This window comes from Oncorhynchus kisutch, linkage group LG1 (assembly GCF_002021735.2).
Source record: "Oncorhynchus kisutch isolate 150728-3 linkage group LG1, Okis_V2, whole genome shotgun sequence".
NCBI lineage: Eukaryota > Metazoa > Chordata > Actinopteri > Salmoniformes > Salmonidae > Oncorhynchus > Oncorhynchus kisutch.
The window spans coordinates 20778724-20849563 of record NC_034174.2 but is presented as its reverse complement, the minus strand read 5'-3'; the positions used below and the strand labels follow the sequence as shown (position 1 = coordinate 20849563).

Genomic DNA, 70840 nt, shown 5'->3' with positions numbered 1-70840 from the left:
ACAACTGTTGATAACCTTTTGCTCCTGAATGTCATTTTAAAGATTGCTGGGATTTAAAATCTTGCATTATTCACATACTTAGTGCAATTGTAAATAATGGACTGTATGTAAAAGGAACAACAAAGAAAGAACAAAGAAAATTCATATTAAGTTAAAAAGAGTGACTTTACATCAACTTTCCTCTAGAATTAGCCAATAACCAAAAAAACTCTGTATTCTTACAACTCTATCATAGGTTTGTACAACTGTAACCCCTGGCCTTTATTTTATGTACTTTAACTCTTGAAAGTAAATTCTTAGGATTGTTTTTCTTTTTTTACTTTTAATGTTATTTTATGTTTATTTACGTGTAGTAATATCCTATGTTTTCACATGAGAAGTGATTGCTTTTGGTAAAAATGCTTTATGGATTCCTGGGGCTGGTGCTAGAAAAATTCAGAAGTGTGCACGGCGGTTGGGAAAGGAGGTGATTGCTGGTGACTATTGGAGCTGAGGAGCTGGAAATGGCTGCAAGTAGTGCGGACGAAATGGTGGATATTGAGAAAAAGTTGGTGAAGCAACAGCTGTGCTGGACTGCGAACAATATGGGTGTCAATTCTGATTATATGGAGTGGGGAGATGATGGTCAAGGACCGGAATGGTAGGTAGTGGAAAGACATAGGAAGAAGAGAGATCATGATACAGAAAGCAATGGGACGTCTAGTAAAGAAATCATAAAGAGGGCCATGGTAGGAAGCAATAGTAATGATGTGTTGGAGTGGAAAGTGGTGATAGTGTTTGATGAAACCACAGGGCTTACTTACACCCTATCTGAATAACTAATGCCCTAGAGGTAGGTGAAGTAAAAATTAGCTTGGTTCATTGGAAATGGTTAATTGTTCATATTTTGTGGTAGCCAGGCTCAGCAAGAGAAGATTCTGAAAATGGAAAACGCTTAATGGGAAGAAGATTAAAAGCCATGTCCCTGGTGCTTATGCTAGGTTGAGGGGAGTCATCACTGGGGTCCCAATATCTATGCCTATAGATGATATTAAAGAAAATGTGAAGGGAGGAAGAGTGATGGAGGCCAAAAGGTTGATCAGCAGGAAAGAAGGTCAAAGTTAAAGCCTCAATGCTGCTGAGGTTTGAGAAGGTTATGCCTGGGGAATTACAGATAGGAATCCTTAGTCTCAATGTTTGAGAATTTGTCCCATATGCACTGCAGTGTTTAAAATGCCCAAGAAAGGGACGTGTAGCTGTTCAATTTAAAGGAAGGAAAAGTCGTGCCAAGTGTGCAGGAGCACATGATTACTGTGAATGAGGGAGCAATGTGAAGTTTAAGTGTTGTAATTGTGGGAGGGAACATCCACCAAACTGCATTTGGTGGATGCCAGGTGCAGAGAGAGGCAAGAGAGGCTCAGATATATAAAATTAGTCATGATGTATCATATACAGAGGCTGTAAAACAGATTGGTGGAACTACAGTGTGGAATGATGGTGCTGCTTCAGTAGTAAGTGGACCTAATGTCAGGGCTGGTGTTTCTGCTGGCCCTGGCATGGTTTCGAGGCCTCTTCGGGAATATTGCGCTCATGAATGTGCGGTGTCAAAGGACGCTTTGATAATTAATAAAGTTGACTTCATAGCTTTTATTGGTAAGGTTACCAATACGACTCGGGGGATTTATTTATTTGGTTATTTTCATGGTCGTACAGAATTGGGCAGATCATTAGTAATCGTACATTCCAGCACAGTAGGTGGCGGCATGCAATTAAACGATTGCTTGCGGATCGCCATGATAGCATAGAATAAAACTTTAAAGAAGAAGAATGTTTGGTCCAACATCCGAGTTCAGACGATTATTTGATTTCCGGCGTCGTCAACCCAGATTGCGACCCTGAGCAGTTATTTAGCTAGGTACTATCGTTGAAGTTTGATCAAGGATTGCAAATACATCACAAATGGTACCGTTAGTTAGCTAAATTAATGCAAATACATGCGTTTTTGGTTTATGTGAATTTCATGGTTAGTTGCCTAACATAGCAATTGTCTAGATTAGTGTCTTCGCCTTGCTAAACCGGCTAATGCTAACCAACACTTTTAGCAAGCTAACGGTAGCTAGCCAGTCGCAATGGAAATGCAACAGCTTGCCGACTCTTTTTCAGACTTTTAGCTTGTTACCGTTTGTTAGTTAAGCATTCGCTATCTGTTTTATGTCTCAGGTTATAGCTAGCGAAGTTGCCATCTGGAATAGCGAGATATAGTTAGCGAAGGTGCCATCTGGAATGCGGAATCATTTTTTTTTTACCAACAATAGATTGTATCGTTTGGGCAGACTAGTATGTCCGACTCGACGTAGAATAGACAGTAGTGTAATAACTTTAGATATTAATGTTTGCCATCCGATTAGTTGTTTTCGACATAATGATGATTAGCCGATCAGATCGAACCTCCAGCGGCATAACGTTACCCAAGTACTGTAACTAGCTTGTACTCTGGAGATCGAGCCGACAGTTCATTGAAATCATGGTACATTTATTATCAACCAACCTTTATTTGGCTAAAATTGCAATGGCGTGTCCAGTTCCATGGGTAACTCCAAAAGCTAGAGAATATTAAATCCACTATTTTGTATCGGGTTAGAAATTACTTGTTGCGTCTGTGTTTGGGTTGTATGCGAAATATCCGACAGCTAAAATGCTGAGGGAACTCCGTGCAAAAAGTGGATTTAATATTTTAATATATATTCTCTGGTTATCTGAGTTCCATCTGCAAATGGAAACATATGTCTAAGACAGTGCCTAACAAATCGAGAATGAAAAAAGTATCGACAAGTAAAGGATGGTTGAAAATAAAACTGCCATGCTTTCAATGGATCCTCGGATCGACCTCCAATACAAGCAATATTCGTTATGGCGCTGGAGGTTGTCTGATTGGCTAGATGATTATCTTCCAGGACAGTGAAGTGTCAGACTTTGAGCCTGCACCAGGGCTTGAGAGCAGTATGGAGGGCGAGAATGCACCAGTGTACTGCATTTGTCGAAAACCTGACATCAATTGCTTCATGATGTGAGTTTAATCAGATGATCATAACAGCAACACCTTCAACACAAGTAATCATAACATGACCGTGAAATGTTACATAACCTTAATTTCATGGGGCTCATATCTGTGTTTTTCTTGTAGTGGTTGTGACAACTGTAATGAGTGGTTTCATGGTAATTGCATCAATCTCACAGAGAAGATGGCCAAAGCTATCAGGCAGTGGTACTGCCTGCGATGCCGAGGTGAGGTTTTTGTTTCCCATTCACTATCATCCACATGGTATCAGTCACATGTGCTTACTAACCTTACATGATGTCTGTTGCTTTTGATTAGACAAAAACCCATCATTGGAGATAAAATACCGTCCAAAGAAGAGCCGTGAAAAGGAGGCAGAGGGCCAGAGAGAGCCAGAGAGAAAATTTGAAAGACAAAACAGCACTCCAGATTATAAATCTGAAAGGCGCCGTGGATCAAAGGTTCATTATTTTACATCTAAATGTTATGTCCACATTTTCCTTCAATGTACATCTAAAATTGTGTGTCTTTGGAACTATTCTGTTGGCAAACATATCTTTGTCTCTTGTTTGTCTCAGGTTAAGCGCTCTGCTCGTATGTGTGGAGAGTGCGAGCCCTGCTTGAGGACTGAGGACTGCGCCACATGTGACTTCTGCAAGGACATGAAGAAATTTGGGGGTCCCAACAAAATAAGACAGAAGTGTCGATTTAGGCAGTGTGACGTCCGAGCCAGGGTGAGTTCCTAATGAGACTAAGCCATCACTTTTTTTTGCTTACATCTTTTGAACTGGTGTAGTCAAAAAACAGGTGTGGTCTTGCAAACTGTGACACAATGCTGCTTATTCTCTGCAGAAAATGTTGCGTGTGAAGGATGAAGAGTTTAATTTGCGTGAAAGGCGGGATAATTCCTACCACCGGAGAAGACGATACTCAGACGACTACGATAGTGAGGCAGAACTCTATGAAAAGTACAAGGCAGCGGGATATGACGACAACATGGTATTGCAGTAGATGAGAAATATGGATGAAGATTCTATCAAGAACTATTTGAAACACATTCAAAATACAAAGATCCTTATTATTGTCCTACTGTTGATCTTACACTCCCATATCCACTTGTTCTTCAGCTTGAATAGCACTTTTTCAAGTATTTTGAATGTTTATCTTATTGTTTCTGTTCAACCCAGCCATGGCTCAGTGATGAGGATGACGGGCCTCCATTCAGCCCTGTCCTGCGAAAGAAAGCTGTGAAGGTCAAGCATGTGAAGAGACGGGAAAATAAATTTGACAAGAAAGTAAGCAAACTTTACTTTTACATCTTGCAGGGACACAATGATTACTGTTAATTTTTATCCATGCAGTTGCAGTCCACATCTACCAAATATTTGAAGCTTTTAACTTTTTTTTTATTGCATCATGGGAATATTACTGTTGTGACAAAATACATCAAAGAACAGTGATTTTACATGTGTGCATTGTGATTTGTTTTTGTTGATGCACATCAGAAAGAGTCACGGCGGCACAAACAGAAACAGAAGCACAAGGACAAAGTCAGGCACAGTGATAGGGGCGATGCCAGGGATGGAGGAGGGCAGCGACAGTGCCTCGGGCCCAGCTGTGTGGAAGCTGCACGAGCCAACTCAAAATACTGCTCAGAAGAATGTGGCATGAAGCTGGCTACCAAGTAAGCAAACACACACACACATGCAACTTTAAGAAAATCAATCAAATGTAAAATAAATTCTGTCTCTAGCCGGCTCTATGAGATACTCCCTCAACGTATCCAGCAGTGGCAGCAGAGCCCCTGCATCGCTGAGGAGCAGGGCAAGAAGCAACTGGAGCGGATCCGAAGGGATCAGCAGAATGCACGCATGCGTCTCACTGACATGGAGAAACGCTTCCACGAGCTGGAGGGAATCATTGCTAAGGCCAAGCAGCAGGTAGTCCAGCAGGATGAGGAGGTGAGTCACTTCAGTATTTTTTTATTGGCCACTGCGGTATTTATCCAGTGGGGTCAGAGTTCCTCGGCTAGAGAAATGTTTTGCCTTTCAAGCCAGCCTGTGCTCAAATCTTTCAGCGGCCTCCTGGGTGAAACATTGCTTTTGACGTGTCTTTCTTTTGGTTCTCGTTTCAGACAAATGAAGGGGACAATGAAGAAACAGACCTGATGATTTTCTGTGTGTCCTGCAGTCACCCTATCAACCCAAAGGTGGCACTGCGACATATGGAGAGATGCTATGCTAAGGTGAGCCTGTCAATGTTGAGCCAACATTCTTTTTATCCAGCCTATCAGTTAACCCCAAAAATGCTTTCGCGTATCCTTCAACACCTTCCCTCTAACTCAGTTAGTGTAGCGCCACAGGGTTTCAGACTGCAGCCATTTTCTTGCACGCTGTAAACTGGAGATTTCCTATTTAGCTTCTCTGATCTTGGTTGTGAGTTTGGGGTATACATCCAGAGTGCAGTAGCTGATAAGTGTCTGCAACATCCAATATGGGAGAGGATGAAATGTACAGAATTAAACTTAATATAGAGTACTAGCAATACGAATATAAGTTGCAGATATTTACTCCTTCCTAAAGGACACAGTATAAACTGATAATTATTGTTTTCTCTCTTTTGCATTGACAGTATGAGAGCCAGACATCTTTTGGTTCAATGTACCCAACAAAGATCGAAGGGTAAGAGTCTAGCACTTTGAATGGGTTTGCTGGAAGTGATCAATTGTTGCTTGCTTCTCTGTTTCCATATTGTTTCACCACGGTAGTCTGTATACTTTTTGTTCTCAGAGCAACAAGACTCTTCTGCGATGTGTACAACCCCCAGAGCAAAACCTACTGCAAGAGGCTTCAGGTTTTGTGCCCAGAACATTCCAGGGACCCAAAGGTCAGTGATGATTGGCGAGTCAAATGCCCAAAAACTTTGCCATAAAGCACACTAATTGTCCTGCTGTTTGACTAATGATGTATAATCTTGGCTTCGCTTGCCCTTCTCTTGTGTTGTGGTTAGGTCCCAGGGGATGAGGTGTGCGGCTGTCCTCTGGTTCGTAATGTGTTTGAGGCAACAGGCGAATACTGCAGGGTTTCTAAACGCAAATGTAATAAGCACTACAACTGGGAGAAGCTCAGGAGAGCTGAGGTGGACCTGGAGCGTGTCAGAGTGGTTAGTAGTGGAATGCACCACATCCATCTATTGTTTTGGGCCACTTCACCAGGGTTGAGGTGAACTCCATTGGCATTCCTGTAGATTCGAATCAGAAAGAAACCAGAATTCCAGTTCATCATGATTTTAGCTAACATGAAAATCAATTGACTAAGACCCTGGTTATAACAAACATTATTGACCTTCATAAATGGTAGTTCATATGATCTATGAAAGGGAATTTTAAAGGACCGAGTACACAGTTGATTTCAAAGACTTTTGCTATTTTAATCATTACTCCTTGCTTTTCTCCCAAAATGTCTTTGTAAACAGTGGTACAAGCTGGATGAGCTCTTTGAGCAGGAGCGCAACGTCAGGACTGCTATGACCAACAGGGCAGGTCTACTTGCTCTCATGCTGCACCAAACCATTCAGCACGACCCCCTGACAACGGATCTCCGTTGCAACAAGGACAGATAGCCGGCTGCATCTTCATGTTATTTCTGAGTGGCATTTTCGTACATCTTTGTTAGAGATTTATAGTATCTTTTTGTAGCGACTTTGGATTTTAAGACCTTTGCTGATGTTGAAAAACTGAATATTTGAATGGTAAATTAATATTTTCCTTGTGTCCAGCACTATTGAGGTCTTGTCACTTCTGGTATCTTGCTAATTATAGTCCAAAAATAAAGACTGTGATCAAGCTCTCCTGCAAATGGAAAATCCTTGGTCAAGCCATCTGTGCTGTAGAATCTGCGTGTGCATGCACTCACATTATGGTATAGCTGACCCCATTTAGTTGACTGGACAATTGTTTGTTTGGTAGATTGAATTAGTTGAGCAGTAGCAAAAAATAATATTTCATGGGGCACGAATCAGACCGGTGTCTTGTACACGTCTGAGTGGACTGCTCCATTGTGGAGGACATGGGGAGGGCACAGTCCATGAAATGTGCTACTGAAATTCTATTCGGTTATATTACATAAGAACAATGGTGCAACGCTAATAGCAATTATAATATTAAACACATGCGCTTTTTCTAGTGTTGGATAGTGGCGCTGTTCACGATTCAGAAAAATGTCTGTGTGCTCTTGAATTGGCACCTTTTCCTAGACCATGTTGCTATGTGCATAATAGCAGAGTCAACCAGCATACTGGTGTTGAGAAAAATACAGTGGAGGCAGCAGCAGAATGAGATGAGAACAGCCCTTGGCTTATTGTCTCAGAAAATTGAGGGGAACGGGAACCCCAACTTAATTAGGTCTGCTCAGTCTATCTGTTGAATATGCCTGGCTTCATATATCTACAAAAATAAAACAGATCCTGCTTCTGTTGCCTGTTTGAGTGTTTAATAGCTTACTGCTTCAGTGAGCACCAAGCCTCACAATTACATGTCAAGTAAACAATTTTACAAATTCAGCTGTTTTTAATCTTTGCTTTGCTGTAATAAAGGCTTTACACTTTTCAGCCTCTGGTATTATTTGTGTTAACACTTCCAAATTGTCAAATAATATAACTCTGTTCTGTAAGGTTTTTTTTAAATAAAATTTTACTGCTTGCATGAGTTGCTTGATGTGGAATAGAGTTCCATGTAGTCAGGGGTCTATGCAGTACTTTAAGCCTCTCATAGTCTGTTCTGGACTTGGACTGTGAAGAGACCTCTGGTGGCATGTCTTGTGGGGTATGCATGGGTGTCTGAGCTGTGTGCCAGTAGTTCAAACAGACAGCACAGTGTATTTCACAAATACAAGTAGTGATGAAGTCAATCTCTCCTCCACTTTGAGCCAGCAGAGATTGACATGCATATTATTGTTAGCTCTCTGTGTACATCCAAAGGCCAGCCTTGCTGCCCTGTTCTGAGCCAATTGCAATTTTCCTAAGTCCCTCATTGTGGCACCTGACTACATGACTGAACAGTAGTCCAGGTGTGGCAAAACTAGGACCCATAAAACCTGCTTTGTTGATAGTGGTGTTTAGGCAGAGCATCGCTTTATTATGGACAGACCTCTCCCCACCGTAGCTACTGTTGTAACAATATGTTTTGACTGACAGTTTAGAATCTAGGGTTACTCCAAGCAGTTTAGTCACCTCAACTTGCTCAATTTCCACATTCATTACAAGATTTAGTTGAGGTTTCAGGTTAACTGAATGATTTGTACCAAATACAATGATTTGAGTTTTTGAAATATTTAGGACTAACTAATTCCTTGCCACCCACTCTGAAACTAACTGCAGCTCTTTAAGAGTTGTAGTCATTTCAGTCGCTGTAGTAGCTGAGGTGTATAATGTTGAATCATCCACATACATTGATTGACACACTGGCTTTACTCAAACCCTCTTGTGTTCTGTTAGACAGGTAACTCTTTTTCCACAATAGCAGAGGGTTTAAAGCCATAACACATATGTTTTTCCAGCAGCAGACTATGATCAATAATGTCAAAAGCTGCACTGAAGTCTAACAGAAGAGCCCCCACATTCTATGATCATAAGTAATGTCATTATCATTAGTAGGCTTAGTATAGCAGCATTATATAACTACCATTAAGCTGTAGGCCTAACATGTTGGCCACACCTCGTGTTGCAAAATAAATGTACACTCACATTATTTAATCATTGCACCCATACTGCTCGTGCGCGTCAACGAGCGTATGCATAGCCAGGTGTTAAAATAGAACTTTGTTCGATTGATGACACTTGACGAGGTGCAAGTCCTGCCTCTCCCATCTATCTCCTCATTGGTTTTTAGGAGCATATACCCACATGGGTGATTGAAAGATGAACTGAGGTCCACACTCCAGTTCAGTTGGTAGTGGTAATGCACCTTCAACTTGGTTGCCAACTGCCATATAAAGTCTGAAGAAGAGGAGGCCTTGAAGGAGGAGATATTACTAGAAACGAACTCGGTTTACCTTTTTAACTGTGGATTAATTGTTGGAGTTGAGGACCTTGTGCATTTCAGGTAAAATAACTCAATGTTTATATCCCAGGACAAATTATCTAGCAACAGCAAGCTAGCTAAGTTGCCATAAATGTTTGCTTTTCAACCTGTCCCCAAGTTAATATAGTTGGTTCAGAGTTTGTTTTGATATTTCAACCTGCATGTCCTGACCGCGTCTGGTGTGGGAGGACAAAATCAACATGCGCGCAATGGTACGTACACACGTGAGCGGTCTGGTTAGCATGTCGGAGTGCATCCTGTTTAGTCTTAATACCGTAACTTACTTAGGCCTATATTTCAATACTTATATGGGCTACTGTATCAATCATTCATTCTTTCATATCATCACACAGCATATGAGTAATTCATGATTTGAAATGCAAACAAGCATTTTAGTTTTAAAATAAAATAAAGCAAGTGTTGAATAATTATCTTAAACAATAAATAAACCATTCCATTTCGGATATTGCATTCACAGATGAATGCTACTATTTTTTAGTCTTTGCTGTAATAAAGGCTTAACAAAAAACAACAACATTACAACAGACTCTCCTATACGCTTATTTATTGAGTGTTGTTTACATTGTTCCAAACAGTCAGAAAAAATATATTGTAATCTATACAGCACCTGTTTGGCACACATAATATGCACGCAGAGCTTGCTCCTTACCTTCTTGATCTCCAGTATTTTCCATTAGTAAAATGTATTCCTCCTGAGCAACCAGTAAACATTCCCTCATTTCGAGTTTATTTGTCATGTCCTCTACATCCATTTTTGCTGTCACGTGTTACGGTGTCCAGAGTTTGTTATAACCAATTTATTGAAGTGATTATAATATGTTAAAGGTCAGGCCCTATTGTGCACTATTTGGAAGGGATAAGTTTTACTGGGGGAGGTCGGGTAATGTAATTATATGCTGCAGCAGGGAAGAGAGAGCGAGAACAGGTGCTAGTCACATAGTCGTTGTATTTTTATTTTTTTTAACTAGTGCAGCAAGTTTGATCCCGGCACAATCAAATCAATTGAAAGTCGGACTCCATCTCGTCATTTGTGTGTCTTAATTATTTTATCAAACAGCGTGCTTAAAGCATCAGACAAGCTCAGTGAATATAGTTGAATTAAATAAACCACATAGTATGTGTCAATATATGGAAAAAATACTGCGTATGTTTTAAAATTTCGACCAATCAATTGATCAAACAGATGACTCTTGGTCGACTAAGATTTTTTTAGTCGGGGACATCAGTACATTATGGTATCACGCAGAATATGCTTGACAGGGAGAGATGCTCAGATCTCTAAACCTCTTCTAAACAGATTGTCACCAGTGAATTGTGTGAATACGCAGTAAATTCACTCAAAAAGTTAAGCAAATTGTATTGACTTTTTTTGTTTCGGTTTGGTAGCAACACGCATCATACACAGAAGCACATGTCTCCCATACAATAGTTAGGTTAGACCCTAATCAGTGATTGATATTCCACATAACTATGATTGCATTTGGATCTCATGAAAGGTCAGAAATAGTCTCGCAGCAAAGACACATCTAAGCACTTTATAAATGCACAGATCTGATTAAAATAAAGCCATGATTGGAGTTTTTTAAATTATCATAACCCATTGTCAATTATGATAATTTAAAAGATTTGAATGGTCGTGATTTTAATTGAATAGCTACTTCAAATAGATTGCCAATACAAGTAATTACTGGGTTAGTTCCATTTCATATTTCTTGAGATATATACAGTGCCTTAGGAAAGTATTCAGACCCCTTGACTTTTTCCACCTTTTGTTAGGTTAAGGCCTTATTCTAAAATTGATTCCATTGTTTTTTTCCCTCATCAATCTACACACAATATCCCATAATGACAAAGGAAAAACATGATTTTAAAGACTGAAATATCACATTTACATAACTATTCAGACCCTTCACTCAGTAATTTGTTGAAGCAACTTTGGCAGCAATTACAACCTGAAGTCTTCTTGGGTATTTGGGGAGTTTCTACCACTCTTCTCTGCAGATCCTCTCAAGCTCTGTCAGGTTAGATGGGGAGCTATTTTCAGGTCTCCCCAGAGATGTTAAATCGGGTTCAAGTCTGGACTCTGGCTAGGCCACTCAAGGACATTCAGAGACGTGTCCCGAAGCCACTCCTGCGTTGTCTTGGCTGTGTGCTTAGGGTCGTTGTCCTGTTGGAAGGTGAACCTTCGGCCCAGTCTGAGCTCCTGAACGCTCTGGAGTTTTCATGAAGGATCTGTCTGTACTTTGCCCCGTTCATCTCTGCCTCGATCCTGACTAGTCTCCCAGTCCCGGCCGCTGAACAACATCCCCACAGCATGATGCTGCCCCCAACATGCTTCACCGTAGGGATGGTGCCAGGTTTCCTTCAGGCGTGACACTTGGTATTCAGGCCAAAGAGTTCAATCTTGGTTTCATCACACCAGAGAATCTTGTTTCTCATGGTCTGAGAGTCCCTTTAGGTGCCTTTTCACAAACTCCAAGCAGGCTGTCATGTGCCTTTTACTGAGGAGTGGCTTCCGTCTGGCCACTCTACCATAAAGGCCTGATTGGTGGAGTGCTGTAGAGATAGTTGTCCTTCTAGAGCTCTATTAGAGTGACCATCAAGTTCTTGGTCACCTCCCTGACCAAGGCCCTTCTCTCCCGATTGTTCAGTTTAGCCGGGCGGCAAAGTCTAGTAATAGTCTTGGTGGTTCCAAAACTTTTTCCATTTAAGAATGATGGAGACCACTGTGTTCATAGGGACCTTCAATGCTGCAAAACTGTTTTGGTACCCTTCCCCAGATATGTGCCTCGAAACAATCCTGTCTCGGAGCTCTACGGACAATTCCTTCGACCTCATGGCTTGGTTTTTGCTCTGACATACACAGTGAACTGTGGGACCTTATATAGACAGGTGTGTGCCTTTCCAAATCATGTCCAATCAATTGGATTTACCACAGGTAGACTCCAATCAAGTTGTAGAAACATCTCAAGGATGACCAATGGAAACAGGATGCACCTGAGCTCAATTTCAAGTCTCATAGCAAAGGTCTGAATGCTTATGTAAATAAGGTATCTGCTTTTATTTTTAATACACTTGTAAAAACGGTTTAAAAACTGTTTTGGTTTTGAATTATGGTGTATTGTGTGTAGATTGTTGAATAATTATTTTTTATTTAATCCACTTTAGAATAAGGCTGTAACTTAAGAAAATGTGGAAAAAGTCAAGGGGGTCTGAATACTTTCCGAAGGCACCTTATCACATATGGGACACTATGAAAATTAAACATACTGTTTCAAATATGTAACATTTTGAAAATACACATATATCTCATACGAAGTAAATAAGAAATAAGGCCTGAGGGGGTGTGGTATATGGCCAATATACCATGGCTCAGGACTGTTCTTAGGCATGACGTGAAGTGAAGTGCCTGGATACAGCCCTTAGCCATGCTATTGGCCAAATACAACAAACCCCCAAGGTGCTTTATTGCTATTATAAACTGGTTGCCAACATAAATAGAAGAATAAACAAGTATTTTGCATCCTTATTGTCTGATATACCACAGCTTTTAGCCAATCAGCATCCAGGTTCCAAACTGCCTAGTGTATAATGGTATTCATCCAATGTTGGAGACTCAATTAAAGAATAATTTCAAATATGTAGTCAGCAAACTCAATGGATTAATAGAGAACAACTACTCATCTATCTATGTTATGGACTGGAAGCATGTTGAGACAAAATCTGAGAATAAATCCATGCTAAAATAGTGTGCAAAACTCTCATCAAGGCAAAGGGTGGCTATTTTGAAGAATCTCAAATAAAAAATATATGTTGATTTGTTTAACACTTTTTTGCTTACTACATGACTCCATATGTGTTATTTCATAGTTTTGACTTCTTCACTATAATTCTACAATGAGAAAATAGTAAACATAAAGAAAACCCTGGGAATGAGTAGGTGTGTACAAACTGTTGACTGGTACTGTAGGTGGAGTTTGAGATGTATGTGTTCTAGTGAAAGGAGAGGAAGGTCATGTTTTTCAGGATGTTCTTCCTCAGAGGGTGCAGCATCAGAATCAGCAGGCTAAATCCCTCACACACTAACCCCTTCAGAGAGGACAGAAGGTACGGCAGTCTGCCTTCCCCCACCCACCCCACACCTCCTTACCTCACACATACACATGCACACACACAAATCTCATAAGATTCTCAGTGCAGACTAAGCCTTTCTATGTGGAAATGATGACAATGTGTGTCCATGTGTGCTCATCCATTCCTGTGTGTGTGTGTTACCTGTTGGGAGTGGTCTAGCTGCTGCAGCTGCTCCATGTCTAGGGATTTCCTTCTCTAATGAACATGTGTAGGATGTGGGGGATTGTAAGGGACTGTAATTCTGCATCCAGCGTCTATGGAGAATGATGAATCTACACACAGACTCAAATACAAGTACATTTTGATTATCGCAAATTACACACGCCCCCTGTCCCTCTCTAGAACAACAAAGGTGAAATATGTCATTATACTCTAATACAGGGGTACTCAAATCTTACCCTATGAGGTCTGGAGCCTGCTGGTTCTATTCTACTTCATAATTAATTGCACTGGTGTCCCAGGTCTAAAATCAGCCCCTGATTAGAGGGGATCAATGGAAAAAGGCAGTGGAATTGGCTTGGAGGTCCAAAGTGTAGTTTGAAGGCTCTAGTATATACAGAGCCATACCATGCTAGGCAGGGAATGGCAGAAGTGTTGTGCCTGCCTGCCTATATGTGTAGTGTCACTGTCAACACTGTCAGCTTCAATATCACTCAGTTGTGCAGGTGTAGTGGTGGCCATAAGCAGGCATGCTTAGCATGCCCACCTATTTCTCTAGAGATATACTCACTAATTACCATTGAGAATAATTGAATGACTGAACAAATGAACGATCAATCTTAATTCCTTTCATCTCTGGCTTTATTGGGTGGAGGGAATGACCACTTATAGCCAGCTACCTTCACCATATAGACAAAAAATACACCATATAGACAATGGTTGATCATTAATTTATACTCACCTGATGGCAGAGAGTGGTTGATGGTCAAAACTTGGCATGTCAAGCCGTTTTCCTTGTACAGTATAACTTGACAGACACACACATACACACCTGTTTGGTATGATAGCTAACGTTACTAAAGTAGGTAGCGTTAGCATTTAACGTTAGCTCGATGCTTGGTGGCTTTTAATATCAGCTCCCTATCTTGTCTGTCACTATCAGTAAAGCCACCAAGTATTGAAGGCAGCTAGCTAGTTAGCTAACTAACTACCCTTACTTGTTGGTGGTCCTATTTAGAACTAATCTGGAGAAAGCTAGCTAGCTGAAGCGATGATCAGATAACGTCAGATAGTCACACATATTTTACATAGAAAACAGCTAGCACTGCTACTAGCAGAATACGTATCATAAAATATTTGTATAACTAAAACATAATTGTTCTATTTATGGTATCATGTTGTAGCCCCTCGTCTCTACGACCACATTATATGTTCACTAATTAAATATTGTGGACAGGACAACATTATTTAAAAAAATTACGTTATGTAGCAAGTCTGGTATTTCAATTCAGGCTTGGCAATGCCAGACCAATTCAGTGGTAGTTACGACAAGTTAGTTTAGTAGCTAGCTAACGACTGAAAGCAGCCAACCCTTGGGACGTATCCCCAATTCTGACGTCCATCCTAACCATTTTAAACGTCAACTACGTCCCAAGGATACCGAATAACACAGACCGTCATGCGTGCATAATGTGTTTCCGGGTATGTTGCAGGTGATTACCGGGTTTTAAACAGTCGAGAGTAAGTTTTCGATATTTTATACTGTTTTGAACATATTTTCTGCCGTTTTGTTTTGGAACTGCGTCATTTCATCACAATGATGTCTTTGATACCAAGCGGTGCAAATGGTGGGAGGATGTTAGTTCTGTTCACTGTAGTCTCGTAACCAACGTCACCATAACCAAATAGCTAGCTAACGTGACAACTGCTAATGGCTATCTGTTCTTCCGCTAGCATTGATTCTAATAGCTAACTAACCCAAATAGCTATTTTTGCTATATTTGTCTGCGGTATCTTGGTAGTTGTTTAGGATTTGATATGTGACCTGTATTTGCATTCGTTTTGTCTTCTCTGGCTTTGCATAACGTTATGGTGGTCGTGAAGGGTTGTTAGCTTGTTTGCTAACTAACGTACGTTACGTTAGTAACTGCGATGCAACCAAGACTTTTGACACTTCATTGTGCAGCTCAACGTCAAAGCTCTCTTGGTTTCATCGAAAATAACTAACTAGACACTATGTTAGCAACCTAGCTAGCTAGCAACCAGAATTAGTGAAGTATTTTTTTTTTTAATTTAACCTTTATTTAACTACGGTAGCATAACTAACTAGGATGTATAATAATGCTACTATCACTTATTATATCGTTCCCTACCAAATAATATCTGAACGCCGTCACTTAAAATAATCCCAACAGACAGAGAGGAGCATTAACGTTACCTAACTACTATAGAAGTTAATTGATTGACGTTGGCTGATTGTAGCTAACGTTAGCTAGTAAGTTACCACATGTGAATGACCATATTATAGCCAGCCAGCTGACTGTCAAGCCAGCTAGCTACCTAGATGATTTAACTTGACAAAATATAACGTTAGCTATAATATGATTAACTCACTGTCTCTGACAATTAGCAGACTGCCAGTCAAGCGTCGTCATCGTTCATGTCAGTGGCTCGACTCGGTTGAAACGTCTTGTCCAGCTCAGCATGGTGTATTGGTGATGGCATTACTATCTGGGTGCATTGATTCAGGATATACCCACGTGAAACACTGTTAAAAGTCTGTGTAAAGCTAATGATGATGATGTAATCTATTTAAACTTAATCTCATTACCAGGTCCTATACATCAATGGGAAGACATAACGGTTTTGGAAAGCCCTGCTGAAGTTAAGTTTTTGCTTGAATTACTCTCGAACCCCACTGGATGTGAGCACTCATCTGTATTGTTATGCAAAGTATTAGAAGTGTGAACCTAAGAGTGTACTTTAGAAGTCATTGTTCAAGAAAACATTTTGGAGAACCTTAAGTCCCTATGGCTTCATGAGCCCCAGAAATTAGTTAAGTACTGCTGAATAACCGAATTTCAGGGAGTGGGCCAAGGACTCAAGACATGGAGGTCGACGGAGAGGTACTCAAACCTACAAATGATGCACTTCTAGAAAGGGAGGAGAGGATTGAGGTCGGGGACAATGGGATGGAGAGGACCTCTGAGGTCCTCTCACCACTGGAGGCCCTGGCTCCCTCGGACAGTCTTGACATTCAGGATCATGCCACCTCAGGTCCTGTGATGACAGACCATGGCCATACAGAGAAGATCCCAGGGGGAGTTGCTTTAGAGCCCCCTATAGACTGGTTTGAACCCCTGGAGGATGACAATTATGAAGATGACACACAGGGCTTGGACATGGGCCTTGCTATGGGGGAGCGACACATGAATAGCAGAGGGGATGCTGAAGAGGAGAGTGTTGCAGGGAGCGAAAGGAGCGGAAGCGTGGCAGGCAGTGAGAGGAACACCAAGAACAACAACAACCTGTATGTTGAGTGATATGTTACACTTGATTTGACGCATTGACTGCTGTTCTAGTAATGTTATTATAGGGTAATAGTGACACACTCAGAACATTTTACAAAACACATTTACTTGAAGAACAGTGCAGATGCCAAGTTTGGTAACAGACAGCACAAACCGTCATTCTGTTACCAAACTTAATCTGTACTGTTCTTCAAGTAAAGGTGACTTTAAAATGTTCCGTGGAAATTGTTAAAAGTAGTCCTTGTGCATGTGTAGTTGTAGGGTTTGTTTAGCTTTGCAATCATTGTTTTTTTTTCACATATACTACCGTTCAAAAGTTTGGTCACTTAGAAATGTCCTTGTTTTTGAAAGAAAATAAAAAATGTTGTCCCTTTAAAATAACATCAAATTGATCATAAATACAGTGTAGACATTGTTAATGTTGTAAATGACTTGTAGCTGGAAACGGCAGAGAATTTTTTTTTTTATATATATATATATATATATATATATATATATATATATATATATATAAAAATGGAATATCTACATAAGCGTACAGAGACCCATTATCAGCAACTTTCACTCCTGTGTTCCAATGGCACGTTGTTAGCTAATCTATGTTTATAATTTTAAAAGGCTAATTGATCATTAGAAAACCTTCTTTAATCAGAACAGCAGTTTTCAGCTGTGCTAACATTATTGCAAAATGGTTTTCTTTTGATCAATTAGCCTTTTAAAATGATCAACTTGGATTAGCTAACACATCATGCCATTGGAACACAGGAGTGATGGTTGCAGATAATGGGCCTCTGTACGCCTATGTAGATATTCTATTTAAAAAATCAGCCGTTTCCAGCTACAATAGTCATTTACCACATTAACAATGTCTACACTGTATTTCTGATCAATTTGATGTTATTTTAAAGTAACAAAAAAAATTTGCTTTTAATTTCAAAAACAAGGATATTTCGAAATGACCCCAAACTTATGAACAGTTGTGTACATTTTAAAGTGAAAAATCCGAATCTCAGTCACTCTGTTACCGTTGCCCTATAACATGTCAGGATTTCACAGGCCCAGACTAAATCAATACAGAAGTTGGATAATTTACTCTCCAACATAGAAGTAGCCTAAATTTTAAAGGATTTTTCTGTGTGTGTGAAATAGACCCCAAATGTTATTACTTGTAGCAAATATGTAGCCAGTCAAACTATACAAAAAGTAGCCAGTTGATGTGCTTTCCAGTTATATTTTATTCTCCTATGATGACAATACTATGACATTTAGTTTTTATTTTATACCAGGTTTTCTGTTTATAGGCGGAAGAAAAGAGTGAAAACTGAAGAGGGCTGGGAGGACTGGCCGGCACTTGGAGAGGGGTGGAAGCGCAAGGCGGTTGTTCGTCGCTCGGGTTCTAGTGTTGGCCAGAGTGACGTTTATTACATGAGGTAAAAACATTCTGGCAAAATGCTATACATTTTTAGAACAATGACCGGTTTATATTTTTAACCACTGATATTGTCTTATGACGTAAGGTTCATTGATATTTACTAAGGCTCACTTACTGTACCTATTGTGTGAATATACCACACAAAAATGTGGTAGAAACAATTAACCTAATAATACAGGCTCACTGCACATGTATTTTGTTATGTCAGTATTATATGCTTTTAGGTTACTTTAAACTATTGATGCCACTAATGGGTCACACTATCTTTCTTCCCTTCTCTGTTCCCCGAAGCCCGAGTAATGAGCGTGTGAGAAGTAGGGTTGAGCTTTCCAAAGTCCTGGCAGATACTCTGGACATGACAATGTTTGATTACAAAGCAGGGGTGTTCAGGGGTGCTGGACAACCCAAGACACTGCGCCTGAGAAAGGTTATAAAAGAAAAAGGCTCCCAGCATTTACACTTGAAATGATAACTTATCTTTACCTTCAATTTCAATTTATTTTCTAACAACTTCCATCTCGTCTCTTCCAACCCATGGTCTGTTAGAACATACAGAAGGATCATTCTACCTCAGTGGACTGTGGCTTTTCCTCAGAGTCCAGCTCCATGGGCACGCCAAGCAGAGACCTCCAACATATCACTCCCCCAAGACCAAACACCTCTCTCACACAGATAAGTTCAGCCTCTGTTGCTCATGATGTGGAAGGTATGAAGCACAGTGCAACTAAACTGCCCTGGAGCCCTGTGTCAGCGCTTTCAGTCTCCATCAATGGGAAGGCTGGTTCAGAGCCCTCCTTTTGGTGAGTCAAATGCTCCTATATTATCTCCTAATTCTATTGCTGAGAATTGAACATTTTCAATCTATCTACATGTGATCTAAAATGTAATGTACGTAATCCCTGAAAGTAATTATTTATCATGAGAGGACGATAAACAGTAACTAGTTATGCTGCATACTCACCTTTCTGGTAATTAAAAAATTGCTGAGGTGTAATCACTTTTGAAGGTTGAAGTACAAATAAGATTAAAATATGAAATATTTTATGACTTTCCTATTCAACAAAACTATGATTAAGGCTTGAAATGATTTTTATGCTTTCTAAATATGGTATAATCAAATTATAAAACCACTAACTATAATATTTCACCTTCCTTATAACTGTAAATACATATTTGTATGTTTAGTGTTAGAGAAAATGTCCATATTTTCTGAAGGGCTCTCTTGATCAAAACTTCAGCCCCCACCGCTTTGAATGTCACAAAGAGCTCTAGCTTGGCTTCCCGAACTCGTTAGGAACTCACCTTTCACCTCATATTATTAATGTCCATCTATGACAGTGGTCACAAACCTATCCTTAGTCAAGATCACTTTCGCATTCGAAAAGCGAGCTGAGATCTACCACTCAGGCCTACCAATGTTGTTATATTCCTCAATATTTAAATAGACACAATGATATTAATAATTAAAACGCAGGGCTATCGATACACTTGACTACTTATACATTGCATTGCGAGTGGAAGTAGGGAGATGCACATTTTGTAATAGATTTTTATAACTGACATTGCGGAATAAAAACTTAAACATGAACTCACTCTGTGCTGTATTCTTTGACAGTCTCTCAGTGGTCATGGTTTTAAAAAGTTATTAAATCTTACGTAGGCTAGTATCAAACTTGGTGCCAGGGTTGTGGAAGCTCTGTAGGCATGGTGATTTGAGCTATCCAATTGGCCAGTGCAGTAGGCACACTCAATTTAGCCAGAGATCTCCCGGTCCACTGATTAGGCAGAGTTTGTCTTTTCAGACATTTTAATGGTTCAAAATAGGAACACTTTGCTTACCTGGTGCGCAGGGCTTCTGAATCGAGTGCACCTTCTGCCAACAGCGCAACACAATAAAGAAATAAGTGCGCAAGCTTTTATCGTTGACTTTTCTGCAGAGATGTTTGGTGATCAACTAGGAATGCCTTGAAGATCAACCAGTGACAAAGTTTTCTGTTTAAAATCGATGAATCATTTTAGATTAATGGCTATAAATCGATCTATGAATGTTCTATATCGATGAACCACTCTCCTTCTGCGTTATGATGTAAGGATTGCAGGCATGTGCCTTGTCAGTGGCTGTGATGTAGGGTTCAGCCCGGAGCTGATAGACAGTCGGAAGAGCGAATTAAATGGTAGGAGGGACATCCCAGCTGCAAGTGGTTTCAGATTTCACATCCTACTTCACACAGGCTAAAACCATATACAATTGTTTCTGTGGGAACCAGGGCTATCGCTCAATGCAAGCCATTTCGATCTACGCGGTCCACATAATTATAAAAAATGTATGTCTGTTGGAACCAGTACCAGAACCAAGCAGGTCCCTTATACAGGGGACTTTACAGGGGACTTTACATCTAAGAGGTTTTTTAAAAAGTTTAACATGTTCCTAATACGTAATCATGGTTTAAGCTATATGTCAGCTTGAAAAAAAAATATATACAGCTTTTGTACGTAAAATAAGCAAAGAATACATGGGAGTGATTGTGATATTACGCCCTTTGAACCTTAGGTAACTTGCTTCAATACTCTTTATTTCAGCGTCTGTACCATTTGTGATAATTCATACACAGGCTTTGAGTATGAAAGACAGATGAAGAATCCCTGTTGCCCCAAATGCAGGGGTATGTCATCTTATTTAATGTCAATCCAATGAAAGGAAATCCGTTACACAAAATCCTTTTTAAGAGGAACAGAATTGACATATTTTAAGACATTGTAAATGTGCCTTTTTTAAATATTTTTTTTTACTGTTTATGAAGGTTCCATTTGAGATTGTGTTAACAGTATCTCTCATTTCTTTAGGCAAGAATCCAGTTTATCAAAGATTCAGGAAGGTAAACAAGTGTTCCTCAACTAATTACTCCCTTAAGTTCTCTGTTTTTAACACACTTTTCATGCTCCTTATAGTTTGTGTTTTGTACTTTTCCCTTTACTTAATTCATTTTTACATAGTTAAACGATGATTAATCAACATGGGTCTGAATGGAGGGGAATACTCTACATTTTCTTATCTTTTATAGTGGATTCCTTGTGGTAACTGTAAGGCTTGCCTTACCACAGAGGATTGTGGGAGCTGTGCTAACTGCAAAAAAGCGCTGAACCCTGACTCCAGAAAACCTGTCAGCTGTCGGAAACGCAAATGTTTATGTCCGATCCGCAAGGTACAGACTCAGATCACATTTGTATTTTATTTGTCACATGTGCCGAAAACAACCGGTGTAGACTTTACCCTGAAATGCTTGCTTACGAGTCTTTCCCAACGAAGCAGAGTTTTTTATTTTTTATTTTTTTATTTTTTTAAATAAGAAAAATAGTAACACGTGGAGTAAAATGCACAAGAACTAAGCCATTATACAGGGAGTATCAGTACGAGATCAATGTGTGGAGGTATTGTAGGTAGCTATGTATACGGAACAAAAATATAAATTCAACATATAACAATTACAAAGATTTTACTGATTAACAGTTCATATAAGGAAATCAGTCAGTTGAAATAAAGTAATTAGGCCCTAGTCTATGGATTTCACATGACTGGAAATAGATACCTTTTAAAAAAATGGTAGGCGCGTGGATCAGAAATCCAGTCAGTATCTGGTGTAACTTCCATTTGCCTCATGCCACGCTACACCTCCTTTGCATAGAGTTGATCAGGCTGTTCATTGTGGCCCGTGGAATGTTGTCCCACTCCTCTTCAGAAGCTGTGCGAAGTTGCTGGACAAGAGCGGGAACTGGAACACGCTGTCGTACACGTCGATCCAGAGTATCCCAAATATGCCCAAAGAGTGACATGTCTGGTGAGTATGCAGGCCATGGAAGAACTGGGACATTTTCAGCATCCAGGAATTGTGTACATATCCTTGCGACAAGGGGCCATGCATAATCATGCTGAAACATGAGGGTATAGCGGCAGATGAATGACACAACTATGGGCCTTAGGATCTCGTCACATTATTTCTGTGCATTCAAATTGCCATCGATAAAATGAAATTGTGTTCGTTGTCCGTAGCTTATGCTTGCCCATGCCATAACCCCACTGCCACCATGGGACACTCTGTTCACAACGTTGACATCCGCAAACCGCTCGTCCACATGACGCCATACATGTGGTCTGCGGTTGTGAGGCCGGTTAGACGTACTGCCAAATTCTCTAAAACGTTGGAGGCGGCTTATGGTAGAGAAATTAACATTAAATTCTCTGGCAACAGCTCTGGTGGACATTCCTGCAGTCTGCATGCAAATTGCATGCTCCTTCAACTTCAGACATCTGTGACATTGTGCTGTGACAAAACTGCACATTTTAGTGGCCTTTTATTGTCCCCAGCACAGGTTGCACTTGTGTAATAGTATGCTGTTTAATCAGCTTCTTGAAATGCCTCACCTGTCAGGTAGATGGATTATCTTGGCGAAGGAGAAATGCTCATTAACAGGGATGTAACCGCATTTGTTCACTGAATTTAAGAGAAGCTTTTTGTGCGGAACATTTCTGGGACCCACGTTTTAATTGTTGGACATCAAAGACTATAAAAATACCAGTAAATCAGCACTAAGTGATTTTAATTTTGGAAATCTGTTCCAAAGTATTCCCACCATAATAGAGATACACAGTACCAGTCAAAAGTTTTAACACACCTACTCATTCAAGGGTTTTTCTTTATTTTTACTATTTTATACATTGTCAAATTATAGTGAAGACATCAAAATGATGAAATAACGCATATGGAATCATAGTAACCAAAATAGTGTTTAACAAATCTTAATATATTTTAGATTATTCAAAGAAGCCACCCTTTGCCTTGATGAAAGCTTTGCACACTCTTGGCATTCCCTCAACCAGCTTCACCTGGAATGTTTTTCCAACAGTCTTGAAGGAGTAGGCACATATGCTGAGCACTTGTTGGCTGCTTTTCCTTCACTTTGTGGTCCAACTCATCCCAAACCATCTCAATTGGGTTTTGGTCAGGTGATTGTGGAGGCCGGCTCATCTGATGCAGCACACCATTACTGTCCTTGGTCAAATAGCCCTTATATAACCTGGAGGTGTGTGTTGGGTATTGTCCTGTTGAAAAACAAATGATAGTCCCACTATTTGACCAAGGAGAGTTGGAGTGCTGTATCAGATGACCTGGCCTACAGAGTACCAGTTATATAAAAATCCTGTGATTGTGAATCGTCAGTGCAAGATTGTATTAATGCAAATAGTCCAGGTATCCATTTTTAATGAGCTATTTAGTGGTCTTATTGCTAGTGGTAGAATCTGTCTCGGAGCTTGTTGGTCCGAGAGACGACTCTCCGGTACCGTTTGTGGACGGTAGCAGAGTCAACAGTCTATGGCTTGGGTGGCTGGAGTCTTTGGCAATTTTTTGTTCCTTCTTCTGACACCGCCTGATATAGAGGTCCTCGGTGCCAGGGAACTCGGCCCCTGTGATGTGCAGAGGGTGGGCCGGACATCCCAGTTGTTCTTCTCAGGGGTGCAGTTGTAACTTTTTGAGGATCCAAGGGCCAGTGCCAAATCTTTTCAGCCTCCTGAGTGGGAAGAGGTGCTGTTGTGACCTATACATGACCGGGTGTGGATGGGGGGGTGCTCTCCCCTCTTTCTCCTGTAGTCCATGATCAGCTCTTTGGTCTTACTGATGTTGAGATGCTTGGTGTCCTGCCACCACAGGAGTCTTTGACCTCCTCCCTCTAGGCTGACTCATTGCTGTCTGTGATCAGGTCTAGCACTCTCGTGTCGTCAGCAAACTTGATGGTGTTGGAGTCGTGTGTGGCCACACAGTTGTGGATTAAAAGGGAGTACAGGAGGGGACTAAGCACACACCTCTGAGATGCCCCCTTGTCTAAGGTCAGTGTGGTGGAGTTTTAGTTGCCTACCCTCACCACCTGGGTACGGCCCGTCAGGAAGTCCAGGATCCAGATGCATCTCTCTGATAGGAGACTCTCTCGAACGAATCTCCTCCATCTTATTCTCGAGTGACTGGACATTTCACAATAGAATGGAGGGGAGTGCCGGTCGATTTTTCTCTTCATCTCAGTCTCGCCAAGATACCGGCCTGTCTGTCATGTCTACGCCTGCTGTGTTTTAGTAGCCCATTTAAACAAAGGAATAGTGTCCTGTATGAACAAGGGAACAGCTGAGTTTAAGTTAAAGACATAAGAAAAGACGGACATTGAATGAAGAAATAAGTGATCCTATTTTGATTTGTTTTTATTTGTTTTGTATTTCAGCACAAACCCGAAGGTCCCCAAAAGTTGGATCCCCATCCCATGACGAATTTCAAGGTAATTGACTAGAATCCTATTACCAAGTGTATTCTACTGTGTCTTTCAAAGTAAATAACAAATCTGAATGCATGTAAATTAAAAATGATGAAGGCTATTGAGTATCTATTCCGCTTACTCAATTTAAGGGCAGCATTTCTCACATGTCCACATGTGAACATTGGCAGTTTATTTGTAATGTTCTCTTCACGTCTCCATGAAAAGCACCCATAACTGAATATAAATATATTTTTTCGGCAGATTGACAGCGGAGAATTGCAGGTAACAATACCCAGCCATCTCTAATAATACTCCTCCAATCCTGACCTCATTGTTAATTGAATATGCAATGGAAACAATGAATGTAATTGAATAAAGACCCAAGGAGACAGCAGAACAGAGCTTACTCATTATTCCCACAGAACTCCACTCCTCAATACAGTGACCCCGAAGATTTCTCTGTGAATGTCGATATAGATGATGACGATGAAGAGTTTGATGGTGATGATGCTGACTATGAGGTAAGCTCTGCTTCAAGAAATAAGTCCTACCCCACTTCTATCTAGGAGTTCCCTCTGCTGGCCAATTACCCCCCCAAATATATATATTTTTCTTAATATCAGTATTTTCTTTCTCATTCTGTCTTTCAGGCTTGGATAAGGAAACGTAAGCGACGCTCCTGTGGGAAGTGTGAAGCTTGTAATAGTAGGATGGACTGTGGGACTTGTGATTTCTGCATAGACAAACCCAAGTTTGGAGGCAGCAATAAGAAGAGACAGAAGTGCCGCCTGCGGCAGTGCCAGAAACAGGCCATGGTAAGGGTTGATTACTCACATATGATGACTTGTCAATCATATCAGCATTTGAGGGTGACACAATTTTTGGCAAACCCTTTTGAATTAGTCCTTGTAATTAAGCAATGGCCATACACATTGTTATGCCATGAATGGACTCCTAACAATGTTTTCAATGGTGCTCTTATGTGTATGTATGTGTTTGACAGAGACACTTGTTGCCCTTTCAGTTGGGTCAGACTGATTTTGGGTCCGAAGAGGGTTGGGTGCAGCTTGGCAGGCCTAGACCTCACTTTACATACAGTCGCAAGACCACCCCAAAGAAAAGTAAAACACCGCAGCGGGAAGTGGACCTGGATTTCACTGATGATATAGACGAGCCTCTGCAGGAAGATGATGATCACTCCATGGAAACGGTGAGTTCTGCTATGTGGAGATAGCCTTTCCCTATTTTTTTGTGTTAAAAAATGTTTTATTGTTGTCCCATGTCATCGTCACATTATTGTAATTGTCTTGAGTACAGGATTCCATGCAAATACTGATATACACTACATGACCAAAAGTATGTGAACACATGCTCGTCGAACATTTCATTCCAAAATCATGGGCATTAATATGGAGTTGGTCCCCTCCCTTTGCTGCTCTTCTGGGAAGACTTTCCACGAGAACATGTTGGAACATTGCTGCGGGGACTTAATTCCTCTGCCATGGAAACCCATTTCGTTAAGCTCCCGATTTGAACAGTTCTTGTGCTGTCGTTGCTTCCAGAGGGAGTTTGGAACTCTGTAGAGTGTTGCAGCCGAGGACAGACTATTTTTATGCCATACGTGCTTCACGGTCCCATTCTGTGAGCTTGTGTGGCCTACCACTTTGCAGATGAGCCGTTGTTGCTCCTAGACGTTTCCAAAGTTTTTAAAATCATGTGCAACCCACTTTCTTCTCACTGTCTTATGTCTGTTATTGTCGTAGGCACATTGGCGCCCTATGCTTCCCAGCAGTAGCATACCCCAGGATGAGAACTTCAGAAACCAGCTACCGACAGTCCAGGTTAGTATCAAATTGGAGTTAAGCTTTTGTTTAGGTTTACTTTTGTGGCATTCACCTTTAGGCGATTTTTTTTTTTTTTTTTATTTTTTTTTTTTTTACTTAGTATTCCAATACACAATCATTTCAACAGATTTCTCATATTTTACAGGTGCATAAAGAGACTATGGAAATTGTCAAAAAGAATGCGCTTATGGAGCGTGTCCCACATATCCTCAACCATTTAAGTTCTCCAGCAGTGAGTCACCCTTCTCTTTACCTTATTGAAATTCTCTTAAGCATGCAATGTTTTACACTGCAGTATAATAAAATCACAATCCAGGAGAGGTAAGCTCTAGTAATTGTTTGACCTATGGCTAGTGTGCTCTTCAGTGTTTAACTTTTAACATTTTATACTGGAGTATGGTGTATTTCTCTTTCTTATTGCCCAGTATTGCACACTGTTCAAACCGGCGGATCCCCCAGTGCAATATGGTGAAACCCCAGGTGAGAATACGTCCTTGGCAACCCCGGATGGACAGAGTGGAATGAATGGAGGAAGGCTAAGTGTGGAGAAGCATGTAGAAACGCCATCTGGAGAGCCTGAAGTAGAGGAGGTCACACCTATGGTAAGTGACCACTTCCTGCTTTGGTGCATAGGTACACTTTACAGCATTGTAACCAATATTTAAGGCTAATAATTACCTTTTCGTGTGACTACAGGAAGTTCTGTGTTAGTTATTATGCTTGGATTTAAAATGTTAAGATATTCTATTAGAAATACATGTGCATGTAAATCTCCAACTGGAGTAAGAGTGGAGTGGATTTGATTCCAACTGCATTCTGTTACTCCTATTATGTTCTCTGTAGATCACTCAGATCTTCAGTTTGGCTGACAGTGCAGGAACAAGTGGGATCGACCAGGACCATGAGCTGCTAAAGCTACTGGAGTCCCTGCGCAGCTCTGCACTCCCCACACTCTGGTTTGCCATAATGGTGGAGGGCCCGATTCTACAGCTACTGCAGTGCTCCAAGCTCTCCCACATGGTGGACACAACTGTCCAGATTGACCTAGGCTTCTGCTATCAGATCTGTGTACAGGGCCAACAGCTGCTCCTCACCCACCCGCTGTATGAAGCTCACCCATCTGGCCTGACCTCTGTGCCCCAGGTAGTGAACCTGCTGCTAGATCTGGAGAAGTACAACGTGTGCCAGGGGGTCCCGACCAAGGAGCAGCCATTCAGCCAGGCTCCAATCATCATTGAGCGGGCATCGACCTGTGACTTTCTGGTACTTAAAGAAACAGAGCACTGTCCGAAGTGTAAGGCCTTATCGTGTAGCTATTAAGAACATTTGATGCCGCAGGGTCACTTAGCAGGAGAAAACTAACAAATGGCCACTACACACAGCATCACACCTCTGCCCTCACAAAACATCTCAAGTCTTTGCTGGGGATGGACAACCAGGACTGGTTTACACACTTACCACTGGACTTTGCAATTAAATGTAAGAAAATTTGAAACGGGATGTTTTATTGCCCTTTTCGTAGGTATATCTTACAAATAAATGTACAAATCATTATGGTTTTAAAGCCTGCTTTTTTGCAATAGCTTTTCAGGTTGATTGAGGCACTACTAGTACAGAATACAGATATTATAGCTTTCAGCCGCTCTCTGACACCCAATGTGAGCCGTGTGTCCCGTTTTATTTTTCTCTTGTTTAGTTCTCAATGTGGAAGGTCACAGTGCATCCACATTTCCTCATGTAGATAGATGAACCACTTTTTTAAAAAGTGGTTTATCTTGGTAAAGTAAGCAACCTTCAGACAAGTTATTGATCATAAGCACATGAACATTGTTCGATTAGATCATTGATTTATAAATTAATCAATATGTGAAACCAATGTCCCACATGAAGACCTAAATGGATGGGATTATTACATTCTGTCAACCGTTGGCTGATCCAATGTTGTTGTTTTGAGAGCAAGGGTTCCAGAACCTCTTCTAGAGGGTGAGACAGTGATAATCCTTATAAGCGTCATCTTCCCATTGCCACTGTTAATCATCATCTGAAGAGAACCACAGCCAAACGGCTTGCTTGATTTGAATTACACCGTCGGTAGCATGTTATATCTTTCACTGCTCATGGAGATTCTGTTAAGTATCTACAGTGATGTTGCTCTATTCAGACACATCTGAAAAATGCAGATGTGCTCAACTTGAAGCATTAGTACTTAGTTCTCTGCAAAACTGTTTTCTAAAACATTTATTTTACATTAAATGTATCTGCATTTGTAAAAAGTGAACACTGAAATTATTCTGTCATGACCTGTGAATTCTATTCCTATGGCTCTGGTCCTTTCTTTTTACAGTCTATGCTCTGGTCAGTGTGTTGTTCTTTCTACTTTAGACCGTTATTCCATATAGTTTCTTTATAAGGTTTGGTATCATGGAGAAATATGCCTTTGTAAAATGAGCAAATTCTGCTGATTTTTAATAAAGCCTATTTTTCCAAATGTAAGTGGTGGTTTACGATGTAAGTATGGGAAGTATTTTAGCCAAACAAATGGCTCTGATTCATTAAATTAATTTATATTGTGTAAAAGGCAAGCACATTTTTTTCAACAACAAAAAAATATTCAGGATAGGAATATATAAAAAATGAGGGTACAACAGGAGGCAGTGAATGACCATACTGAAAGAAAACCTACCTCGGTCTTCTAGCTATTTGGTTATTTTATAAGGCTGAAGCGCGTTACTAATTTACATATTAGGTGTGACCATGGCAAACAGTAATGCAGGACGACACGAGCGCCTTGGACATGTATTCTTGCAAAACGAAGGTATTTATTTAGTTCTAGACCATGAGTTAAATTGTAATTATGTGTGACATGAAGCATGCTATTAAAAACATTATATATCTTATCCAAGTAGGGACAACCTTTCCCGTGAAGACAGTTTCACGTTTGTTTGAGATGCGCAGCGCAAGGCATCGACGCAAGGGAGGATGGGGGTTGTATACGCGCGAGAAAAGGGCAGTTGATGAATTTCAATTGGTATATGGAGCCACATTGGATACGCAGAGGAACAATATCTGGAAATTATAGCGAATGGGCCATTGCTAGGCTACATTGTAACATTTTAGTCAAAGAACATAATCGCGAGGCTTTGATCGGGCTGTCTCCCGTGGCTTTATAACATTGAACAGCACCATGGAGACCTTCGCACACAGTCATATTCTCAGGGAGGGGATTCTATGGGCTCTATGAACTCTTCGTTATAACATTATAGGGACGTGTACATCACGGAAACTATATTGTAGCCACAATCCATGAGTATATGGCACGTCTTCGTTAATTTGCGATTTCAAATCTTCATCAATGGTTTCTTTTTCAGGCAAGTAACCTTCTGCAATATAATTTTGTAGAATTACTTTACATCCAAAAGGTGCATTCAAAGTCTGTCCTGGCGCAATTAAGAAATAGCGTAGGCTATTGCTGTTTTAGCATATTTAACCGGGTTTAATTGAATGGTGGTGATGGCCATGTCTCTCGCTGTTAGAATTACAATTTTTAATCAGTAATATATATATTTTTATAATTATACTATTTGACAACCTCACTACTGACAGGGTAATGTATTTGTTGCCTTCCCACTGCGTTCTAATCCTGTCTCACATGAAAAACCAAAACATCTGCCTATTTGGGGTTGTGATTACTACTGGTTGTAGCATACCATACATTTTGACATTTCATCATGACACATTGATGAATTCCCATATCGTGTTGGACACTAAATTGCCAGGAGATTTCAAGATTTTATTCTGAATACTGCAAAATTGTATGTTTGTAGGATTTTCTGACATATTTGTATAATCTCCTCGAGCTGTTGCTGCATACATGCATAGGAGGATGATATGGAACATATACATACAGTATATATGTTCCATACAGTATGTATACATACAGTATATATGTTCCATACAGTATGTATACATACAGTATATATGTTCCATACAGTATGTATACATACAGTATATATGTTCCATACAGTATGTATACATACAGTATATATGTTCCATACAGTATGTATACATACAGTACACAGGGCCCATCAATAGTTAATGCAGTTACAACGTAGAATTTTTACTGCTTGTTTTCCAAAGCAATTATTTTGTAATCTGTCCCTTTTAGTGTCTAAGACTGTCCTACAGATTTAACTTTTAAGATGGTTACTTTGTTTATCATTTCAGCTTTAACAGTGGAGTTATTAGAGATGAGCTCTGTAAGGTGTGCATGTTCCCACACACATTTAACCAGTGCTGGTATTAACACTATTATGAACACATTCTTGAACAAGGATATCTAGACCTGCCAGGATCTGAGGGACTTGTTCAAATCTGTCCTGGACAGTGCCTCAGGGTAATTCACTGCTGTTGCTTTGGTCTGTTTGAGAAACACTGCTGTTCTCAGAAAGGGATTTTCTACATTGTTGCCAATGAGGTGTTACATTTTTGGTACTGATCACTTTAGAAGTGATCTTTTTTGCATGGTCTTTGAGTTCATTATGCATGACAATTAGAGGATGTTACAGAATGTAAAGTAAACCATTGTCAGGAAATCAGTGGATGGCAGACAGTAAACCTTTTGAGTGCTTGTCTATAGGGGTATGGTTTGTGCACACTATTTTCTTGAAGCCCAAAACTAGAGCCAGTCATTAATTTGATCAACTAGCTTGATGTTCCATGAAAGTACTTATAAGCTGCTGGGCATAAGGATCTACTCAAGGATCTCCTTGGGTCACAGCCAAACTGACCCAGTCTCAGTTGGATAGGTGAAAGTGCACAGTGGTATACCTTGTATCATACACATTGTGATGTGTCAATATTTTTTTTTAACCAATATCAAGCGCTAGCGATTACGAGGACATTTCACTTCAAGGACCTCTTTGTATAATTATTTTTTAACTGTGCGTTGTTGAAGGGCTCGTAAGCAAGCATTTCACGGTAAAGTCTATACCCGATGTATTTGGTGCATGTGACATAACATTTGATTTGGAATACATAGAGATCCCTTCATGTATTATGGATCATGGGAAAACAGTATATGAATTATCTCCCTGGACATGGGAACATGTTCCATACTCTTCTACTTTGAACCTACCAGCTATCTAGTAGGGGAGGAATCACTGGATTGCTTTCTCCTATACAGTTGTTTCAGATCGAGATAGGGGAGCAAGCCATCAAGGGCAGAGGGAAGGGTTTCAAAATGGGAACACTGGGCTTGCCATAGGATTAGCCCCCATGTGCTAAACTGTCCTGGGCTGTGCTGATAAGCATGTTATGATCAGTAGTTCAGGGAGGGACAAAGAGTGAGAAGAGATCATATTGGAATGTCACCTGACACTACAACCCTCCATAAACCCTCCACAGGGTCCAGTTGGTGGCTGGCTGGCTGTTCAGGTTTAGCTTGTTGAATGAGGCAGACAGACCGTAATACATCCTGAGGACTGTATTTCCTAACAAAATGGCTTCCCTCCTTCTGCCGACTAAAAACACGACTTTTAGTGCACCAATTAGCTCTTTTTGACTTCATGTCTTTTATGATCTTCATTCTTCAGATTAGGAAATCATTATTTTGTAGTGATACAGGGAGAACAGCTAGAGTCAGAACAAGCATATGCCTACTTTCTCTTGGAGCCCCTTGACTCACTTATCTCGGGCAAAACCAACATTGGACATTTTGAGGGGTAAGCAAATTAAAATTACTATAGAATTAACTAAATGGAAAACTTATTTTTGGCCAAAATGCATATGCTAAGATATGTATTTAAAACTCATTTTCAATTGAAGTTCCTTCCCAGTTGTGGACATTTCCTCAGTTGTCTTGTTAACTTTCTATCCCCCACCCCTTATGTTATGGTAATGGTTTAGTCTCCCTAACTGTCCTCCGGGAATAGTGCATACATTACTACACTATTATTATCAGAATTTAGTCAGGTGAAGAAAGTAACATGAATAAACACAGAGAAAATGTGGCACAGCTACAGAAGAGAACCGGTATTTGAAAGATATCTGTGTGATACAGCAATGCTTACTTATGAGAGAGATCTCTTCTAAAAAAAGGATGCTGGTCAAAGAATGTTACTTAAAAAAAATGGTTACTTATTATTAGTGTATATGTAGCATATCTGTTGAAGTGAGTTTGTGTCATTTGACAGTTCATGACAGAAGCAGCCAGCAGCTGTGTAAATAATGGTTGTAGCCACTACCAGGAGTGAGTGTGTCACTGGATCCTACCCTGTCTGTCTGCACTGGAGCTGAGGTCACATTTCAGCTGCTGTTCTGTGGGTGTCTGCTTCTAGCATCAACATCATAATAGTATCAAGGCATCGGGTTGCTATGAATAACAAAGGATTTCCCTTTGGCAATGACATACAGAAGTAGCCTATATCACATTATTTAAAGTAGTATGCACTAAAATATATAAATGAATAGGTATTTGGACAGACAATTTGTTAACTGAGCTGTGAATGGGTTTTTGCCTGACCTGCAGTGGTGGGGCTATACAGTGTCGTGTCTTTGGCTCTGCCGGATTAAGTGATATGACATGCTATTCTGTAAAATCCTTTCTCCGTAATTAATATTACCTGATTGAGCTAATCATGTAAATGTAATTAACTAGAGAGTCGGGGCACCACAAAATAATATTTATAGAGCTGTTATCTTCCGAATAAACTTTTAAAGACCTAGTAATATTTTACATCAATAGCAGTCAATATTAATTGTCACCTTAATTCAGTCTCATCTGAAAGTTGTAAATTCTTAGTTATCTTCACGAACCCTGGCTAACAAGTTGAATCAGCAATAAAAAATTGGGTTTAATTATTTATTTACTAAATACCTAACTAATCACACAGAATTACCTATACACAGAATTAATAATACCTTGATTACAAATTACATCATAAAGGATAACGTCCCTAGCGGGCGGAACAGATATGACAGCTGGTTACACAAAAGAAAAGGGCTGGGTTTGAGTGAAAGAGCGGAAAGACTGAGGACCAAAGGAATAAGCTGTGCTATCGTAAATACAGTATTTTATGCAATCTAAATTACCGCCCATTTGGAAAAGGAAAATGCAATAAATATTTACTCTGAGCTGCGCTTCGGTAGGTTGGTGGTAGATCAAAGGCCGTGTTGCCAAACTGAGTCCTTTGTCCTTTGAAGAATGTCTCTGGTGGTCAATTGAATACGTTGTAGTAACATCGTTGTGTAGTAGACGGAATACTCTGTCTGTTCCTTCCTAACCTGCATTTGCAGCTGCTGTTGCTAACTCAACGGCTAGGAGGTATCACTTCTGTCATGAATAAGATTTCAAAGTTCATACCATTCGCAACCAAAGCTCACGCTGATGTTGGCTTCGTTCTGTAGTTATTATCTGAACAATTCTGACATCGGACTGTCGTCCTCACATCCTCGGAACAGGAGGTTACATTTTCGTCAAGGGCTTATATAGTGGAGGGAGAAAAGGGGTGTGTTCATAGTTTACAACCTATGTCTCTTCATGTGGGCGGGCCACTGAGTCGGGCCTAATTCACTCATGAAAACCCAATTCTCACATTTTAGAAGCTAAAATCAAATTTCATCCCATCATGAATAATTTCATATTCAAACATTTAAATTGAATAAGAATTCCATGTGAATCCGATAACTCTGATGTGTAGACTTTACTCTGTAGAGTTTATGTCATCTTATCATTGATGAGAATGTCTCAGATGACAACCGAACTGACATCATATTCATTAAGTACCACCACATATGTTCAATTGGTCGGATTACCAGAATATAGAATATTTCCTCCCACCTTCTGATGTTCCCAGAATCTCTATGTTAACCAAGGGGTTTTCAAATGTAACATCAGTAGGGTAGAGAGAGGAAAAAGGGGGGAGAGGTATTTTTGACTGTCATAAACCTACCCCCAGGCCAACGTCATGACAACAGCTTGTGAATATTATCATATAATAAGATAAGTTTGTAAGGATACGTGGTGTTGTGAGAGTGAACATGGTAGAGAGAGAGAGGCCTGCCCTACCCTGCAGCCTTGATCTTGTGTCCATCCCCCTGGAATGAAATATTAAACTCCTGGCTGGTTTGCATGCTGCACAGGGGCTGCCTGCCTGTGCTCACAGTACAGTTCATGTTTTAATCTGCATGTTTCCCTCCACAGCTCATCTTCCTTTGTTTTGTCCTATATTTTGCTATCTTCCTGTAGCCTATAGCCAGGGTTTTTCCCTACATTTACTCCCAAGTGGGCCAGCAATTTGAGGTTCTTTATTTCACGTAACTTTATTTTTTTTACCTCCCCAATTTCGTGGTATCCAATTGGTAGGTATAGTTTTGTCTCATTGCTGCAACTCCCGTACGGACTCAGGAGAGGCGAAGGTTGAGAGCCGCGCGTCCTCCAAAACACAACCCAACCAAGCCGCACTGCTTCTTGGTACAATGCCCATTTAACCTGGAAGTCAGCCACACCAATGTGTCGGAGGAAATACTGTACACTTGGCGAACGTGTCAGCGTGCACTGTGCCCGGTCCGCCACAGGAGTTGCTAGTGCGCGATGGGACAGCGACATCCCTGCCAGCCAAAACCTCCCCAAACCCGGATGACGCTGGGCCAATTGTGCGCCGCCCCATGGGTGTCCCAGTCGCGGCCGGCTGCCACAGAGCCTGGACTCGAACCCAGATTCTTTAGTGGCACAGCTAGCACTGCGATGCAGTGCCTTAGACCACTGCGCCACTCGGGAGGCCGTGCAATTTGAGTTTCAACCAATGAGCTTCAGCCCATCGCCATTTGAGTGACAGCTAGTAAGATGCACACGCAGGAGAGCACAAGAGAGCGCAACAAAATGTGTAGAGACGTGTAACATTTGTGATGTGGTAAACAATTTTCGGGGACCACTTTTGGCTCATGGATGCTACTTTCAGAACTACTTTCTAAAAAGTATACAAAAGTACCAGAGAGTACCATGTCATTGAGAAAACAGAAAGGTGTCATTGTATTTTTTCGCAAACATCCTTTCTGAATTTAAAAGTATTTGTATTATTATGAATCCCCATTAGCTGCTGCCAAGGCAAACTAGTCATCCATCTAGTTTTTCAAAATCTGTATCTGTAATCTGATTACAATATTTTAGCTTGTAACATCAAATCAAATTGTATTTGTCACATGCACCGAATACAACCTTACAGTGAAATGCTTACTTACAAGTCCTTAACCAACAATGCAGTTTTAAGAAAATACCTAAAAAACAGAACAAAAAAACAAGTAAGAGAGAAGAATAACAAATTATTAAAGAGCAGCAATAAATAACAATAGCGGGGCTATATACAGGGGGTACCGGGACAGAGTCAATGTCAATGTGCGGGGGCACCGGTGTCGAGGTAATATGTACTTGTAGGTAGAGTTATTAAAGTGACAATGCATAGATAATAACAGAGAGTAGCAGCAGCGTGGGGGGGCTGTCGTCATCAACCTGGCCAAGGCTTTAGACTCTGTCAATCACTGTATTCTTATCGGCAGACTCAACAGCCTTTGTTTCTCAAATGACTGCCTCGCTTGGTTCACCAACTACTTCTCAGATAGGGTTCAGTTGTGTCAAATCGGAGGGCCTGTTTTCCAGACCTCTGGCAGTCTCTATGGGGGTACCACAGGCTCAATTCTTGGGCCAACTCTTTTCTCTGTATATATCAACGATGTCGCTCTTTCTGTGATTCCCTGATCCACCTCTACGCAGACGACACCATTCCGTATACTTCTGGCCCTTCTTTGGACACTGTGTTAACAAATCTCCAAACAAGCTTCAATGCCATATCACACTCCTTCCGTGGCCTCCAAATGCTCTTAAATGCTAGTAAAACTAAATGCATGCATTTCAACCGATCTGCATGCTTTTCAACTCTGGACGGTTCTGACTTAGAATATGTGGACAACTACAAATACCTAAGTGTGTGGCTAGACTGTAAACTCTCCTTCCAGACTCACATTAAACATCTCCAATCCAAAATTAAATCTTCAATCGGCTTCCTATTTCACAACAAAGCCTCCTTCACTCATGCTGCCAAACATACCCTCGTAAAACTGACTATCCACTGATCCTCGACTTCGGCGATGTCATTTACAAAATAGCCTCCAACACTACTCAGCAAATTGGATGCAGTCTATCACAGTGCCATCCGTTTTGTCAGCAAAGCCCCATATACACTGGGGCAAAAAAGTATTTAGTCAGCCACCAATTGTGCAAGTTCTCCCACTTAAAAAGATGAGAGAGGCCTGTAATTTTCATCATAGGTACACTTCAACTATGACAGACAAAATGAGGAAAAAAATCCAGAAAATCACATTGTAGGATTTTTTATGAATTTATTTGCAAATTATGGTGGAAAATAAGTATTTGGTCACCTACAAACAAGGAAGATTTCTGGCTCTCACAGACCTGTAACTTCTTCTTTAAGAGGCTCCTCTGTCCTCCACTCGTTACCTGTATTAATGGCACCTGTTTGAACTTGTTATCAGTATTAAAGACACCTATCCACAACGTCAAACAGTCACACTCCAAACTCCACTATGGCCAAGACCAAAGAGCTGTCAAAGGACACCAGAAACAAAATTGTAGCCCTGCACCAGGCTGGAAAGACTGAATCTGCAATAGGTAAGCAGCTTGGTTTGAAGAAATCAACTGTGGGAGCAATTATTAGGAATTGGAAGACATACAAGACCACTGATAATCTTCCTCGATCTGGGGCTCCACGCAAGATCTCACCCCGTGGGGTCAAAATGATCACAAGAACGGTGAGCAAAAATCCCAGAACCACACGAGGGGACCTAGTGAATTACCTGCAGAGAGCTGGGACCAAAGTAACAAAGCCTACCATCAGTAACACACTACGCTGCCAGGGACTCAAATCCTGCAGTGCCAGACGTCTCCCCCTGCTTAAGCCAGTACATGTCCAGGCCCATCTAAAATTTGCTAGAGAGCATTTGGATGATCCAGAAGAAGATTGGGAGAATGTCATACGGTCAGATGAAACCAAAATATAACTTTTTGGTAAAAACTCAACTCGTCGTGTTTGGAGGACAAAGAATGCTGAGTTGCATCCAAAGAACACCATACCTACTGTGAAGCATGGGGGTGGAAACATCATGCTTTGGGGCTGTTTTTCTGCAAAGTGACAAGGACGACTGATCCGTGTAAAGGAAAGAATGAATGGGGCCATGTATCGTGAGATTTTGAGTGAAAACCTCCATCCATCAGTAAGGGCATTGAAGATGAAACATGGCTGGGTCTTTCAGCATGACAATGATCCCAAACACACCGCCCGGGCAATGAAGGAGTGGCTTCTTAAGAAGCATTTCAAGGTCCTGGTATGGCCTAGCCAGTCTCCAGATCTCAACTCCATAGAAAATCTTTGGAGGGAGTTGAAAGTTCGTGTTGCCCAGCAACAGCCCCAAAACATCACTGCTCTAGAGGAGATCTGCATGGAGGAATGGGCCAAAATACCAGCAACAGTGTGTGAAAACCTTGTGAAGACTTGTTTGACCTCTGTCATTGCCAACACAGGGTATATAACAAAGTATTGAGATAAACTTTTGTTATTGACCAAATACTTATTTTCCACCATAATTTGCAAATAAATTCATAAAAAATCCTACCATGTGATTTTCTGGATTTTTCTTTCTCATTTTGTCTGTCATGATGAAAATTACAGGCCTCTCTCATCTTTTTAAGTGGGAGAACTTGCACAACTGGTGGCTAACTAAATACTTTTTGCCCCACTGTACCACCCACCACTGCGACCTGTATGCTCTCGTCGGCTGGCCCTTGCTTCATACTCGTCGCCAAACCCACTGGCTCCAGGTCATCTATAAGTCTTTGCTAGGTAAAGCTCCGCCTTATCTCAACTCACTGGTCACCATTACAACACCCACCCGTAGCACGCGCTCCAGCAGGTATATCTCAATGGTCATCCCCAAAGCCAACACCTACTTTGGCCGTTTTTCCTTCCAGTTCTCTGCTGCCAATGACTAGAACGAAATGCAAAAATTGCTGAAATTGGAGACTTATATCTCCCTCACTAAATTTAAACATCAGCTATCTGAGCAGCTTACCGATCACTGCAGCTGTACACAGCCCATCTGTAAATAGCCTATCCAATCTACCTACCTCATCCCCATATTGTTTTTATTTATTTTTTGCTCTTTTGCACACCAGTATTTCTACTTGCACATCATCATCTGCACATCTATCACTCCAGTGTTAATTTGCTAAATTGTAATTACTTCGCTACTATGGCCTTTGTTGCCTTACCACCTCACACCATTTGAAAACACTGTATATAGACTTTTTCTATTTTGTTATTGACTGTACATTTGTTTCTTCTATGTGTAACTCTGTGTTGTTGTTTTTGTTGCACTACTTTGCTTTATCTTGGCCAACTTGTTCTCAACTGGCCTAGCTTGTTAAATAAAGGTGAAATAAAACAAATTAAAAAAGCCAAGTATTTTCTCCTGAGGGAGAATAGGTTTTGTCGTGCCCTCTTCACGGCTGTCTTGGTGTGCTTGGAACATGTTAGTTTGTTGGGATATGAATGCCAAGGAACTTGGCGTCCACATCAACCTGCTCCACTACAGCCCTGTCGATGCAAATGGGGGCGTGCTCAGTCCTCCTTTTCCTGTAGTCCACAATAATTTCCTTTGTCTTGATCACATTGAGGGAGAGGTTGTTGTCCTTGCACCACACGGTCAGGTCTCTGACCTCCTCCCTATAGGCTGTCTCATCGTTGTCGGTGATCAGTCCTACCACTTTTGTGTCATCAGCAAATTGAATGATAGTGTTGGAGTCGTGCTTGGCTGTGCAGTCATGAGTGAACAGGGAGTACAGGAGGGGGCTGAGCACGCACCCCTGAGGGGCCCCCTTTTTGAGGATCAGCGTGGCTGATGTGTTGTTACCTACCCTTACCACCTGGGGTGGCCTGTCAGGAAGTCCAGGATCCAGTCCAGGGAGGTGTTTAGTCCCAGGGTCCTTAGCTTAGTGATGATCTTTGAGGGCACTATGGTGTTGAACGCTGAACTGCAGTCAACGAATAGCATTCACACATAGATGCTCCTTTTGTCCAGGTGTGAAAGGGCAGTGTGGAGTGCAATAGAGAGTGAATCATCTGTGGATCTGTTGGTGCCATATGCAAATTAGAATCGGTCTAGGGTTTCTGGGATAATGGTGTTAATGTGAGCAATGACCAGCCTTTCAAAGCATTTCGTGGCTACAGACGTGAGTGCTATGGGTTGGTACTCATTTAGGCAGGTTACCTTAGTCGCTGTGCCCAAGAACACTATGGTGGTCTGCTTGAACCATGTTGGTATTACAGACTCAGACAGGGAGAGGTTGAAAAAATCAGTGAAGACACTTGCAAGTTGGTCAGCGCATGCTCGGAGTACACGTCCTGGTAATTCGTCTGGCCCTGCAGCTTTGTGAATGTTGACCTGTTTGAAGGTCTTACTCACATTGGCTGCGGAGAGCCTGCGGAACAGCTGATACTCTCATGCATGTTTCAGTGTTACTTGCCTCGAAGCGAGCATATAAGTTATTTAGCTCATCTGGTAGGCTCGTGTCACTGGGCAGTTCTCGGCTTTGCTTCCCTTTGTTGTCTGTAATAGTTTGGAATCCCTTCCACATTCGATGGTGTAGCCGGTGTAGTACGATTTGATCTTAGTCCTGTATTGACGCATTGCCTGTTTGATGGTTCGTCGGAGGGCATAGCGGGATTTCTTATAAGCTTCCGGGTTAGAGTCCCGCTCCTTGAAAGCGGCAGCTCTACCCTTTAGCTCAGTGTGGATGTTGCTTGTAATCCATGACTTCTGGTTGGGGTATGTACGTACAGTCATTGTTCGGACAATGTCCTCGATGCACTTATTGATAAAGCCAATGACTGATGTGGTGTACTCCTCAATGCCATTGGAAGAATCCCGGAACATATTCCAGTCTGTGCTAGAAAAGCAGTCCTGTAGTTTAGCATCTGCTTCATCTTATTACTTTTTTTATAGACCAAGTCACTGGTTTGTCCTGCTTTAATTTTTGCTTGTAAGCAGGAATCAGGAGGATATAATTATGGTCAGATTTGCCAAATGGAGGGCGAGGGAGAGCTTTGTACGCTTCTCTGTGTGTGGAGTAAAGGTTGTCTAGAATTTATTTTCCTGTGGTTGCATATTTAACATGGTGATAGAAATGAGGTAAAACTGATTTAAGTTTCCCTGCATTAAAGTCCCCGGCCACTAGGCGCGGTGCCTCTGGATGAAAGTTTTCTTGTTTGCTTATGGCGGTATACAGCTCATTGAGCACGGTTTTAGTGCCAGCATCTGTCTGTGGTAGACAGCTATGAAAAATACAGATGAAAACTCTCTAGGTAGATGGTGTGGTCTACAGCTTATCATGAGAAACTCTACCTCTGGTGAGCAAAACCTTGAGTCTTCCTTAGATATCGTGCACCAGCTGTTGTTCACATATATGCATAGGCCCCCGCCCCGTGTCTTACAAGAGGCTGCTGTACTGTCCTGCCGATGGAATGTATAACCCACCAGCTGTATGTTCTTAATGTCGTCGTTCAGTCACGACTTGGTGAAACATCATATATTACAGTTTTTAATGTCCCGTTGGAAGGATATTATACAGTGCCTTGCGAAAGTATTCAGCCCCCTTGAACTTTGCGACCTTTTGCCACATTTCAGGCTTCAAACATAAAGATATAAAACTGTATTATTTTGTGAAGAATCAACAACAAGTGGGACACAATCATGAAGTGGAACGACATTTATTGGATATTTCAAACCTTTTTAACAAATCAAAAACTGAAAAATTGGGCGTGCAAAATTATTCAGCCCCCTTAAGTTAATACTTTGTAGCGCCACCTTTTGCTGCAATTACAGCTGTAAGTCGCTTGGGGTATGTCTCTATCAGTTTTGCACATCGAGAGACCAAAATTTTTTCCCATTCCTCCTTGCAAAACAGCTCAAGCTTAGTGAGGTTGGATGGAGAGCATTTGTGAACAGCAGTTTTCAGTTCTTTCCACAGATTCTTGATTGGATTCAGGTCTGGACTTTGACTTGGCCATTCTAACACCTGGATATGTTTATTTTTGAACCATTCCATTGTAGATTTTGCTTTATGTTTTGGATCATTGTCTTGTTGGAAGACAAATCTCCGTCCCAGTCTCAGGTCTTTTGCAGACTCCATCAGGTTTTCTTCCAGAATGGTCCTGTATTTGGCTCCATCCATCTTCCCATCAATTTTAACCATCTTCCCTGTCCCTGCTGAAGAAAAGCAGGCCCAAACCATGATGCTGCCACCACCATGTTTGACAGTGGGGATGGTGTGTTCAGGGTGATGAGCTGTGTTGCTTTTACGCCAAACATAACGTTTTGCATTGTTGCCAAAAAGTTCAATTTTGGTTTCATCTGACCAGAGCACCTTCTTCCACATGTTTGGTGTGTCTCCCAGGTGGCTTGTGGCAAACTTTAAACAACACTTTTTATGGCTATCTTTAAGAAATGGCTTTCTTCTTGCCACTCTTCCATAAAGGCCAGATTTGTGCAGTATACGACTGATTGTTGTCCTATGGACAGAGTCTCCCACCTCAGCTGTAGATCTCTGCAGTTCATCCAGAGTGATCATGGGCCTCTTGGCTGCATCTCTGATCAGCCTTCTCCTTGTATGAGCTGAAAGTTTAGAGGGACGGCCAGGTCTTGGTAGATTTGCAGTGGTCTGATACTCCTTCCATTTCAATATTATCGCTTGCACAGTGCTCCTTGGGATGTTTAAAGCTTGGGAAATCTTGTGTATGTGCTTTCAGCTCGTCCCATTTATTTTCCAGCGATTGAACATAGCAGGACGGAAGGCAAGGGCAGATTAGCCACTCGTCACCTGATCCTTGCAAGGCACCCTGATCTTTTTCCATTAAATCTCTGTTTCCTTCTCCAGCGAATCACGGGGATCTGGGCCTGGTCGGGTGTCTGTAGTAGTTTATCCCTCCCGTCCGACTCATTGAAGAACTCTTCGTCCAGCTTGAGGTGAGCAATTGCAGTTCTGATGTCCAGAAACTCTTTTCGGTCATAAGAGACAGTAGCAGCAACATTATGTACAAAACAAGTTACGAACGAGTTACGAAAAATAGTATGGTTGGTTGGAGCCGATAAGACGGCAGCCCTCCCCTCCGGCGCCATCGTTGTATCAATCATGACTGAATACATTTAGTTTTTTGGTAATCAGATTACATGTAATCAGTTACTCCCCAACCCTTCCTATAGCCTTATCATATTGTTAAAACTCCCAGGTGTCCATTTCATCTAGTTAATCCCTGTTGTGTCTATGATCTGTCTCTCATCAAATTTGGTCTTACTGAGTGTGGATTTTCCTCTAAAACTCCTTTCTTTCCCGTAGGATTCACTCAGGAATGCGATTTTAGTACTGAGTTACTGTACCTGTGAACAAATGTGTGTTCTCAGAACACATCTGCCATCCTGATGTGTCAGTAGTTACCTCTGACTCACACCATAGGAGTTGTGTTTTACCAGACACCCCCGGTCCTCACCCCTCTCATGCCATGTTTCCCTTGATTACTTATGAATTTATCTTGATTATTTATAAACATTCTAAACTGATTGTGGAATGTTGAGATCTAGCTACTCACACTGCTTGCTGTGCTTGGTGTATTGATTGGTTTGTGTTAAGGAAAACAATCCTAGATGCCGTGCCTACCTTATGGCTCCAGGCATCAACTCGCCACTTCCCTCCAAGAGGACACCCTGTTGGTAAACCCAGCTGTTCCTGCTGGTAAACCCAGCTGTTCCTGCTGGTAAACCCAACTGTTCCTGTCTGTCTCTCCATTTTTCCTCTCAATCTCTGTCTTGCTCCTTATCCCCATGTTTTTTTAGACTGTTGAATGGCACATTGTTAAGAATTTAGGTCAAATTTTGGTAAACCACCTCCCTTTGGTCAATAACAATGTCCTCTTCAGTGCAGATTAAGTTAAATGAATAAGAATGGAGTGGATTCATGTGATGGGCTGGGTCAGACTGTCAGTGTCAATACACAGTGAATCTTTACTGTGACAGTTGTTTGTTTAAGAGGCGCCTCTGTGTCTCTCAATAGGAGGTCACACAGGGGGAACTTCACACTAGTATGAGCAAACAGGACCGCCTCAATTCCATGACTGGAACCCATGTGAAATGTGTGAGGGAAACTATATATACAAAAGTGTGTGGACACCTCTTCAAATAGTGGATTAAGCTATTTAAACCACACCCATTGCTGACAGGTGTATACAATTGAGCACACAGCCATGTAGTCTCCATAGACAAACATTGGCAGAATAATGGCCTTACTGAAGAGCTCAGTAACTTTCAACTTAGCACTGTCATAGGACGCCACCTTTCCAACAAGTCAGTTAGTCAAATGTCTGCCCTGCTAGAGCTGCCCCGGTCAACTGTAAGCGCTATTATTGTGAAGTAAAAACGTTTAGGAGCAACAATGGCTGAGCTGCAAGGTGGTAGGCTGACTGCTGAAGCGCGTAGTGCGTAAAAATCGTTTGTCCTCGGATACAACACTCACTACCAAGTTCCAAACTGCATCTGGAAGCAACGTCTGCACAATAACTGTTTGTTGGGAGCTTCATGAAATGGGTTTCAATGGCCCAGAAACTGCACACAAGCCTAAGATCACCATGCGCAATGCCAAGCATCGACTGGAGTGGTGTAAAGCTTGCCACCATTGGACTCTGGAGCAGTGAAAACACGTTCTCTGGAGTGACTCCATATGAATGCCCATGATTTTGCAATGAGATGTTTGACGAGGACACTTTTGATCATGGAGTGTATCTCTGTTAACACCCCTACAACATCTTTTCCAAAATGATTCATCAGGACCAACTTGTGAGCCATGTTCCTCGGTTTCTGACAAAAAAAATATTGTTTTTGTTTATTTGGTGAGATACAAGAAAATCCCAAAGGCTTGCCTCACAACACAAACAAGTTTTGGAGCCACTGTGTGGAGAATGCTGTCATAATATAAAATGTTGGGTCCCTGCTGTCTTCAGTGAATGTGTACAACTGTGTATAAACACAGTATGATTTATCTTACTTTCAGGGCAAGGTCATTGCTGTTACTTTTGGTTCATTCTTTTTTTTGTATTACAATTGAGACATTAAACACACACGTGGTTTAGGTTTCTCTCCATCTTTTCTTCTCCATACATTATTTATGCTGTTTCGCTCTCAAAATATGAACGCAACATGTAAAATGTTGGTCCCATGTTTCACAAGCTGAAATAAAAGTTCGCAGAAAATTTCCATATGCACAAAAAGCTTATTTCTCCCAAATGTTGTGCACAAATTAGTTCACATCCCTGTTAGTGAGCATTTCTCCTTTGCCAAGATAATCCATCCATCTGACAGGTGTGGTATATCAAGAATCTGATTAGACAGCATGAACTTTACACAGGTGCACCTTGTGCTGGGGACAATAAAAGGCCCCTCTAAAATGTGCAGTTTTGTCACACAACACAATGCCACAGATGTCTCCAAGTTTTGAGGGAGCGTGCAATTGGCATGCTGACTGCAGGAATGTCAACCAGAGCTGTTGCCAGCTATTTTCTCTACCTTAAGCTGCCTCCCACGTCGTCTTAGAGAATTTGGCAGTACGTCCAACCGGCCTCACAACCGCAGACCACCACGCCAGCCCAGGACCTCCACATCTGGTTTCTTCACTTGCTGGATCGTCTGAGAACAGCCACCCGGACAGATGCTGAAAGTGTGGGCTTGCACAACCGAAGAATTTCTGCACAAACGGTCAGAAACCATCTCAGGGAAGCTCATCTTTGTGCCCTTTGTCCTCACCAGGGTCTTGACCTGACTGCAGTTTGGTGTCATAACCAACTTCAGTGGGCGAAGGCTCTCCTTCGATAGCCACTGACATGCTGGAGAAGAGTGTGCTCTTCACAGATGAATCCCGGATTCAACTGAAGCGGGCAAATGGCCGACAGCGAATGTGGTGTCGTGTGGGCGATCAGTTTGTTGATGTCAACGTTGTGAATAGAGTGCCCCATGGTGGGGTTATGGTATGGGCAGGCATAAGCTACGGAAAATGAACACAATTGCGTTTTATCAATGGGAATTTCAATGCACAGAGATACCGTGACGAGATCCTGAGGCCCATTGTCGTGCCATTCATCCGCCCTCATCACCTCATGTTTCATCTTGATAATGCACAGACCCATGTCGCAGGGATCTGTACACAATTCCTGGAAGCTGAGAATATCCCAGTTCCTCCATGGCCTGCATACACACCAGAAATGTCTCCCATTGAGCATGTTTGGGATGCTCTGGATCGACATGTACGACAGCGTGTTCCAGTTCCCCCCCCAGTATCCAGCAACTTTGTAAAGCCTTTGAAGAGGAGTGGAACAACATTCCACAGGCTACAGTGATCAACTCTATGCGAAGGAGATGTGTCGCACTGCATGAGGCAAATGGTGGTCACAACAGATACTGACTGGTTTTCTGATGGTATCTGTGAGGTATCTGTGACCAACAGATGCATATCTGTATTCCCAATCATAATGTTGTGTCTTTGGCTATGCCGGATTAAGTGATATGACATGCTATTCTATAAAATAATTTCTCCGTAATTAATATTCCCTGATTGAGCTAATCATGTAAATGTAATTAACTAGAGAGTCGGGGCACCACAAAATAATATTTATAGAGCTGTTATCTCCCGAATAAACTCTTAAAGATCTAGTAATATTTTACATCAATAGCAGTCAATATTAATCATCATCTTAATTCAGTCTCATCTGAAAGTTGTACATTCTTGGTTATCTGCACGAACCCTGGCTAACAAGTTGAATCAGCAATAAAAAAAATTGGGTTTAATTATTTATTTACTAAATACCTAACTAATCACACAGAATTACACATACACATAATTAAATCATAACTTGATTACAAATTACGTCATAAAGGAAAACATCCCTAGCGGGCGGAACAGATATGACAGCTTGTTACACAAAAGAAAAGGGGCTGGGTTTGAGTGAAAGAGTGGGAAGACTGAGGAACAAAGGACGAAGTTGTGCTATCGTAAATACAGTATGTTATGCATTCTAAATTACCGCCCATTTGGATTATCTGAACCATTCTGACATCGGACCGTCGTCCTCGGAACAGGAGGTTACATTGTCTTCAAGGCTTTATATAGGAAGGGAGAGGAGGGCGTGTTTGAAAAGTTTTATAGCCCATGTCCCTTCACAGGAACGGGCCACTGATTGAGCAGAGCCCTACGTTATGAAAACCCAAATCTCACATTTTAGAAGCTAAAATCACATTTCATCCCATCACAAATAATTTCATATTCAAACATTTAAATTGAACAACAATTCCATGTGAATCCGATAACTCTGATGTGTAGACTTTCCACTGTAGAGTTTATGTCACCTTATCATTGATGAGAATGTCTCAGATGACAACCGAACTGACATCATATTCATTATGTACCACTGCATATGTTCAATTGGTTGGATTACCAGAATGTAGTTCATTTCCCCCCACATTCTGATGTTCCCAGATTCTCTATGTTAATCAAGGGTTTTGCAAATGTAACATCAGTAGGGTAGAGAGAGGAAAAAGGGGGGAAGAGGTATTCATAAACCTACCCCCAGGCCAACGTCATGACAATGTGAAATCCATAGATTAAGGCCTAATGAATTTATTTCGAGTAAAATCTTTTGATGAGTGTTAAATTTATATTTTTGTTTAGTATAGATAGTCAGTCAGACAGACAGATCGGCTCCTCCTCGTCCCTACGACAGCAGCACAGCCGTGCTTAAGAAAACCTTTGAAAGAACCTGTTAACGTGAAGCCATACAAATTCCAAAAAGCATACTTTTTCAATAATGCACATACAATGGACATAGACAGGCTAGGTCTGATAGTCTGTCACGTTCTGTGTTAACTGTAGGCCTATTTGTGTTTAGTCATATTACTGAAAATGTAAATGCTCTGTCTCTTTCTGTTACAGGATTTAACATTAGACACTTGAAGAGAGGCATAGTGGCTCCCCCCACTGGTGGTGGCTGGGATCACTTTACTTTTGGGGACCAGTGGAAGACATACATTTCTTAATGGCTTAACAAAAATAGATGGCTAACCAGACACCTGGAGAACATATGCTTGAAGTTGCAAGGTATTTGAATATTTAAGCCAACCTGTTCTCTATGCAAAATTATTTGTCCCATTTCTATTAGGTAACCACAGTGCACTCTCTCAGTAGGTGAGGTTTTGATTGGCTGAGGTTCGAGAAGCAAGGCCTCACGAATCAGACCACATGGAGGTTAAAGGGCGTCTCATCACATCCATGGGTGTGCGGTCTCCAGGTGAGTTTTACACCTTTACAAAGAGATGTTGGGGTATTTAGTAATCTCGCGTGGACAGACGCATGTAAGATAGTCTGTTGACAGACACCACGATACCATCCTGGGATGTGACGACTAACAAGGAACTTTGTTCCTTTGCACAGATTTCTTTGTCACTGATAATTTGGACAATTCCAGATTTTGCAGGTATTTGCATTTTTCGAATTTCGGAAGGGCATGGGACATTTGGCCCATAGACTTCCCCAAAACTTTCAGAGAATGTGGGGTGGAGCAACCGCCTTGCTTCCGCTCTTTGTTGTAGTATGTTTTCTAACTATCAGACATGCTTTTGAGTTATGTACCCAGTAGGTCCCTCAGGTCCTCTGGCAATGGCCTTTTAACTATCCCAAAGCCTAGGACCAAGAGGCATGGAGAGGCAGCCTTTTAACTATCCCAAAGCCTAGGACCAAGAGGCATGGAGATGCAGTCTTTAGTAACTATGCCACCAGCCTCTGGAAAAGCCTGCCAAAGAACCTGAGGGGGGCCGAAACTGTGGACATATTTAAAAGGGATATTAAAACACTATTTTCTAGCTTTGCTTATCCTTAGGGTGCTTTTTTAGTAGTTCAGTTTTTGTAATTGTTCTTTTTTTTATCCTCTAAACATAATTATGTTTTTATTTTCATTGTTTTGTTTCTGGTGGGGGGGGGGGGCTAGTTATTTAAAATAAAATGTTTTACCTTTATTTAACTAGACAAGTCAGTTAAGAACAAATTCTTATTTTATATGATGGCCTGGGAACAGTGGGTTAACTGCCTTGTTCAGGGGCAGAACAACAGATTTTTACCTTGTCAGCTCGGGGATTCGATCTTGCTACCAGTCCAACGCTCTAACCACTAGGCTACCTGCCGGGGGGGTGAGGTGGGTGGGGTTAAGTGCATTGTGTTACATTTATGTCTGAAATCAGCTATATAAATGAAGCTTGTGTCAACACATCTGCCCCCAGAACTTAATTGAGCATATGGCACAAGTATGCAATATTTTAGTTCTGGGTTTCTGATATTAGGTACTTAGTAACACCATTAGGTACTTAGTAACACCATTGCTGTTACATAGTAATTGTATAATTGTTGTCTTAACTGAACATGTTGACATGTTTGTTGGTGTGTAGATCAGGACAGCAAGCTGCAAGCTGAGCGCATCTCCGCACTACAGGAGAGAAAGCAAATCCTGGAGGACATCCTCAGCAGCCGAATGGGAGAGCTGAGACAAGTGTGTCTGCTGGAGGCGGTCAGTTCCTCTCTCCTACCTTTTAACTATTGTAGGTCTCAGGTCAGTTCCTCTCCCCTACCTTTTAACTATTGTAGGTCTCAGGTCAGTTCTTCTCCCGTACCTTTTAACTATTGTAGGTCTCAGGTCAGTTCCTCTCCCCTACCTTTTAACCATTCGCGGGCTCAGGTCAGTTCCTCTCTCCTACCTTTTAACTATTGTAGGGCTCAAAGCACGGTAGAGGGAATGGCTCCATACACCCAAGCCATGCTATCGAGACGTGTGCTTTATCAGATTAATGGAAAGCAAGAACCAACGTTAGGTTTGTTTTCTGTTTCTGACTCAATACAGATAAGCTCTCAACCCCTGTAAACCTCAACCACCTGAAATAATAAATCAGGCTCAATGAGTTTGGCTGCACAGATGAAAGAACCATTTTTGGCAACTTGTTGTTACAAAGCAAAGTTTAAAGAGCAACTGCCCTTAAAAAGCAACTTCTTGTTTAGAAAACAGCCTAAGTGGCATTGAAGTGAGTCAGAAACATTTATTCTACTGTCAAAATTGACAAAGTGTAAATAGGATAATTTTGGTCAGTCATTCTTGTCAAAAACAGAGTTTTGTGAGACTTGTGGTCGTAATTGCATCACAATGTCCACATGCCCACAGCTGGCAGCACACAAGTAATCAGTGTTTCGGAGTGCAGCTGTTCGTGACCCAATTGTAATGCTGTGGTAAATTTGGGTTGACTTTGGAAATCCCTATAGGACTAGTTAGGGACCATCTGCAAATTACACAATGTACATGGAACAATATGTTAAAGTTCCAATGGTTCCAAATTTCAATTACTTAAAAATCTCAAACCAATGATAAATTGTAGAAATGGATACAAATATTGAAAGCATTTAATGAGAACTAAAAGGTGAGCAACAAAATAATTGTCTCATTTACAATGTGTAATTTATTGACAGCTCCTAACTAGCCCCGGAGGCTATCCAAAGGTAAACCAATTTTGCCACAGTTGTACACCAGCCGGCTAAGGCTAATTGCCAAAATAAATTGGCTAACTCTTCCCACCTGCGAACACACATGAGACACCCACATCAAAACACACACCTAGGCTCCCGAGTGGCGCAGCAGTCTAAGGCACTGCATCTCAGTGCAAGAGGTGTCACTGCAGCCCCTGGTTCGAATTCAGGCTGCATCACATCTCGCCATGATTGGGAGTCCTATATGGTGGCGCACAATTGGACCAGGTTTGGCCGGGGTAGGCCCTCATTGTAAATAAGAATTTGTTCTCAATGGACTTGCCTAGTTTAAATAAAGGTTAAATAAAAAAACGAAACCAACTCACGTTCTAATTCAGTCATGGCCGCGAGCCTTTCTTAATAAACCAAATCTAAAACGAGGTAAAATCAGGAAGTGCAGTCACCCTTTAAAGTTTCCCCCTTGCAGAGCAGTGTCAGTCACGAATATGAAGCGAAAGCATATGAATGTTAGCCTGATTTCTCCAGAGACAGAGACCAAAATACTTTACCAGGCACCAAATCCAGCTTTTCACTCACAGCTGTTTCACACATTTCCCCTGATTTTTGGTTTAGAATTCAACACAGATGTGTCTCAGCTTCTCTCCAGACTAAGATTATTCATGCATGGAAATGCTCTCTATATACTGTTTAGTGCATTGGATGTGGTGGTTTGATGCACTACCATTCAAATGATACTATTCTTGACCAATGTTCATATGATCACAGTTGCATTAGTTCTAGCTAATTTTAATATACACTGTTAGTCTCCAGCCTGTGTATGATACAAATGTTTATTACGTTTGTTCCTATTGCTGTTTGATATATTTAATAACAGACAGTATGAAATTTGACTTGGCATTGGCCGTATGAAAATAGTGGTAAAAAAAGTCTGAAAATATCTGCAGGAGCTGACCGGGATGGTCCCACATGCTTTTCCCCTGGAGACAGGAGAGAGATCTCCTGTTGTACAGCGCAGGGCTGGACTGGCACATTACAACACCAAGGGAGAGGTCAGAGAACATTCAGAGACTATGACACTGGTCACAGAGGACCTATATGTCTGTTAATACAACACATCACTGACTAAGTTATTGCTTTGTGCAGGATGAGTCAGGTCAGCGAAGGCAGATGAAAACACTCTTCAGTGGGGCTCTGTACAGACACTCAGAGTCAGACAGGAATGTCCCCAACAGCAGGAGGACCGTCCACCGGGGATGTCACACAGGTAAGGTAGTGCTGCATACAGCAAGAGTTCCAAGATGTATTAACAGCTACACAAAGATATTGCACAATGTTACAGTACCATGATATCCACAGAGAAAAGTCTGAACAACCTCTCACCACACATAGGATAGAACTTTTATATGAGGCAGTTTCCTCTCCTTTCCGATGCTGTGATGGCCTGTCTATTTGGTCTCAAATCAAATCAAAGTTTATTTGTCACGTGCGCCGAATACAACAGGTACCTTACAGTGAAATGCTTACTTACAGGCTCTAACCTATGGTGCCGGGGAAAAGAGGTGTGTGTGTAGGTAAAGAAATAAAACAACAGTAAAAAGACATTTGACAAAAGAGTAGCAAGCTATATACAGACACCTGTTAGTCAGGCTTATTGGGGTAGTATGTACATGTAGGTATCGTTAAAGTGACTATGCATATATGATGAACAAAGAGTAGCAGAAGCATAAAAAGAGGGGTTGGCAGGTGGTGGGACACAATGCAGATAGCCCGGTTAGCCAATGTGCGGGAGCACTGGTTGGTCGGCCCATTTAGGTAGCATGTACCTGAATGTAAAGTTAAAGTGACTGTGCATAAGATAAACAGAGAGTAGCAGCAGCGTAAAAGAGGGGTTAGGAGGGGGGTGGCACAGAATGCAAATAGTCCGGGTAACCATTTGGTTAGCTGTTCAGGAGTCTTATGGCTTGGGGGAAAAAACTGTTGAGAAGCCTTTTTGTCCTAGACTTGGCACTCCGGTACCGCTCGCCATGTGGTAGTAGAGAGAACAGTCTATGACTGGAGTGGCTGGGGTCTTTGACCATTTTTAGGGCCTTCCTCTGACACCACCTGGTGTAGAGGTCCTGGATGGCAGGCAGCTTTGCCCCAGTGATGTACTGGGCCGTACGCACTACCCTCTGAAGTGCTTTGCGGTCGGAGGCCGAGCAATTGCCGTACCAGGCAGTGATGCAACCGGTCAGGATGCTTTCGATGTTGCAGCTGTAGAAACTTTTGAGGATCTCAGGACCTATGCCAAGTCTTTTTAGTTTCCTGAGGGGGAATAGGCTTTGTTGTGCCCTCTTCACGACTGTCTTGGTGTGTTTGGACCAATCTAGTTTGTTGTTGATGTGGACACCAAGGAATTTGAAGCTCTCAACCTGCTCCACTACAGCCCCGTCGATGAGAATGGGGGCGTGCTCGGTGATCTTTTTCCTGTAGTCCACAATCATCTCCTTAGTCTTGGTTACGTTGAGGGATAGGTTTTTATTCTGGCACCACCTGGTCAGGTCTCTGAGCTCCTCCCTATAGGCTGTCTCGTCGTTGTCGGTGATCAGGCCTACCACTATTGTGTCGTCAGCATACTTAATGATGGTGTTGGAGTTGTGCCTGGCCATGCAGTCGTGGGTTAACAGGGAGTACAGGAGAGGACTGAGCACGCCCCCTTGGGGAGCTCCAGTGTTGAGGATCAGCGTGGCAGATGTGTTGCTACCTACCCTCACCACCTGGGGGTGGCCTGTCAGGAAGTCCAGGATCCAGTTGCAGAGGGAGGTGTTTAGTCCTAGGATCCTTAGCTTGGTGATGAGCTTTGAGGGTACTATGGTGTTGAACGCTGTGCTGTAGTCAATGAACAACATTCTCACATAGGTGTTCCTTTTGTCCAGGTGGGAAAGGGCAGTGTGGAGTGCAATATAGATTGCATCATCTGTGGATCTGTTTGGGCGGTATGCAAGTTTCTGGGATAATGGTGTTGATGCGAGCCATTACCAGACTTTCAAAGCCCTTCATGGCTACGGATGTGAGTGCTATGGGTCTGTAGTCATTTAGGCAGGTTGCCTTAGTGTTCTTGGGCACAGGGACTATGGTGGTCTGCTTGAAGCATGTTGGTATTACAGACTCAATCAGGGACATGCTGAAAATGTCAGTGAAGACACCTGCCAGTTGGTCAGCACATGCCCGGAGCACACGTCCTGGTAATCCATCTGGCCCCACAGCCTTGTGTATGTTGACCTGTTTAAAGGTCTTACTCACGTCGGCTACAGAGAGCGCGATCACACAGTCGTCCGGAACAGCTGATGCTCGCATGCATGCCTCAGTGTTGCTTGCCTCGAAGCGAGCATAGAAATTATTTAGCTTGTCTGATAGGCTCGCATCACTGGGAAGCTCGCGGCTGTGCTTCCCTTTGTAGTCTAATAGTTTACAAGCCCTGACACATTCGACGAGCGTCAGAGCCGGTGTAGTATGATTCAATCTTAGCCCCTTATTGACGCTTTCCCTGTTTGATGGTTCGTTGCAAGGCATAGCGGGATTTCTTGTAAGCTTCCGGGTTAGAGTCCCGCACCTTGAAAGCGGCAGCTCTACCCTTTAGCTCAGTGTGAATGTTGCCTGTAATCCATGGCTTCTGGTTGAGGTATGTACATACGGTCACTGTGGGGACGACGTCCTCAATGCACTTATTGATAAAGCCAGTGACTGATGTGGTGTATTCCTCAATGTCTCCACTTCCTGCCTGTGTTGTACTGTGTAAAACACATTTCACTGTACCTATCCAGTATATGTGACAATAAAACATCTTTATTTATTATGTATTACTGAGGTTGTTGTTGCCTGTGATGACAGGTTGTGTTTGTTTATCTTCCAGAGGACACAGTGATGTCGGAGAGTACTAGCTCCATGTCAGATTCAACGTGCCATGACAAAGGTGAGTCAGCCAGAGCTACAAATGCAATAATAACAACTGAATCTGTTAAAGCTGGTCTGTAAAATCATTGAACAGTTATCTTTGTTTGTTCCACAAATACAGTTGAAGTCGGAAGTTTACATAGATTTAATTACTCTAAACTCTAAACCACTCCACAAATGTCTTGTTCACAAACTATAGTTTTGGCAAGTCGGTTAGGACATCTACTTTGGACATTTATTTCCAAACGCCTGAAGGTACCGCGTTTATCTGTACAAACAATAGTACACAAGTATAAACACCATGTAGACCACGCAGCCGTCATACCGCTCAGGAAGGAGATGCGTTCTGTCTCCTAGAGATGAACATACTTTGGTGCGAAATGTGCAAATCAATCCCAGAACAACCACAAAGGACCTTGTGAAGATGCTGGAGGAAACAGGTACAAAAGTATCTATTTCCACAGTAAAACAAGTCCTATATCGACATAACCTGAAAGGCCGCTTAGCAAGGAAGAAGCCACTGCTCCAAAACTGCCATAACAAAATCCAGACTATGGTTTGCAGCTGCACATGGAGAAATGTCCTCTGGTCTGATGAAACAAAAATATAACTGTTTGGCCATAATGACCATTGTTATGTTTGGAGAGAAAAGGCTTGCAAGTCAAAGAACACCATCCCAACCGTGAAGCACGGGGGTGGCAGCCTCATGTTGTGGGGGTGCTTTACTGCAGGAGGGACTGGTGCACTTCACAAAATAGATGGCATCACGAGGGAGGAAAATTATGTGGATATATTGAAGTATCTCAAGACATCAGTCAGGAAGTTAAAGCTTGGTCGCAAATGGGTCTTCCAAATGGACAATGACCCCAAGAATACTTCCAAATTTGTGGCAAAAGGGCTTAAGGACAACAAAGTCAAGATATTGGAGTGGCCATCACAAGCCCTGACCTCAGTCGGATGGAAAATATGTGGGCAGAACTGAAAAGCATGTGCGAGCAAGGAGACCTACAAACCTGACTCGGTTACACCAGCTCTGTAAGAAGGAATGGGCCAAAATTCACCCAACTTATTGTGGGAAGCTTGTGGAAGGCTACCAGAAAAGGTTTGACCAAAGTCAAACAATTTAAAGGCAATGTTACCAAATACTAATTGAGTGTATGTAAACTTGACCCACTGGGAATGTGAAGAAATAAATAAATCACTCTATTATTCTGACATTTCACATTCTTAAAATAAAGTGGTGATCCTAACTGACCTAAAACAGGGATTTTTTACTCTGATTAAATGTCAGGAATTGTGAAAAACTGAGTTTAAATGTATTTGGCTGTGGTGTATGTAAACTTCCGACTTCAACTGTATATCAGTTGTGCAAAATATTCTCAAAATGTCTAGGCGGAGTTAGTATCATTACATTATTCTGTGATGACACAGAAAAAGAGATTGTATTATTTGGTGCTCTTCACATTCAGTTTATAAATCAGTTACTGGATGACAGATCGTGAAAATGAGAGGGGCGAAGAATCACATTTCTCATCGTCAAATTCGGAGTTACATGGCTGCTGCCTGATTATGTTCATGAAAGAGAATGACCTGTTTACTGTAATTGCGTGTCAATTGTGAGTTAGTGAGTAGTTAAGACCAAATCCCATATTCTCCCTCCCTCAGAGGAGTCCTCTCCCAGTGTGGCAGAAGACCACCGCTCCATGTCCCAGCCCCGTCTGGGCAGCCCAGACCACCAGGTCTGTAGGAAACTGTCCCCAGTGGAGATATACTATGAAATGAGAACACGCCGTAACTCTGTGACCAGCTCTATCAGGTAATGTCACTGTGTGTGTGTGTGTGTGTGTGTGTGTGTGTCAGTCGTGGCCAAATGTTTTGAGAATGACGCAAATATTAATTTCACTAAGTCTGCTACCTCAGTTTGTATGATGGCAATTTGCATATACTCTAGAATGAAGAGTGATCAGATGAATTCCCTATTTGCCATGCAAATAAACTGAATCCCCCAAAAACATTTCCACTGCATTTCAGCCCTGCCACAAAAGGACCAGCTGACATGTCAGTGATTCTCTCGTTAACACAGGTGTGAGTGTTGACGAGGACAAGGCTGGAGATCACTCTGTCATGCTGATTGAGTTTGAATAACAGACTGGAAGCTTCAAAAGGAGAGTGGTGCTTGGAATCATTGTTCTTCCTCTGTCAACCATGGTTACCTGCAAGGAAACACGTGCCGTCATCATTGCTTTGCACAAAAAGGGCTTCACAGGCAAGGATATTGCTGCCAGTAAGATTGCACCTAAATCAACCATTTATGTGAAGGCTTCAGGGCGCCCAAGAAAGTCCAGCAAGCACCAGGACTGTCTCCTAAAGTTGATTCAGCTGCGGGATCAGGGCACCACCAGTACAGAGCTTGTTCAGGAATGGCAGCAGGCAGCTGTGAGTACATCTGCATGCACAGTGAGGCGAAGACTTTTGGAGGATGGCCTGGTGTCAAGAAGGGCAGCAAATAAGCCACTTCTCTCCAGGAAAAACATCAGGGACAGACTGATATTCTGCAAAAGGTACAGGGATTGGACTGCTGAGAACTGGGATAAAGTCATTTTCTCTGATGAATCCCCTTTGATTGTTTGGGGTATCCGGAAAAAGCTTGTCCGGAGAAGACAAGGTGAACGCTACCATCAGTCCTGTGTCATGCCAACAGTAAAGCATCCTGAGACCATTCATGTGTGGGGTTGCTTCTCAGCCAAGGGAGTGGTCTCACCCACAATTTTGTCTAAGAACACAGCCATGAATCAAGACTGGTACCAACACATCCTCCGAGAGCAACTTCTCCCAACCATCCAGGAACAGTTGTGACAAACAATGCCTTTTCCAGCCTGATGGAGCACCTTGCCATAAGGCAAAAGTGATAACTAAGTGTCTCGGGGAACAAAACATCGATATTTTGGGTCCATGGCCATGAAACTCCCCAGACCTTAATCCCATTGAGAACTTGTGGTCAATCCTCAAGAGGCGGGTGGACAAACAAAAACCCACTAATTTTGACAAACTCCAAGCATTGATTATGCAAGAATGGGCTGCCATCAGTCAGGATGTGGCCCATAAGTTAATTGACAGCATGCCAGGGCGGTTTGCAGAGGTCTTGAAAAAGAAGGGTCAACACTGCAAATATTGACTATTTGCATCAACTTCATGTAATTGTCAATAAAAGCCTTTGACACTTATGAAATTGTCACGATCATTATAAGGAGTGGACCAAGATGCAGCGTGGTATGTTTCCATCCTTTTATTTGGAAGAGAACTTAAACCACAAAACAATAAAGCGAATAAAGGAAACGTGACGCTACATACAGTGCAGAAAGCAACTACACACAAACATAGTCAAGATCCCACAAATCACAATGGGGAAAATGGCTACCTAAATATGATATATATATATATCATATAAATATATATAAATATATTTATATAATTTATATAAATATAAATATGATACCCAATCAGAGACAACGATAAACAGCTGCTTCTGATTGGGAACCATAATCAGGCCAACATAGTTATATAATTCCCCTAGATAACCCACCCTTAATCACACCCCGACCTAACCAACATAGAGAATAAACAGCTCTCTATGGTCAGGGCGTGACAGAAATGCTTGTAATTATACTTCAGTATTCCATAGTAACATCTTACAAAAATATCTAAAGACACTGAGGCAGCAGACTTTGCGAAAAATTAATATTTGTCTCATTCTCAAAACTTCTGGCCAAGACTTGTCACAGGCCGGATCATAGCCTGTGGCAAAAATGAGGGGACGCGAACAACAGGTATAGGCCAATTAAAAAATGTTCTTTATTTTAAACAAAACTATTAACTTTAAACTAAGAAAAATGAATGAGGTGTGGAAGTATCATAATGTAAGGTGTATGTAAAGTGCATGGATGCGTGAATCTGTGTGTGTGAATGACTGAGTGAAAACTGCAAAACTACAAAAGAACAAACAAAACAGGTTCATACCTGGAGGAGCGGAGAGAGAGAGAAGTGATTAGTGGCAGTTTAGGTGACTCCAATCACTAACGACCCTCCTCTGCCTGCAGGAGAAACCGCCCCTGCACTGCAGAGGAGGAGCCGTGACACTGTATATATGTGTAAAGCACTCCTTCTTTTTGTGTCTAATGCTATGTTCTGATGTTTTTCCCTAGCCCTAGTCATTCTCTACCAAGGTGTGCATCTAATGTTGAAGGCAGAAGTGTTCCTGCTACCCCCCTCCTCGCCCGAACCGCCCCAATCAGTGTTCATGTCAGGTAATATTCCTCCTCTGGTCCAGTGCTTCTGCTTAATGCAGCACATCCACTGCTACTCGCCCACTATGATGACAGAGAGGCTGACCGAATGCCCAATGAGTGCAGCAGGTAATTCGGCTACAGAACATGCCAGTGATGGCTCTCAAGATGCCAGTCAAGGCTCCCAAGATGATTTTATTTTGCGAGAAGTTGCGAGAAGGTGCTTAGTGTCATATTGACTTATTTCATGCTCTTTTTTTTAACTTATTTTTGTATTCATAGCTTTGATATGACAAATTCAATCATTTGAAAATCTAAATGTAAAGATATAGGTTATTGTCATAATGTAAACACACTATCACAATAAATCAAATCAAATCAAATGTATTTATATAGCCCTTCGTACATCAGCTGATATCTCAAAGTGCTGTACAAAAACCCAGCCTAAAACCACAAACAGCAAGCAATGCAGGTGTAGAAGCACGGTGGCTAGGAAAAACTCCCTAGAAAGGCCAAAACCTAGGAAGAAACCTAGAGAGGAACCAGGCTATGTGGGGTGGCCAGTCCTCTTCTGGCTGTGCCGGGTGGAGATTATAACAGAACATGGCCAAGATGTTCAAATGTTCATAAATGACCAGCATGTTCGAATAATAAGAAGGCAGAACAGTTGAAACTGGAGCAGCAGCACGGCCAGGTGGACTGGGGACAGCAAGGAGTCATCATGTCAGGTAATCCTGGGGCATGGTCCTAGGGCTCAGGTCCTCCGAGAGAGAGAAAGAAAGAGAGAAGGAGAGAATTAGAGAACGCACACTTAGATTCACACAGGACACCGAATAGGACAGGAGAAGTACTCCAGATATAACAAACTGACCCTAGCCCCCCGACACATAAACTACTGCAGCATAAATACTGAAGGCTGAGACAGGAGGGGTCAGGAGACACTGTGGGCCCATCCGAGGACACCCCCGGACAGGGCCAAACAGGAAGGATATAACAATAAGCCCATCAAATGCTCATTGCTCTCTATCCCTCTTTCAGATCAGATGACTCTGGTGGGATTTCACTAAAGCAGTGGTCTGGCAGCCTGGATGTACCACATATGGAGCCCCTGGCCCAGGAAGGCTCCTCCTCGGAGCGCAGAGGCTGCCCTTACAGCTCCTGTGCCCGGCGGAGCAACAGTTCTGAGGCCCTGCTTGACCGCTCCAGTCTCCCCGAGGACCCAGCCCCCAGGAATGGGATGCCCCCCAGAGGAGGGCCTTACAAAAGTTCTGAGGCCCTCACTGACGGCAAGCTGAGGCACATCCACCTGGGCAGTCCTGAGAGACAGGAGCAGGCCAACCTGCGGCTGTCCATGGGTGGGAGAGTAGAAGCAGCAGAAGGAGGGGGTTACAACGAGCTCCTAATGGATTACATCTGGGGAAAGCAACAGAGGATGCAAGTGCAACACCAGCTGTACCAATCAACAGGTAGAATCTGGCAGGACATTTCCTCTCCTCGATCGTCCACTGCTGCAGTGCCTCCTCCCGCCAATGGCTTCTCCCACTCCCAGGTGCATCTTCCCAGCGCTACTCCTTCCTACAGTCCCAGAGTGATCCATAGCTCCCAGGCAGAGCCTCGCAGAGTCAAAGTCACCCGGACCAAGTCCTGCGGACCCTTCATCCCCCTGCAGCAGGACGCCATCCTGCTCTCTGCCTATGAGTCTCCCCACCCTGCCCCAAGCTCCACTACCTCCTCCATTCCCAACCTGCACCCCTTCCAGACTGAGCTGTCCGGCCCATCATTCAATCGCAGGCCTCCCCAGTTCTCTCTCCCCACCCCTGAGGACTCGACGAGGAGTCTGCATAAAGCCTTGGCGCTGGAGGGTCTCAGAGACTGGTATCTGAGGAACGCCCTCGGCTACCCTACCACTACATTGAAGGGGCATGATGCAGGGGTCTCCCGTCTCTCATACCCCCACCCTTTGGTGCACCAGGCTCAGTCTATACAAGGTGATCCACTCCATAGGTCCCAGATGTCTCAGTCAGCCAGCTTCCATGGCCACCCACTGCATGGAAGGTGAGTATTTCTCTACTTAGGAATGATTGTTGGTAACATTCACACAGGTGCAGATTAGAGTACTTTTGATCATGTTTGTTTGCTGAGTACTGTAATGATTTGTGCCCTCTCTATGGCAGGTCAATGGAGTTCTCACTCTATCAAGAGCCCATTCATCCTCAGATGCAAGACATGACAACAAAGGAGCCCAGTGCTGACCCTGGCACTTTGGTCTGATGTAGTTGAATATATATTCAAACACACGTGCACAGACAGACAGACAGACAGACAGACAGGCAGGCGGGCGGGCGGGTGGGCAGGCAGTAAAAGGAGCTGATATAAGGTGACCTCACAAGCTAAGGCAGGCAGGCAGTAAAAGGAGCTGATATAAGGTGACCTCACAAGCTAAAAAAACAAACATTACAACCACAGCAGAAAAAGACTGTAAAGCCGTTCTGAATGCCCTCTGTTGAAAATGAGCCCACCAACTTTTGACCCCTAGATCGCAAAGCAAGAAATGGATTTGCACTGGAGCTGTCCCAGGAGTCACAGAATATATTGTTATTCTGTAGCTACTGTATTGTATTCTATCGTTGGTCAGACCCAAGCCACATGTAACAAACATCCTCGTTGTTTAACCTAACAAATCTCCCAATATATAATTTTTTACAGAATAAAGTATATGTATTCTAAATTACTATTTTGTATCTTCTGAGATATAAAGAATAGTTATATAAAAGAGGTCATTTAGTGTCTTGTGATTTACAAAAATATATAATGAACTCATATCAACTAAAAAGTATTTAAACACACCAGTGAACGTGTAAATTAACCTGTTTGTAAACATGAATATATATGTCTTATCTCTTCATCTGTCCATCAAACATACGCATTTCAACTGTGCTTGCTATTTCTCATGTTTTTCAAGCGAACACAAATCCTTTCAAAGTTTGGTGTTCAATCAACAAATGAAAGAAATTCCTGTTGTTGCCAAATTGTTGTTTCATGCAAGTTCTTTTTTTCTGCATTTCCTAAGAGTCCAGCTGGTGAAAGGACATAATAGCCAAGTTCAGATAAAAACCTGAGGACTTTTAGAGGTCTATGACAGTCGTTTAATGAACTTTCTATTAATTTCTATTCATTCAGTTGCGTAGCATGTTTTCCTTCAGGGCACTTTATGAACTTCAAAAGCCTTAACCAATTGCAGTAGTGGGATGGGGAAATTGTCCCCAAGAGAGAACACACTAAAACCAGAAAATGGTTGACAGCGTATGAATTTTGAGCAAATAAGAAAAGTGTTACCATGTTCAAGTCTACGTCAAGGTGGAAGTTTTGTGGCCCATTTGGACATTCACGATCAAAGTGATGTCGTGTATAATATTATGTATTTATAAGATTGTAACAACATTATCAACAATAAACCGCATATTTGGATCTGTATGTATCATGATAATAAGCTAGATTTGATTCTAAATTCCTTTATAAACTGATGTCAACTTAATGTGGAGAAATGAAAAGGGGTCTAACTAGAACAGGGCTAGGGGATGGGACTGTTGGCATGAGCAGGCCTTATGTCAGAACTCATAAATGTGGTAGTAAGAGATTACGTTTCCATTGTATCATGTAATACGCTACTCCTATTGGTGGCACAATGTTATCATAATGGTAAAATTATTTAAAGTAATTAATGCCATTCCCATATACCACCGCAATTCAAGAACGGCTCTTTTATAAGCTTCCCACGACATGTGCTTGTTTGTTCTTGTGTATCTTAGGTTCATGATTATACCGTTATAAAAGGGCATCACTAACAACCTGAATGGTAGGAAATGAATACCTCTGGAAAGAAATGTATGAGTAGCTAATAATGATCTTTCATTTGAACTGATTAATGTCATGGCTTCATCTATTGACATGTTTTACAGGTAAAGCTATTCCTTTTATCTCAAGTACCTTTAATGGAATGTTATATTGGTTTTAAATGTTGGTGTTTTCACATTCAATAGTTTGTGTGTGAATTTCTTGAAGCTAGTCTAAACCTGAAACTGATGACCAAACTGCTGTGCATTGGGGGTCGTAAATGTATTTTTCAGGTGATGTACTTATGTCTGTAAAACATAAATGAATATACATTTTGCTCGAAGGAAATTTATCCAGAATATATATTGTATATTTATGAACTTATAACATTTTGTATCTATTTGTGAAATACATCATAAAACTGTCATAAACTGTCATAAAACCCATTCAGCACCAGCCAGAGAAGTGTGGTGTTAACTAACATTTACAAGTGTATTAGTTGTAGCTTTTTGAAGAATGAGTTATGTTGATTGACTGGAATTGTTTGTGACATATTGACTGAAATCCCTATCTGTTTTTCTCCTGATATTTTTTTTTCAAAGGGGTGAGAAATACTGTACAGTTTGTGTTTGAGGAGGATGGGGTACATTCATTGATATTTTTTAAATAAAGTATCATGGTAAATCTTGGACTGGAATCATTTAAAAAACTATATTGATGTTCATGTATTTACAGTAATTACTGTGAGTGATTTGCCTCAAATAAAATATATATATATATCATAGGTAATTTCATCGGTTACCCTTATTAGCCTAATTCTAATGACTTTGGCTTTGTTTGAAGAATTTGGCACAATTTGACATATTTAAAACATGTTTAAATAGCTTGCTAGTGTAGCTTATGGTGCTGCCAGCCACACAGCATGTACTGCTCAATCAAACACTGGCAAAGCTCATGTCATTTTCAGAACGTGTGCTGTGCTTATGGGCAGGCACGCACGCACGCGGAGCCAGCTAGTGATGGGCATTCCGAGTCTTTTCGGTGAGCCGGCTGGCCCATTTGGCTCCGTTCACGTAAAAAAAAGCCGGGAAATTTGGCTCCCAAACGGCTCTTTGTTCAAAATGCTTAAAACTTGAACTAGAACCATGATAAATCGCAAATCTACAATGTAAAGCCCAAAAGGTAAGATACTATTATCTCAGATCGTGAAATGCGCGTTCAAATATATTTTTACCTGGCCAAATGATTCGTTTTTGCGTGGACCAGATTCATGCGCTCTCCCCACTATTTATTGTTTCTGTAGTGAGGATTCACATTCTTTAGGTAATTATTTTGTAACGTAACCGTAGAAAAACGTTATTTTGAGCTCAAAAAGCAGTAGCTGCAGTATGCAAATCAGGGAGCCGAATTAATGAGTATTTCACTGATACGATTCGATTCCTAATCTTAACAAAAAAAAGATCCTTTCAAAAGAGCCGTTCGTTCGCGACGCATAGTAGAGCAAACGTTGACGAAGAAGGAACGGTCCTTCAGTTTACTGGTTAAATCGGAGGACTCTGTTTTTCATTTTTATATGTAAGTATTTGGTAAATATTACATTGTTTTTTTTCACAGTTACAGGGTGTAATAAAGTTTTTAAGCAATTGTTACTTGATATGTCACATTGTAGCAACGTACGAATTTGAAGTCGGTTGCTTCAAAGCAATGACAATCTGTAACAAATAACGTTAGCTAAACAACTTTTGTGGAGAACAGACTCAGGCTAATTTACGCGTTGCATTAGCTAGCTAGTTAGTTGTACAAATATGTTTTTAAAAATGTCATTCATATCGGTTACAAAGCTTTTTCTTTAGATGACATAGCTAGGTTTGTTGGACTTGGCAGTTCTGAATTGGTCAAAGGATTGACTTTTTCATCAACTCTTTGACACCTTAATGACTTGACTGAGACGGTCGTATCAATAGCTGTAATTGTCACAGGTTTGAAATAAAGACTCATAGACAGCATGCACTCAGTCAATAAAGTTACAGGCCAGCTTTGAAGAGCTATTTACGTTGACATGCCATTCATCTAAACCCAGCTAAAAATAAATGGACTCTTGCACATTCACTGGGCCCTTTCAAATGTCATTGCAGCCAGGCTCTAGAACTATACGATTTACTAAATGTAGAATTTGAATAGGCTTACTCAGTGTATTGGCCATGTTGTGTCGTCTGAATTAACCTCACATATCATATGTATGAATGCCTATTAGGTCAACTTATAATAGTGTGAACAGTGAAAGTTTAGTGAACAGTTTGTCTGTTTTTCTTTTTGCCGTAGGCCTTCTGCGTGTACCATCTTCATCTCCATTTTCTTCAATCCTGCCCTTGCATGACCTGTGCTGTCTAGGCTAGAAGGCGTCGGCTCCCTGTTCTATTGTGTGTCCCTTGTCACAATGTCCAATGAACCTTCATCTAGATATGCTGCTGCAATATCAGCCCTTTCCCTCAGTTTACCTGCTGTTAACCCCAACCCAACCCTTACCCTCAGTTCATCCACTGCCCCCAACCCACCGCTTACCCCTAAACCCTCTCTTATCCCCAAATCACATATTACCTCCAAATCCCTTACCCCTAAACCACTAGTTGCCCGTACCCCCAAACCACCCTTTGCCATCAAACTACCCACTGCTGCCAGCCCAGCCCCTTTAAATTCATATCCCCCTTCACTTGAGATTTTGGGATCAGATGATGAGGAACAGGAGAATCCATCTGATTACTGCATAGGTACTTCACCAGTGTGCCAAATATAACCAAACAACAATACAATCATGTGTGGTAGAAGGACTTGTTGTATACAGTTTATTGTTGATCGGAAAGAGGTTTCACTGTTTATTGTAGGTGGGTACTACCCGGTGGAAATTGGAGAGATATTCATTGACCGTTACCAGGTGGTGAAGAAGCTGGGATGGGGCCACTTCTCTACTGTGTGGCTAGGCTGGGACATGGAGTAATTATAATAGTTATACTGATAACATTGTTTTTGTTATTGATTGACCTTCGGTTTCATATTGTGATTATGACAGCTGAAGCAAGTGATTCACAATGTTTATTTGTATGTGCAGGAAGAGGCGTTTCGTGGCTCTGAAGTTGGTAAAGAGTGCTCCAACCTTCACAGAGACCGCTTTGGATGAGATCAAGCTTCTGAAATGTGTCAGTATTATATGCCCATGTTCAACATTTTATTCTCTGCTGTGTATGCCTAATCACAGGTTGCCTAGGAGGCAGCTCTACAGAGTGGTCACTAGCTGGCATAACCACAAAGTCATCCAATCAGATTTTGAACTTAAACTTATCCTTAACCTTAAATGAAAATATTTTTGTTGTCATAAATACATTTTTATGATATAGCCAATTGTGACATTGCAGCTGGCCCATCTAGCAGAAATCGCTCAGTTCTGCCTTCAGGGCAAGATTCATGACAATAAATGTTAACCTGTGGCCTAATCAGTGTAATTACTTGCTTGTTCATCAACCAGAACCAGGTTTAGTAGGAACTATATAATTGTATTAGTTGCACAATGGTGATAATAAAAAGGAATATGTTTACTCTCCAGTTATGTCCTGTAATATGTTGTTTTTAGGTAAGGGACAGTGATCCATCTGACCCTAAACGTGACACTGTTGTGCAGCTTATTGATGACTTCAAAGTCTCTGGAGTCAATGGGGAGCGTATCCTTTAAAAGCCACCTACACGTTATCCTTTTACTCATAATATCTTTATCATACAACATGTGTCATATGTTAATTTGCACATTTAATGTAAATGGTTTCTCCTTGATTCAGCTATGTGTCAGATGTATGCATGGTTCTTGAAGTGCTGGGTCACCAGCTGCTGAAGTGGATCATCAAATCCAACTACACTGGCCTTCCCCTGCCCTGCGTTAAGAGCATCCTTAGACAGGTGCTGTGTCTTTCCCCTGTGATCTCCAAATTCTCTCTCTAGCATTTTATCATCCAGAGAAGCTTTTGTGAACTGATGATCTCCTTTGTGTGTTCCCTGCTGTCATGTAGCCACAGTATATCACCATTGTTGTCTCATATCACAGGTTCTTCAGGGCTTAGATTACTTGCACACTAAATGCAAGATTATCCACACAGACATCAAGCCAGAGAACATCCTTTTGAGAGTGGATGAGGTTTACGTCCAGGAGCTGGCAGCCGACACCAAGCTATGGGAGCTGCCAGTGTCTTCTGCTCCCACAAGCTGTTCAGGTTAGTATTGCTCTCAATTCCATGTTGGCATACACGTGTCACTAAGTACATATCCCTGTGGCATTCCTCTGTCTGTCTGACTTATTTTATTTTTATATGGAGGGAAATGGAAAAGATTTGTTACAGAGAGATGGCGATACAATAACAGTGCTGAATATTAGGAAGAGATGATTAACAAGTTTAATATGATTTCAATAGATGGGTCTGTTTTTTTCTTATTCTCTATGATTTGATTTCTTGATTTCTTGTGCCCTGCTGATCTCTTCATCTACTACTGATGCCAGCAAACACCAGTCTAAGAGAAAAGCAGGTATGACAATCAACTCTTTATTATTGTCTCAAAGCATAAACCAATCATAGTGCTACAAAGGCGGAAAAAATATTTTCTGTTCATCTTTTGTTTACCTCATCTATCACCTCTGTCTCTCCTACCCCTCCTGCATTAACCTGGGTATTAGATTGTGTCAAACTTGATGGGGAAATTGACGGTGGCTTTCCAGGCTCTTGGGGTTTGGGTAAGATGGCCTTGGCATTGTGAGTGTGTGCTGATTCACTGCATATTGGCCCTCAGAAGGTCCTTTTGGAGAAAAGCTTTGATCTGGAAATGTGCTATGTTATATCATTTGTTTTGGCTGTTGTCAATAGTTACGGTATTGTTTCAGGTTTTCTACTCATTCAACCATGAAAGCAGTTGTGTGTGTGTGTGTGTGGGTGTGGGTGGGTGGGTGGGTGTTATTTAAAATGTGTATAACCTGCACAATAACAGCATTTCTGTTAATGCTGTTTGTATTCAGTATTTATGTAATATTTATGTATTCTACAAATGTCTGTTTGTAATCAGTCTTTATGTATTCAATCAGTATTCATAACTACACCTTTGCATTTGTAGTGAAATTGCTCACCTTGATAAACTCATCAATAATTAGCATGCACTGCATGAAAAGGGGATATGCAGTTCTGATATTTAAGAAAATGTACCATATTTGCAGAGATTGAACACTGTTGCATGCTGCAACATGAGAGATGTGAATCCCATTTTAAGTTTCCCATCAAACTACTGTGACTGTGCTCATAGACTGGGAAGGTCTCCAGGATCCCGATGGCCAGGTTGTCGAGGAAGGAGAAGAAACAACAACAGCCGCAGAAGGGCGAGGACACTTTAGTTGGCCGTCAGAAGAGGGAGAAACCTCATGTGTCATTCTCTAATATCACCACTCCCTGTAGCATCCCTAATTCCACCTCGTCCCCTAAGCCTTCAGGTCCTGTGCATACTACTTGGAGACGGACCCTGCTGCATGAAGAAACAATGGTCTCTGACAGCAAGGAGTCGGCCTCGTCACCGATGGAAGATGCACCATCATTGACTACAATGTCTCACTGTTCTAGACAATCTATAGTGTTACATCATTCTACCCAGAGAGACAACCTGCCCTCATCACCATCACATGGTCAGTCTTGCTCTGGAGCCAGCAGTTTAGAGTATATTGTAATAGCATATTACCGTGTAGTATACATGTCAGAATACCTGTCCACTAGTCTTTCAAATGAACTTTTATGATTTGCAATATACTATGTCATGCATATGCTGATGATTAAGTTAATTTACATGATTGAAATTGCGTGTTGTAATACCTCGTACAAAGCAACCATTTTACACCAGAGCACTCACAGCGCATCCGTTATTGTAGTGGACAGGCATAGAATTATTCAGTAATATCTATCTGAGGTATCTGCTTTATATTTTGTTTCAGGGTTAAGTGAAACAGATCTGTTGGTGAATCTTCTGAAGCCACAGAATGCTGATAAAATCAGCATCAAGATTGCAGATCTGGGAAACGCCTGCTGGGTGGTGAGTTACTATCTGTCTACAGACATTATGTATTTGAATGAATATATATGTATTAATAAATACTGTGTCTTAGAAGACTAAATGCATTACATTGAAATGATACAGCTTATTATCAACTAATTGCTCATGGTATGGAGTGCTAAGTCTTCATCTCTGCTCTCCTCCAGTACAAACATTTCACAGAAGACATCCAGACCTGCCAGTACCGCTCTGTTGAGGTCCTGATTGGGTCTGACTATGGCACTCCTGCAGATATCTGGAGCATAGCCTGCATGGTGAGAACCCAGGAGCACCACATCCACCCTTATGTTAATGTTAGCTGTCCTAAATATATTTTATTGAGAAGTCTTACATTTCCATAAAGGCGTTTGAGCTGGCTACCGGGGAGTATCTGTTTGAACCCCATTCAGGGGACAACTTCTCACGAGAGGAAGGTAAGCCTTATCCTTTCTCCTCTCTGTCCTGTGTTTTTCCTGGTGATTGTCCTTGCTCTTTAAAAAAAATGCTTTAATGCCTCCCATCAGATCACATTGCTCACATAATTGAGTTGCTGGGACCCCTTCCATCCCAGTTTGCCCTCTCAGGGAGAAACTCCAAGCGATATTTCAATCACAATGGTATATCTATTCACAATTGTTGTATCCACCATAGTCGTTTCCTTTAGCATATGATTCATATTTTGGTGAAAATGTACCTTTCTTTTAGTTTCACCCACAATATAAAATTCAGTTTAGATATCCTGTTCAGGCAATCCCTAGTGTAATCATGTAACACTCTTTCCCTTGTTTGCTCACAGGGCATTTGCGGCGCATCTCAAGGCTGAAACCATGGAGTTTGTGTGAGATCCTGCTGGATAAGTATGAGTGGCCGCGGGAACAGGCAGTCCAGTTCAGTGCTTTCCTCCTCACCATGCTGGAGCCCCTCCCAGAGAAGAGAGCCACCGCTGCCCAGTGTCTGAAACACCCCTGGATCTCCTTATAGACATCATACCACTGCCTGGTGTCTAAACCCCCCCCTGGATCTCCTTATAGACACAAAGCCACCACCGCTGCCCAGTGTCTGAACCCGATCTGGATCTCCTCATGGATACAGAGCAGTCTCACCGATGACACAGAGGTTACACAGGTGACACAGTGTCAAACAGGCTGGGACAAGTGCCTTAATATGATGTTTGAATAGTGGGTAATGGCTGATATTCAGCAAGTGTTATTTTTTCAGCTGATCTTCTGCAATGTTATTTTTCTGTTTGCTCAGGGAGAGCAGTCAACTATCAATATATTTTGTCTGATTATTTAACACCTTTGATGTAAAGAAAATAACTTTTGATTTGGAGAGATATGCCAGATGGCCAGTCTGCCCCTGCTGGGAAAGCTCTATTTTTGTTTTTGAGTTTAATTGAATAAATGTTATTTGTTTATACAAGGTTTTCATTATCTATCGCTTTTCTCTGAATAATAAGATAAAAAAGATTTTGACAGAATTAATAGAAATAGGGTTAGACATTGTGTTAATTTAGCCAATTCATGTATGAATTCAGAATACTCTATGGCTGCATTTAGACAGGCACCCCAATTCTGATATTCTTTTCACTAATTGGTGATTGGTCAAAAGACGAATTAGTGGGAGAAAAAAAAATAGGCTGCCTGTCTATACGCAGCCTATGTGATTCACCTGAATCCTGTCATAAGACCAGTGGAGGCTGCTGAGGGAGGAATGCTCATAATAATGGCTGGAATGCAGCAAATGGAATGGCATCAAACCATGTGTTTGATGTATTTGATATCATTCCACCAATTCCACTCCAGCCATTACCACAAGCCCGTCCTCCCCAATTAAGGTACCACCAACCTCCTGTGCATAAGACCTAATGGAATGACGAAGAAGCAGTGGCTTCAAAGGGGATTAGGATACTGTTGAGTAGGGCTCAAAACTGTAGCCCGGTCACCCAGTCCATGCAGGGTAAGCCATACCTCCCCTGTTTTCACTGCTTCCTTCTGTGCCGTCCCTTCTTTCTGTGTGAGTGTGCTGTGAGTATGTGTTGATGACTGAAAGTGTGCTTTAGTGAGATCTCCACAGCCACACATTCCTCTCAGTTCACATTAAAGTGGCAATCTGCAGTTCAAACAATAACAAAGCGGCCACCCAGCCACCAATGGTCAGTCCTTGTATCTATAGCTCTGTCCATGAGTTTGAGTGGTTACATTTCTCCAGCCCCTTCCCTCAGCTGTTTACCTAATCCATGTTTTAAGGCTATACAGTGTTTGTTCCAATTTACATTGTTTACAAACAAAGGAGTAAAACAAGCATATATAGTTTGTTCTGATGGGGAACGACAGCTCATGAGGCATCAATAAGTTATATTCTTCAAAAAATTTATGGGTATACATCATTCATTTAAAAGTCTAAAAATGGATGTAGCAACTGCAGACTGACGCTTAGGGATGGGTTAGTCTCATGAAAATGTGAGTGTGTGCTCATGTGTGAGACACAAACTGCTGGCAGGTGTGAAACAGTTTTATGGTGAGAGGCAGCATCAAGAAGGAAGAATATCAGCACCCTGATTGGAGGCAGACGAGCTTCAGATGGAAGTGAGATCCGTGTAATGTTATGGCGTTTGCATGTATTTGATCTGTCTTTGCATCGTAAAGTAGTAAACTAAATAGCTACTACCTTGTGCATGCTTGCATTGTT

At 41.6% G+C, this 70840-nt stretch overlaps 4 protein-coding genes across 19 annotated transcripts; all 4 read left to right on the top strand.

The window, feature by feature from the left end:
* The first annotated feature begins 1782 nt into the window (after positions 1-1782).
* On the top strand, positions 1783-7645 carry cxxc1b (CXXC finger protein 1b). Of its 2 annotated transcripts, none has more exons than XM_020492555.2 (14): positions 1783-1941; positions 2934-3046; positions 3164-3264; positions 3356-3498; positions 3616-3771; positions 3890-4036; positions 4225-4332; positions 4543-4721; positions 4791-4998; positions 5172-5282; positions 5669-5718; positions 5827-5923; positions 6047-6199; positions 6512-7645. In XM_020492555.2, exons 1-14 carry the CDS (start codon positions 1939-1941, stop codon positions 6656-6658), a joined length of 1716 nt encoding a protein of 571 aa, XP_020348144.1. In that variant the 5' UTR covers positions 1783-1938; the 3' UTR covers positions 6659-7645. The 2 variants fall into 2 exon arrangements, with proteins under 2 accessions (XP_020348144.1, XP_031652259.1); XM_031796399.1 differs by having other exon boundaries at positions 1845-2506.
* Positions 7646-14828: 7183 nt separating this feature from the next.
* On the top strand, positions 14829-28807 carry mbd1b (methyl-CpG binding domain protein 1b). Of its 10 annotated transcripts, none has more exons than XM_031796054.1 (18): positions 14829-14951; positions 16045-16740; positions 18043-18171; positions 18465-18600; positions 18720-18973; positions 20754-20836; positions 21018-21049; positions 21236-21376; positions 21911-22009; positions 24438-24491; positions 24732-24752; positions 24893-24991; positions 25121-25285; positions 25474-25680; positions 26234-26311; positions 26460-26546; positions 26740-26916; positions 27158-28807. In XM_031796054.1, exons 2-18 carry the CDS (start codon positions 16319-16321, stop codon positions 27632-27634), a joined length of 2661 nt encoding a protein of 886 aa, XP_031651914.1. In that variant the 5' UTR covers positions 14829-14951; positions 16045-16318; the 3' UTR covers positions 27635-28807. The 10 variants fall into 10 exon arrangements, with proteins under 10 accessions (XP_031651914.1, XP_031651986.1, XP_031651879.1 ...); XM_031796126.1 differs by having other exon boundaries at positions 18028-18171; positions 21914-22009; positions 25495-25680; XM_031796019.1 differs by having other exon boundaries at positions 18028-18171; positions 21914-22009.
* Positions 28808-42306: 13499 nt separating this feature from the next.
* On the top strand, positions 42307-62553 carry LOC109897930 (coiled-coil domain-containing protein 120). 2 transcript variants are annotated; one of them, XM_031795873.1, is made up of 11 exons: positions 42307-42403; positions 47406-47570; positions 47655-47760; positions 48911-49029; positions 50939-51043; positions 51138-51258; positions 53887-53946; positions 55593-55743; positions 58130-58231; positions 59249-60265; positions 60385-62553. In XM_031795873.1, exons 3-11 carry the CDS (start codon positions 47712-47714, stop codon positions 60479-60481), a joined length of 1821 nt encoding a protein of 606 aa, XP_031651733.1. In that variant the 5' UTR covers positions 42307-42403; positions 47406-47570; positions 47655-47711; the 3' UTR covers positions 60482-62553. The 2 variants fall into 2 exon arrangements, with proteins under 2 accessions (XP_031651733.1, XP_020348204.1); XM_020492615.2 differs by lacking the exon at positions 42307-42403 and having other exon boundaries at positions 47064-47570.
* A 518-nt stretch (positions 62554-63071) lies between these two features.
* Positions 63072-69566, top strand: LOC109897907 (SRSF protein kinase 2-like). 5 transcript variants are annotated; one of them, XM_020492576.2, is made up of 15 exons: positions 63072-63226; positions 64367-64812; positions 64927-65035; positions 65151-65238; positions 65670-65757; positions 65883-65989; positions 66135-66300; positions 66585-66610; positions 66759-66815; positions 67376-67748; positions 68052-68149; positions 68317-68424; positions 68514-68583; positions 68674-68766; positions 68946-69566. In XM_020492576.2, exons 2-15 carry the CDS (start codon positions 64482-64484, stop codon positions 69128-69130), a joined length of 1899 nt encoding a protein of 632 aa, XP_020348165.1. In that variant the 5' UTR covers positions 63072-63226; positions 64367-64481; the 3' UTR covers positions 69131-69566. The 5 variants fall into 5 exon arrangements, with proteins under 5 accessions (XP_020348165.1, XP_020348156.1, XP_031651623.1 ...); XM_020492567.2 differs by having other exon boundaries at positions 63072-63619; XM_031795763.1 differs by lacking the exon at positions 66759-66815 and having other exon boundaries at positions 63072-63619; positions 67553-67748.
* Positions 69567-70840: the final 1274 nt, after the last annotated feature.

Coding starts and splice junctions, on each gene's coding strand:
- LOC109897930 (XM_031795873.1), top strand. CDS start 47,712: ATGGAGGTTAAAGGGCGTCTCATCACATCCATGGGTGTGCGGTCTCCA. Junction 55,744..58,129: donor TCTGTGACCAGCTCTATCAG/GTAATGTCACTG, acceptor GTTTTTCCCTAG/CCCTAGTCATTCTCTACCAA. Junction 58,232..59,248: donor CCAATCAGTGTTCATGTCAG/GTAATATTCCTC, acceptor TCCCTCTTTCAG/ATCAGATGACTCTGGTGGGA.
- mbd1b (XM_031795928.1), top strand. CDS start 16,319: ATGGAGGTCGACGGAGAGGTACTCAAACCTACAAATGATGCACTTCTA. Junction 21,050..21,235: donor TTTATCAAAGATTCAGGAAG/GTAAACAAGTGT, acceptor TATCTTTTATAG/TGGATTCCTTGTGGTAACTG. Junction 24,492..24,731: donor ATCCCATGACGAATTTCAAG/GTAATTGACTAG, acceptor TTTTTTCGGCAG/ATTGACAGCGGAGAATTGCA.
- cxxc1b (XM_020492555.2), top strand. Junction 5,719..5,826: donor TACCCAACAAAGATCGAAGG/GTAAGAGTCTAG, acceptor TTTTGTTCTCAG/AGCAACAAGACTCTTCTGCG. Junction 5,924..6,046: donor AACATTCCAGGGACCCAAAG/GTCAGTGATGAT, acceptor TGTTGTGGTTAG/GTCCCAGGGGATGAGGTGTG.
- LOC109897907 (XM_020492576.2), top strand. CDS start 64,482: ATGTCCAATGAACCTTCATCTAGATATGCTGCTGCAATATCAGCCCTT. Junction 65,239..65,669: donor AGATCAAGCTTCTGAAATGT/GTCAGTATTATA, acceptor TGTTGTTTTTAG/GTAAGGGACAGTGATCCATC. Junction 66,816..67,375: donor TCCAGGCTCTTGGGGTTTGG/GTAAGATGGCCT, acceptor CTGTGCTCATAG/ACTGGGAAGGTCTCCAGGAT.